The sequence below is a fragment of the Chiloscyllium punctatum genome, chromosome 19 (assembly GCF_047496795.1).
Source record: "Chiloscyllium punctatum isolate Juve2018m chromosome 19, sChiPun1.3, whole genome shotgun sequence".
NCBI classification, from domain to species: Eukaryota; Metazoa; Chordata; class Chondrichthyes; order Orectolobiformes; family Hemiscylliidae; genus Chiloscyllium; species Chiloscyllium punctatum.
In genome coordinates, this window is record NC_092757.1 from 18,929,142 (window position 1) to 19,001,230 (window position 72,089).

Consider the following 72,089-nt stretch of genomic DNA (forward strand, 5'->3'; position numbering starts at 1 on the left):
CATATTTCTATCTGTAAGTTAAATCAGTAACGTTATCAGGCCCCAAACGGGACCATGTGAGCTCTCCTTGAATATTGTCCGAACTATATAACTCCATCACATTCTAGACTCCAGGTCAGTGCATCATTGCTGTTGTCATACACCGAATCAATGCATTAACAATAAATGGCCCTACTTGTTTTGAAGATGTGTTAATATGTGCCTGCATAATGTAAACATAAGCGTTTGATGACTTCACAATATCTGTGTTAAGATGAATGTTTTATTCTTAAACAAATACAGAAATTGCTGGAAAAGCTCAGCCTGTCTGGCATCAGATATGAAGAGGAATCAGAGTTCACTTGTTCGGTCCAATGACTTTTCCTTTGAACCTGACTTGTTCTTAAATTATTTCCCCAATTTTATTGTCCCACATAAGAAGAAATATCCATCCGGTATTCACCAACTACACTCTTCTCAAGATGTTATACGGTCAATAAAACATCTCTCATTCTCAGGTCGAAGTGTTCCTTCTTCGTAACGTAATCCCTTCATCCCAAGAATGAGTAAAGAGAAAAATGTTTGAAACGTTTCGAAAGCAATTTTGTTTTTATCAGTTAAGGCAATTATAACGACACATAAGACATCAGATGTGATCTCAGCAATGCCCTGTACTGATGCAAAAAAACATCTCTAAGATCAAACACAACACTCCTTACACGGAACAGAATAATTCCATTTACCTTCCAAATCACCAGCTGCATCTTCAGAGTAATTTGATGCGATTCATGTACTAAGACAAACAGGTCCCTCTGTACCACTCAGTTCTGCATTCTTCTTGCATTTAAATAATTTTCTGCTGTTTTGTCTTTTCCCCAAAACAGAAAATTCCTATCACACCAATGTACTTTTTTTCTGCTGAAGGTATGCTCAAAACTGTCCTCTGTCTGTATGCTATTGCTTGATTCTCTGCCTCTCCCCCGTCTGCATCCCATTGCAGATGATCCGCCCTCCCCCTGTCTGTATCCCATTGCAGACGCTCTGTCCTTTCCCGTCTGTGTCCCATTCCTGACGCTCTGCCCTCACCCTGTCTGTATCCCATTGCAGATGATCCGCCCTCCCCCTTTCAGTGTCCTTTTGCAGACGCTTTGCCCTTCCCCGTCTCTATCCCATTGCAGACGCTATGCCCTACCCCCATCTGTATCCCCTTGCAGACGCTCTGCCCTCCCTCTGTCGTATCATATTGTAGACGGTCTGCCCTTCCCCTGTCTGTATTCCACTGTAGACGCTATGCCTTCCCCGTCTGTATCCCATTGCAGACATGCTGCCCTCCCCTGTCTGTATCTCATTGGAGACGCTCTGTCTCCATTTGACATCTTATTGATTGACTATCCTGATGTATGAGCAAAGTGAGCTCCATCCTCTTCATCCAATTCATTGGTGTGGATTGTAATTTGTTGATGACCTCACACAGATCCCTGAAGAATTCCACTAGTTACAAATTGCCAAAAATAAAATGAGTAATGATCTGTTGTCTGTATTTCCTGAGGCTGCCAAAGGCACCCCTGCTCCTGCGTAACAGCCTGGGATGGTTATATGGCGTCTTCCTGTGCTGTGTAATTTACTGAAATGATTTGAATACTTCATTCTATTCCTGTCTAACCCCATGGAGCTTCATTATGGCCACCCCCTGCTGTATTGTCACAATGCTGACTGGCTCAATGGGATCTTTCTCTCCCTCTGTAACAGCCTCGAATGGTGAATTGACAGAACAACGAGTGAGGTAGGAGCAGCAGTTGGCCATTCGTCCAACTTGCTGCTCAGTTTAGAAACATCATGGCTAGTCTGATTGTAGCTGAATACCCCTTTCCTGTCTGTTACCAATAAACATTGACTCCTCTGTCCATCAAATGCCAGTCAAGGTCAGCCTTGAATATCCTCAGTGACCCAGACTTCACTGTTCCCGGAGGATGAGAACGCCACAGATCGCACAATCCAAAGAAGAAAGGAGTAACGTTATCTCAAATGGTAATGGGAGACCCCTTTTACATTAAAGCGTGTTAACCTCACAGCAAGTCACGTACTCTTTACAGAAACAAGGGCACATCAAACAGGAACAAACATATACCATTCAGCCCCTCAAACGTATCCCACAGTCCCATTGACTGTTCAGTCAAGTATTTATCAAACTCAGCTTCTACTGCACCCTTAGAAAATAATCCTGACACGTTAAGGCCACAGAGCATAGGGAATTGGAATTAGGCCTTTTTGTTTCATCAGGTCTACTTTGCAGTTTGATCCTGTCTGGTGTGAATCTCAACACAATTTTCCCGCCTTCTCACTTAAATCTTGATCGTGGTTTTAATCTAACCTTTGTCTTAAAGACATGGTTGCATCAGTGTCTCTGTATGTGTGTGCGATCGTGTGTGTGTTTTTGTGTATATCGGTTTAATGGCAGGAGACAGGGTGATGGTGAATGGTTGTTTTTTGAACTGGAAGCCTGTGGGCAGCGATGATACAGAGGCAAAATTGTTGGGTCCACTTTTGTTTGTCATTTATATAAATGATCTAGATGAGAATTATAGAAGGTATATTTCGCAAATTTGAGGATGACTTCAAGTTTGGGTGTACAGTGGACATTGTTTGTAGAATGGTGAACAACGGAAGATTACAAAGAGACCTTCATTAATTAAATCAGTGATTCATAGAGATGTACAACAGGGAAACAGACCCTTCAACTCGTTCATGCCATCCAAATATTCTAAATTAATCCACTCCCATTTGCCAGCATTTGGCCCATATTCCAGTAATCATAAAGCCACCCAGTTGCTGTTTAAATGCTGTAATTGTTCCAGCCTCCACCAGTTTCTCTGGCAGCTTATTCCATAGAAGCACCATCCTCTGCAGGAAAAAACATGTTGCTCTTCATTGTCTATCAAATATTTCTCTTCCCACCTTCAACCTATGCCTTCTAGTTTTAGACTCTCCTATCTTGGGGGGAAGGAACCTTGACCACTCACTCTATCCATGCCCTTCATAATTTTATAAACCTCTAGAAAGTTTAAATGTGACTCCAATCAAGACGGTTGGCTGCGCTTTCAGTCATCCTGGATCTGTAGTCTCAAATTCAATAGTCGTAACTCTTCCTTCTCCACCAAGGCACTATTCCAAAAAAGTTTAATCAACTTGTTCAGACATGTGAATCAGCTCTGTGGGAGTTGAAACGGGAATTTTCGGCGTTAGCCGCTAAAGCTGCAACATGATGCTCCTGTATGTTGTTCATCAGCCTGTTGTAACTCGCTGTGGCACACTTCCATAGGACATGAATGCACTCCACCTCCTCCAGAGATAGGGGCACTATCAAACATTCATGGACTGGAATCGAATCCAGAGCTCCGGCTCAGAAACGTGGGCACCATCCATTAAACAAGGCCTAAACCATGCCCAGATTTTGGGTCATATTTGAAGTGTATGGATTTATTAAATTCTGGTTCACATTACCAAATTATACAGGGGACAATTCTCATTGTAAAAAAGTACAAATTATTAGCCTCAATTAGAGGATGTTGAGTGCATTCGCTGTACCATTCAGATAAACTATGAACACCTTTAATTGCTTGGCTATGATTTCCGGTTTAAATGTCTTTTACCAGTAGTCTGCTATATTAGGGAAAGAAATCCTGCAACACACTCTACACTATGAAGGATCTCGAGTAGATATCAATACTGAACACCAGAGACGAGGAAAGAACACAATTCTGGGCCCAGCGGTCACTTTTTCAAATCTCTGACATGTGGCTTCCCTCTTCCTAAAATCATTAATTGATACAAGACAGCTATTTTCTATCCAGCTTTTGCTTACCGACTCCTCCCTCTGTCTGCACAAGGCAAACCAAGCTCTGGGTCTTTGGGAAACTCAAGGCTGGTGACTGTAGGCCTTCTGGAGAGGCGATTGTCGTTTTAATCCGAAGGGGGAGTGTGAGGGGGCAGTAATATTATTCACTGGGCTGAGGTGTGGCAGATGGGGTTTAACCTGGATACATGTGAAGTATTGCATTTTGGTAAAACAAACAAGGGGAGGGCTTACACAATGAATACTAGGCTTTGGTAGTTACATAGAAATGAGGGATCCAGGGGCGCAGATATAATTCTTTGAAGTCTGTGGTGCAGGGTGTTTCAGATTACTTCAGTGCTCAGACCTTTGAGTTTAGAAGCTGAGCAGGCATGCTGAGATTGTTCAGGACATTGATAAAGCCTCTTCTGCAGTTCTGTGTGCAGTTCTGTTATAGAAAGGAGATTGTTAAGCTGAAGTGGGTTCAGAAGAGATGTACCAGCATGTCACCAGTAACACATCATCGTCTGCCTCGGGAGCCAACAAATACGCGGCATGGACTTTGGATCCACTGATTTACAAATTTCCCCTGGCCAACCCAGAACCCAGGTCCAACCCCCAAACTCACATCTGCCCTTCAGAGGAGACCTAATGTCCATCTTCATTCCCACCGCTCCATCCCACACTCCCCATCGATCTATCACTATCATCTCCTACCTTCGCTCACATATTACTTACCTTTCCCCAAGCCTCATCCCATCACCCATTTTCCTTTAACCCTCTTTCCCCTCGCCTGTCCAGAAGAAGGATTCTGCCTGAAACGTCGACTCTCTTGCTTCTCGGATGTTGCCTGGCTTGCTGTGCATTTTCCACTGCCATGCTTTACATACTCTGAATTATCAAACAGCTGCAGTCTCCATTATCTCTGCGGTACAATTCCCTGTCAACATAACCATGTCGTTGTCTGTTACAACCGCACGGAGTCTGAGGGACATTTTCTTCTCAGATCATGGATGATAAATGTTCTTTTAACGTTTTACTGATATTGTAATTCCTGATCAGTAGTTAAAGAACATACGTTTGAATTTATAAACACAGAAGCATGCTCATGTTCTAATAAACCTCTGGCATTGCTCCCATATCCAAGGCAGATTGAATGCTTACACATGATTGATCTACCAGCTCTAACATTTGTTCCCTCTGTCACCCCCACATATCCCACCCAGAATGCGTAAATTTTAATCATGTGTTTTTAAAATGTTAATAAAAAGTATTGAATTGAAATAGGTTAACTGGAGATATTTGTTCAGGGACTGAGATTGATCTCAGTCTCCGTGGATCCTAAATATGTCACTGGAGGACTTTCCTCTTCTATTAATGAGGGAATCGTTTCAATGTGTTATCCCATAGTATCAGCGGGAGTATCACCGACAGCATTAGCAGGCATCAGCAGATCTAGAGAGAGGGGAAGGAGAGATCAGAATCTGAGAACATTCGACTGGAATGTTCCAACAATGGATCAGAATCTGAGAACATCAGACTGGAGTGTGACAGCAGTGGATCAGAATCCGAGAACATTATACTGGAATGTTACAGCAATGGACAGGAGTTTATCCGATGGTCTTGACTTGCTTTCTCAACCTTGGATCTAATTAGCATTGCGGTTCTATGGTGCACTGATGGTTATTCAAAATGGTTAATATCCCATCCTCATTAAAGTCGGTGTTCCTGGTAAGTCATTCTATCTGTTCATTTAGCCAGGTTGGACTGAATTGCTGCTCATATTATTTAAAATTTAGAAAGGTGGTCATCAATATTTCAATTCCAATGAAATATTCCATTCCTCACAAATTATAACGTGCAAATTACTCATGACAAATTGCTCACCAATATGTGAGGAGGAACCAGACTCTTCTGAAATTCCATAATACTTCTAGCCCTGCACAGATCTACATTTCTATATCTTCCCCACTCACTAATTCTGTCCAATATCACCATCATGATATCCCCGTCTCATAGAACATAGAACATAGAAAAATACAGCGCAGTACAGGCCCTTCGGCCCTCGATGTTGCGCCGACCGAATCCTACCTAACCTACACTAGCCCAATAACCTCCATATGCTTGTCCAATGCCCGCTTAAATGACCATAAAGAGGGAGAGTACACCACTGATACTGGCAGGGCATTCCATGAACTCACAGCCCGCTGAGTAAAGAATCTACCCCTAACATCTGTCCTATACCAACCTCCCCTTAATTTAAAGCTGTGTCCCCTCGTAACAGCTGACTCCATACGTGGAAAAAGGTTCTCACTGTCAACCTTATCTAAACCCCTAATCATCTTGTACACCTGTATCAAATCTCCCGTAAACCTTCTTTTCTCCAATGAGAAAAGCCCCAAGTGCCTCAGCCTTTCCTCATACGATCTTCTTACCATGCCAGGCAACATCCTGGTAAACCTCCTCTGCACCCGTTCCAGTGCCTCCACATCCTTCCTATAGTATGGCGACCAAAACTGTACACAATACTCCTGATAAGGCCGCACCAGAGTCTTATACAACTGCAACATGACCTCAGGACTCCGGAACTCAATTCCTCTACCAATAAAGCCCAGTACGCCATATGCCTTCTTCACAGCACTATTTATCTGGGTGGCAACCTTCAGAGATCTGTGTACATGGATACCAATATCCCTCTGCTCATCCACACTACCAAGTATCCTACCATTAGCCCAGTAATCCATCTTCTTATTACTCCTACCAAAGTGAATGATTTCACACTTAGCTACATTGAACTCCATTTGCCACCTTTCTGCCCAGCTCTGCAACTTATCTATATCCCGCTGTAACCTGCCACATCCTTCTTCGCTGTCCACCACTCCACCGACTTTCGCATCATCCGCAAACGTGCTCACCCAGCCTTCAAGCCCCTCCTCCAGGTCATTTATGAAAATGACAAACAGTAATGGTCCCAAAACAGATCCTTGTGGAACACCGCTAGTAACTGCACTCCAAGATAAACCTTTACCATCAACTGCTACCCTCTGTCTCCTTCCAGCCAGCCAATTCCTAATCCAAACCTCTAATGCACCCTCAATACCATACCTCCGCAATTTTTGCAGTAGCCTACCATGGGTACCTTATCGAACGCCTTGCTAAAGTCCATATAAACCACATCTACTGCTTTACCCTCATCCACTTCCTTGGTCACCTTCTCAAAGAACTCAATAAGGTTTGTGAGGCACGAAATGCCCTTCGCAAAACCATGCTGACTATCCTTGATCACATTATTCTTATCCAGATGTTCATAAATCCTATCCCTTATAATTCTCTCTAAGACTTTGCCCACAACAGAAGTGAGACTCACTGGCCTATAGTTATTAGGACTGTTGCTACTCCCCTTCTTTAACAAGGGGACCCTTCAGTCTTCTGGCACTATTCCTGTAGACAGCGATGACATAAAAATCAAAGCCAATGGCTCTGCTATCTCCTCCCTAGATTCCCAGAGGATCCTAGGATAAATGCCACCAGGCCCAGGGGACTTATCTATTTTCACCCTTTCCAGTATTCCCTGGACCTCTTCCCTACATACCTCAAAGCCATCCATTCTAATCACTTGTGACTCAATATTCACATCAGCAACAATGTCCTGTTCCTGAGTGAATACTGACGAAAAGTGTTGATTTAGTGTCTCTCCAATCTCCTCTGCCTCCACGCACAACTTCCCACTACTATCCTTGACTGGACCGATACCTACCCTAGTCATCCTTTTATTCCTGACAAACCTATAGAAAGCCTTAGGGTTTTCCCTAATCCTACCAACTACTCCTCAGCCTCGGTGCATCTTCTGAATAAACCATCAATTGTGCCTTTGTTAAATCTGGATACAACTTATCAAGTCCTTTCCACCCACATGTCATTTGCAGAATAATTTCTCTTGAGTATGTTGAACTTGTTCACTGCACAGATTCTGTCAGACAGGCAGACACTGCATGCTGCTTAAATCATTGACACATAATCTTGAGGCACAGAATAATAATCTGTTGATAACTCATGAAGGAAATTGATGTAATTTAAGTGAAACCATCATAATTTGTGATAAAAAAGGCCCATCTGCTTACTTCCTGTCCTTCAGAGAAGTCAATGGTTATTCTTCCCCAGTCATGTCTGTGCAAACCCACATCAATGTGTTTTACTCTTTACTGTGCTGTGGAGCAGCTGAACAAGGCACTCAGTTCAGTATCCGTATAACATGCTGGCCTTGTCAGGGCTGCACACATCCCGTGAGAGAAGAACTAATGTAAAGTTAGCTCCCTTCCTCTGCCTGTTTCAATCATTCCTACACTCCATTTCCATTCAGGTAGGTGACTATTCCCTATTTCAAGTGCAATCTTTCTGATTGAGTCTCTCCCAAGAGTAATGTTCATCTCCACAGGCACCTTTGGTGCTGGATTTACTGATGCTGACATACAGATGCAAGGAACTTTTAAATCCCACATCGATGGCAGTACATAGTGACGGGATGGGTTTTTATGTCATAATAAAGATACAGAGACCGTAAGTGTGGGAAAGGAATTATTGTGATCATCACTGAGAGAGTGGTTGAGACAGTATTTGGGGTATTATGGCCAGATATTTTATCCTTAGAACGAATGATCTCATTTCTCTAGAGACTGTGTCAAGGAATTTCACCAGAATAATCCCTGAGCTGATGGTAAAAGAGGAGTGAGTGAAGGTTAATCTGTAGCACTGTCAGAGAATAAGAGGTCATTGCATTGAACCTTGATGGTGATGGGCAATCACCCATTATGTTCTACACAGACACTGAGAAGGTGATAAATTCCATGGCTTGTATTTTTATTTTACTCGGGAAGCATAATTCTGGATATTTAAGTGCCTCTGAGAATAAAACCTTCAGTCAAATCCTGCCTTGATATCGGGGTGAATGCCTTTTAAATGTGCAGGCCAGTTAACCCCTTTTGTTAATTTTAATACGTGATGGTGTCTATGTGGAGAGCGTTTTCTTCTCATAGAGGGTAGTGAATGTCAGGAATTCTCAGGTATAGAAAGTTAGGGGAGCTAGATCACTGCAAGCATTTAAAGAGGAGGTAGATGAATTTTTAACCTGTCAGAGTGCTGAGGGGATGGAGGAATTGGGCATTAAAGATGAGTTAATGCCAACAGTAGGTCAGACATGATCGCATACATTGGCGTGAGCATCGGAATTATCTACTCCTGTTTCTTATGCTCTCATATTCTGTCATTGGAAAGTGAATGGTTGTAATTTACCCAGAAGTGCTGTTATTGAATGTTGAGGAAAGTGAGAGAAAAGTATCTGGTGAGCCATCTCTGGGCGAGATATGGACCCGATATTCACAGTGAATCTGGGTATACAACATGACCAACAAACGAAGCACCAGCTGCAGCGAGGAGACACTCTGTGAAGAGGTGAGAGGCCTCTTTTGTATCCAGCCTGGATTTCCCATCACATTTTCCAACCCACACCAAATCACCCAGTGTTGAGGGACTGAATGATATCCTGTAATACTGTGGACCAGATATTTGGAGCAATTGGTCTCTATCTACTCCTGTTCTGGTGGTGTTAAGGACTGAATGGAACATAGGAACATAGGACTGAGGAGCAGGAGTAGGTAATTAGACACTTTGTCATTGCTCGAACAGACAGTGAGATCGTGGCTGATCTGATTGTGGTTTGCGCAGCAATTTTCTGTCTGTCCACAATTTTCCTCCATTCACCTGTCTGTCAAGTGTTGCAAAACACAACTTTGAATAAATGCAAGCATCCAGGCACAATACTAGGAAATACAATAAAGCCAAAGTACACAGGCAGCACATTTCTGGAAGGCACCAGGCAGTGGTCTCACAGTCTTGTTCCCATCCAATTAATTCTGCTGCAGTTCATCATTTTCTATTTATTCATGGAATGTGGGTGTTGTTGATAGGCCAACATTTATGGGCCATATTTAATTACGCTGGATGTAATGGTGTTGAGCTGCCATCTTGGGAATAAACTTCGAGGGAAGAGAATTCCCATTTGAACCGCTCCGTGAGAATTTCTCATTCCTGCTCTGACCAATGTTGGAGGGTCACTGCTTCCTTTTCCAGCACCACTTTTCCACTGGTTACAACAAATTTGAAGTGTAACCTAGGTTATTTCTCGAAACATGTGAGACACGGAGTCACACACATACAGACACATGCACAATCGCACATGTCTGAAGATGATAAAGAATAAGGAATGGTTCCCAGAGTTTCATAGTATTTGAACTCATATCAAATGGAAAAGAGATAATGTGTCCCAACTGCTATTCTGTCTCCGACGTTATTCTACTCAAACAAGCTGTTGGTATGAGACTTCTTCCTGGAACAGTTGGATTTGGCAGAATTTCATTTCCTTCAAGCAGTGGAGCGATTCCCATGAATCCTCAATAGGAATCCTCCACGCTTGTTAAACATGACTCAGGGATTTTTTAATCTCACACTTTGCTGTCAGGAGGGACAAAGTAAGAGAACGGGAGCATCAGACTGCAGCTTACGACCATAAGATCATCGAATATAGGATCAGAAATGAGGCCATTGAGCCCATCAAGTCTGATCCGCCATTCAATTATGCTGACAAGTTTCTCAACCCCGTTCTCCTGCTTTCTCCCTGTACCCCTTGATCCCTTTGATACTCCAGAACCAAACTATCTCTATCTTAAATATATTCAATGATCTGACCTCCACTGCCGTCTGTGAAAATGAATTCCACAGGTTCTCCACTCTCTGGCTGAAGACATTTCCCCTTACCTCCATTCTAAAAGGATTTCCCTTTACTCTAAGGTTGTATCCTTGGGTCCTAGAATCTCCTACCAATGAAAGTCTTCTCAATATCCACACTGTGCAGGCCATTCAGTATTCTGTATGTTTCAATTAGATCCCCTCACATCCCTCTGAAATCCATCAAGAACAGACCCAGAGTCTTCAACATTCCCGAGACCATTCTCGTGTACCTGCTGTGAACCCATTCCAAGGTCAGCACATCCTTCCTGAGACATGGGGCTCAAAACAGAGCATAATATTCCACATGTGGTCTGACCAGAGCCTTATGGAGCCTTAGAAGTACATCCCTCCTTTTACATTCAAATCCTTTCAAAATAAATTCCATCACTGCATTTGCCTTCCTAACCACTGACGCAATCTGCAAGTTTACATTGAGAGAAGCCTGGAATTGAACTCCCAAGTCCCTTTGCAATTCAGGCATCTGAATTTTCTCGGTAGTCCATGTTTTTATTCTTCCTACCAAAGTGCATGTTCCCACAATTTCCGAGTTTGTAATCCATCTGCCACTTCTTTGTCCATTATCCTAACCTACCCACATTCTTCTTAAGCCTCCATGCCTCTTCGACGTTACCTGTCACTATGCCTATCATATCACCTTCAAACTTAACCAGAATGCCTTCAGCTCCTTCATCTGGAATGTTAATGTATAAAATGAAACGTTGTGGTCCCGACACTGAGCCTTATGGAACACTACTTGTCACTGGCTGTCATCCTGAGAAGGACACTATTATCGACGCTCTCTGCTTCCTGCCAGACAGCCAAATTTCTATCCATGCTAGCACTTTGCCTCTAATACCATGGGCCCTTGCCTTACTCCGTAGCCATTGTCAAAGACCTTCTGGAAGTCCAGGTGAATGACATCCATTGGTTCTCCTTGTTCTAAGCTGCTCGTTACGTCCTCAAGGTTTTCTAGAAGGTTTCCCAGGCATGACCTCCCCTTGATGAAACCATGGTAACTTTGTCCTACTTTACCATCCACATCCAGGTTTTCAGAAATCTCATCCTTCACAATGCATTCCAGGGTCTTACCCAGAGCCAAGTTTTGATTAGTCAGTCTGTGATTTTCCGTTTTTTGCTTTACTCACTTTTTAAACAGGGGTATCAGGTTAGCGATTTTCCAGTCCATTGGGAATCTCCCTGATTCGAGAGATTCCTGAAAGATCACCACCAACGCCTCCCCCGTCTCATCAGCGATCTGCCTGAGAAATCTGGAGTGGAGTCCATCTGGTCCACGTGATTTACTTACCTTCAGGCCATTCAGTTTTTTCCAGCACCTTCTCCTAGGTGATGGCCACCTTACTCAGGTCTGTCCACTACGTCTTTCAATTTTTGGGATATTACTCGTGTTTTCAACCGTGAAGACTGACACAAAGTTATTTTTCAGCTCCTCAGTCATTTCCTTGTTCCACATTATTATCTCTCCTGTGTCAATTTCCAGCGATCTGATGCCCATTTTGCCTCTCATTTGCCCTTTCCATATCGAAAGAAGCTCTTACAGTTTTTTTTATATTTTATCTTCTCACTCCCTACTTCTGTTTTTTTTTGCTCTCTGTTCGTCTTTACAAATGTTATGACATGGTGGTGAATGCCTCTATTAATTAAACCAAACACCCAGGAAAGTTCAACTCCCCTCGGAATCTGTTAGAATATGAATCACAGAGAACTCCCAAATTCCACTATTTAAAGAAAATAATGCCAATTTATTTTTAACTGTAAAAGTGAACATTACACCACAACTATTTATTCTTTATCCAGCCCCCCCCCACCACACAACTGCCCCCAACTCTAAAACAATATGCTGTTCCAATAGACACTTATGAAGATTACATCAACTTAATTTCACAACCACACAGCCACTGCCATCCTCTGTGATGTTATTCTGCTGGCTGCTGAATTCCCTGGATCTTCGTATTTCTGTTTACTATGAATATGTTTCATGTGAAAAAATATATGTGATAGTGAGTATTTCCTAATTTCTTGCGGAGCAAGATGGTTGATGCCCAGGCTTCTTCCGACTCGATGGCATCTGTTCTCTCCCCAATTTTCAAAATGTTCGCATTTTTATGCACCCAGCATCAAATTGTCTCACTGGTTCAATGTTGACAAAACAATAAATTCAATCTCGATTTGCTTTCATTGACAGAGAGTGTGAAGGAATGAGGGTGTTGCATGCAAAGGTGAGAGTGGTGTAGCAAGAGCCTTGTTCGGGGGCAGGTGCTGTAACAGATATACACAGAGTGTGAGGGAGTAGAGAGAATAGGGAGACATTTGTCCTGGCAGAGCGGGGAAGGTTATTGATGCTTGTCCTGTATTGATGGGCATTTCTTCAGATCATCTCACCGTTGGGGGTGAGCCTCCCCAATGTCTTGTCGACGTCTGTCACTAATAACACCACAGAGCACATCCCACAGTTTCTTCAGAATATGTTTGCGTGGATCTTGCAAGCAACAAGGACGAACAAACATTCGTGCTTTTTATATCTAAACCAAAACTGTTGTGCATCCGATACTCTGGAAATTAGATATGCAAATCTCGTGGGTGCTGCAGTAATACTGGGTGATCGAAAATTGCATCTAAACTGCGTTAACTAAATGATTGCTAATGCTGTGAAAAATAAATTTCATAAATGAATATGAGGTAGGCTGAAGAGTGTGTTGTGAACCAAAGTAGAGAGCAGGTTATTTCGGGCGTGGTGTTGTGTGGTCAGAAGGACTAATTACTTACCGTGCTCTGAGGCAGATTTGGGCAATCGTGACATTAATATGTTGCATTTTACACAGCGCCTGCAAGCAATATCGAATGTTTGAACATTACACTCAAATATCATTGAAACCTGAAGGCTAGAGGGTGAAGTGAATTGGAAAAATACAATGACATTTAGTGTGAGACAAACAATGGTTGTCAGTGATAGAAATACTGTAATGTCTGAAAAATACGTACATATCACTAAGTTACAAACACCAAAGAAAGGGAAAGGGTCTCATTGATGGTTTACATAAGAAATTAATGATTGCATTAAATCTGAGGAAGCACCTTCAGAAGAATTCCAGACATTGTGCAAACCTGAACATACAGTAAGATTTACTTTTCTGAAAATAAGGACGAAGAATGTGTGAAGGAAATCAAAATGAACATTAAACAAACGAACAGAAAACACGCAGACTGCTCAAATCTACGATCCATAGACCAAAGAAAACAAAAGTAAGGCCAAATGTGGAAATTTGTAAGGTATAGCAGAATTTATTGTGGGGAACAAGGAAATGGCAGAGAAACTAACCAGCTAATTTGCATCTGTCTTCATGGAGAAACGCCAGGAAATCTCTGTGTAAAGCAAGTAATCACCTGGGACTTGTGGAACTAAAGACATAAAGTCAATTCATATCAGCACCAAGGTAGCACTTGAAAATTGAGCTAGATTGATCATTGCTCAGTCTGATGGGTCAGGTATACTTCATATCAAAATGACAGAAATAAAACAGCATATTAATTGAACTGTGGGTGACTGTGTTTTATTTTACTGTAGATCCTGCAATGGCCATAGACATTGTAGATAACTGAAAGGTAGTAAACTTGATCCATCCATGTACACAGAGAAGAAGAGATAATGTGCAGAACTGCAGAACAATTAATTTGACCTATGTAGGGAAACAGTTAGAATCCATTATATAAGAAGTGATATTGGGTACTTAGAAATGAACAGCAAAATTGTTGAGAATCACATTGCATTTCTGACAGAGAAATCATGCATGACAAACTGATTTGAAGTTATTTCTTGCAGCATAGACCACGGACAACCAGTGGAAGTAATGTACTTGGATTTTCAGAAGTGTGGGCGGGAAAAACTTCTGGCTGTAACAGCTGCTCCTTTTTTGAGGTATTTTACGTGTTGAAGGTGATTTCCCCGAATTCCAGGAGCAGCAATTTCTGTTTTGTATGCTGTTGCATTGTTTTGGAACTTTGGGGGAAAAAGGTCAAAGCAACAGCAGTTTTAAGAGGGAAAAGAACAGACAAAGGAAGCATATGGTGAGGGGAGGCAACTGACAGGACAGCGTACCTGCACAGTTACTGACTTTGCTGTTTGAATTAATGTATCCCTGGATATCGGAGAGTGCCTAGACAAATTAACAAACAGTGAAATTTACAACTGGTTTGGAGGAACTCTTTGGGCAAAGTCCCCAGCCAGATAAGTGAATTGTTTTAACTGTGTCCTACAGAAAGTCTGCAGAAGTGAGTAGAGTGGGTTCTTCTTAAATTATATGTTTTTTGAGATATGTCCGTTGATTAATCATAAAATAGAAGTCATAAATACAAATTTAACCTGGGGCAGTGTTTTGTAGAAGAATAAGACAGTTTTGTTTTTCTGGGTCTGTAGATTGTGAAGGAGCACAAATGGCCTTAGTAGAATCATATGTACTTCTTATCAGATGTGGGAGTTTAAAGAGGACTTAAGGGTTACTGCGGATTATATCTACAATACATGTTTCTAGTTGTGAAGCCTTTCAGATTGAATGGATCGGTTGGAGAGACAGTTAGAAACAACGAAAAATCTAACTGCAACAGTATGTGATGGATGACAGTTATAGGAAGGGGGGGAAAGTCTCAGATGCAGTCACATAGATGGGTTAACTCGAAGAAACGTAAGAGAGGTAAGCAGCTAGTGCAGGAGTCTTCTGGGGATGTCCCCATTTCAAACAAATATGCTGTTTTGGAAAATGTAGGGGGTGATGGATTCACAGGTGAACATAGCACGAACAGACAAGTTTCTGGTATTGAGACTGGCTCTAAAGTAACAAGGGGTACGTCGGATTCCATGAGGTCAATTGTGTTAGGGGTCTACCTAGTCTGAGGTACAGACCGACGTTCCTGTGGCCAGCAGAGAAAAAACATAATGGTGTGTTGCTTCCCTGGCGCCAATATCAAGATGTCTCAGAAAGGGTGTAGAATATTCTTACGGGGGAGATGGGCCGGCAAGAGGTAATTGTCCAAATTGGAACCAACGATATAGGAAGGGAAAAGTTTGAGATTCTGGATGGAGATTGCAGGGTGTTAGGCAGAAATTTAAAAAGGATGTTCTCGAGAGTTGTAATATCTGGATTACTCCCGGCGCTGCGAGCCAGCGAGGGCAGGAATAGAGGGATAGAGCAGATGAATGCATGGCTGTGGAGCTGGTGTTTGAGTGAAGGATTTACATTTTTGGATCATTGGAATCTCTTTTGGGGTAGAAGGGACTTATACCAGAAGGACAGATTGCACCTAAATTGGAAGGGGACGAATATACTGGCAGGGAGCTTTGCTTGAGCTGCTCGGGAGGGTTTCATCTAGTCAGGTGGGGGGAGGGGGAGGGGGCCAGGGAGATAGTGAGGAAATAGATCAATCTGAGATTGGTACAACTGAGAACAGAAACGAGTCGAACAGTCAGGGCAGGCAGGGACGAGGTAGGACTAATAAAGTAAACTGAATTATTTAAATGCAAGGGCCTAACAGGGAAGGCAGATGAACTCAGGGCATGGTTAGGAACATGGGACTGGGATATCATAGCAATTACGGAAACATGGCTCAGGGGTGGGCAGGACTGGCAGCCAAATGTTCCAGGATACAAATGCGACAGGAAAGATAGAAAGGCAGATAGGAGAGGAGGGAAAGTGGCATTTTTGATTAGGGTTAGCATTACAGCTGTACTGAGGGAGGACATTCCTGGAAATACATCCAGTGAAGTTATTTGAGTAGAACTGAGAAATAAGAATGGGATGATCACCTTATTCGGATTGTATTGTAGACCTCCTAATAGTCAGAGGTAAATTGAGAAACAAACTTGTAAAGTGATCTCAGCTATCTGTAAGAAAGTAGGGTAATTATGGTAGGAGATTTTACCTTTCCAAACATAGACTGGATCTGCCATAGCGTTAAGGGTCTAGATGGAGAGCAATTTGTACAAGAAAATGTTCTGATTCAGTATGTGGACGAACGTACTAGAGAAGGTGCAAAAGTTGACCCACCCGAGGGAAATAAGGCAGGGCAGGTGACTGAGGTGTCAGTCGACGTGCACTTCGGGGCCACCTGCCATAATTCTGTTAGATTTAAAGTAATTATGGAAAAGGGTAGACCAGGTCTAAAAGTTGAAGTACAAAATTGGAGAAAGGCCAATTTTGACGGTTTTAGGCAAGAACTTTCATAACCTGACTGGGGGCAGATATTCACAGGTAAACGGACGGCTGGAAAATGGGAAGCCTTCAGAAATGAGATAACAAGAATCCAGAGAAAGTATGTTCCTGTTAGGATGAGTGGAAAGGCTGGTCGGTATAAGGAATGCTGGATGACTAAAGGGTTTGGTTAATAAAAAGAAGGAAGCATGTGTCAGTTATCGACAGGTTTGATCGAGCAAATCCTAAGAAGAATATAAAGGCAGTAGGAGATAGCTGTAGCAAGTAGAATTAATGAGAATCCCAAAGGGTTTTTACAAACACAATACTGACAAAATCATAACTAGGGAGAGAATAGGGCCCCTCAAAGATCAGCAAGGCGCAGAAAATGGGGGAGATACTAAACGAGTATTTCGCATCAGTATTTACTGTGGAAACGGATATGGACGATGTAGAATATCAGAAGATGGATGGTTACACGTTGAAAAATGTCCATATTACAGAGGAGGAAGTGCTGGATGTCTTGAAACGGGTAAAGGTGGATAATTCCCCAGGACCTGAACAGGTGTACCATAGAACTCTGTGGTAAACTAGAGAAGCGATTTCTGGGCTTCTTGCTGAGACATTTGGATCGTTGATAATCACAGGAGAGGTGGTAGAAGACTGGAGTTTGGCAAAAGTGGTGCCACTGTTTAAGAAGGGTGGTACGGACAAGCCAAGTAACTATAGGCCAGTGAGCCTGACGTCGGTGGTGGGCAAGTTGTTGGAGGGAACCCTGAAGGACAGGATGTACGTGCATTTGGAAATACAAAGACTGATTAGGGATATTCAACATGGCTTTGTGCGTGGGAAATCATACCTCACAATCTTGATTGAGTTTTTTGAAGAAGTAACGAAGAGGATTGATAAGGGCAGAGCAGTAGATGTGATCTATATGGAATTCAGTAACGCGTTCGACAAGATTCTCCATGGGAGACTGATTAGTAAGTTTAGATCTCATGGAATACAGGGACAACTAGCCAATTAGATACACAACTGGCTCAAAGTTTGAAGACAGACGGTGGAGGTGGAGGGTTGTTTTTCAGATTGGAGGCCTGTGACCAGTGGAGTACCACAAGGATCAGTGCTGGGTTCTCTTTTTTTGTCATTTACATAAATGATTTGGCTGCGAGCGTAGGAGGTATTGTTCGTAAGTTTGCAGATGACACCAAAATTTGAGGTGTGGTGGACAGCGAAGCAGGTTACCTCAGATTACAACAGGATCTTGATCAGATGGGCCAATGTGCCGAGAAGTGGCAGATGGAATTTAATTCAGATAAATGCGAGATGCTGCATTTTGGGAAAGCAAAATTTAGCAGGACTTATGCACTTGATGGTAAGTTTCTGTGGAGTGTTGCTGAACAAAGAGACCTTGGAGTGCAGGTTCATAGCTACTTGAAAGTGGAGTCGCACGTAGATAGGATAGTTAAGGCGGCGTTTGTTATGCTTTCCTTTATTGGTGAGAGTATTGGACTTGGGAGTTCATGTTGCGGCTGTACGGTACACTGGTTAGACCACTGTTGGAATATTGCGTGCAATTCTGGTCTCCTTCCTCTCGGAAATATGTTGTGAAACTTGAAAGGGTTCAGGAAAGATTTACAAGAATGTTGCCAGGGTGGGAGGATTTGAGCTATAGGAAGAGGCTGTACAGGCCAGGACTGGTTTCCCTTGAGCGTCGGAGGCTGAGGCGTGACCTTCTCGAGATGTAGAAAATTATGTGGGGCATGGACAGGGTAATTAGACAAAGTTTTTTCCCTGGGTTCGGGGACTCCAGAACTAAAGGGCATAGGTTCAGGGTGAGAGGAGAAAGATGTTGGGTGGCATGGTGGCACAGTGGTTCGCACTGCTGCTTCACAATTCCCGCCACAGGCGACGCTCTGTGTGGAGTTTGCACGTTTTCTCCGTGTCTTTGTGGGTTTCCTCCCACAATCCAAAAATGTGCAGGTTAGGTGAATTGGCTAAGCTAATCTGCCCATAGAGTTAGGTGAAGGGGAATGAGTCTGGGTGGGTTGCGCTTCAGCCGGCCGGTGTGGATTTGGTTCCACACTGTAAGTAATCTGATCTAAATGTAAAGGAGACCTAAGGGGCAACATTTTCATACAGACAGTGGTACGTGTATGGAATGAGCTGCCAGAGGATGTGGTGGAGGCTGGTACAATTGCAGCATTTAAAAGGCATTTGGATGGTTATATGAATAGGAAGGGTTTGGAGGGAGACAGGCCGGGTGTGGGCAGGTGGGACTAGATTGGGTTGGGATATCTGCTAGACATTGACGGATTGGACTAAAGGGTCTCTTTCCATACTGTACATCTCTATGAATCTATAACTCACACAGTGAGTTCGTAAATGCAATGAGTTTGAATGGTAATTGGAGGAATACGTGTAATTGGAAAATTAAAGTTAGGTTGGATTTTGTTTAAGGGAATCGGAATATAGAGGGAAAGACATCATGAAGCAGTTGCATAGAGTGTTGATGAGAATGTACCTGAGTTATTGAGTTCAGTCTTGGTGACCTAATCTAGAAAGATCACACTGATCACAGAGGACGTGCAATGGACATTCTATAGATTAATTCCTGAGATGACAAGATTTTCTGATGGAGAGAGTTGTCTTGCGACTTCTCCAGTTTCAAAGCATGAGAGGTGATCGCAGTGAAATTTCAAAAATCTATGATACACGTGATGAGGTGGAAATAAACATGATGTTTCTCTAGCTGTCTACTCTATATTTAAGGCAAATAATGACAGGATAAGGGATATGCCATTTAAGACGGTAATAAGGAGGAAAGTCTTCCCTCGGAGGGGACTGACTAACACAGGGGCATTGAAGTCTGTTGGCAGGGCAAGATTAAGGAATATCCCCAGATATTCTTCACGTACACCAAGTGGAAAAGAACAACCAGTGAACATGTAGGGCCTATTTGTGACTTGGCAAGTTGCATCCCAACTCAACTTCATGGTAGAAGGGTGTTTGTGTGGCTGGAGCCCAATTTCCCCTGGTGTACCGCAGAGATCAGTGCTGTGTCCCTTATTATTTGGGTGTTCATAAGTGATGTGAATGTGAAGTTGGTAGGGGGCGTGTGAGAAGTAAGTTTGTGTTTGACACAAAGATTGGCCGGGTGGTTGGCAGTGAGGAGGAAGGTCTTATGTTACAGGAAGATACAGATCGAATTGTCAGATGGTCAGATCAATGGCAGATGGAATGTAACCCTGATAAATATGAGGTGATACACTTTGGAAGAAGGAACCAGACAGGGGAGTACTCAAAAAATGGCACCACACTAGGAAGCTCAGAGGCTGCCTCTCCACACATTTCTGAATGTGACTGGAAGTGATAATTGATTAGTTCAGCATGATTGTATATAAAGCCTTTATTCATTGACCCAAAGGTTATACGAATTTTATATGGCACTTTGGTTAGGCAAAATAAAATATTGTGTGCAGTTCTGTGAGCCACATTACAGGAAGGATGTGATTGCTCTGGATGAGGTGCAGAGGAGATTCACCAGGATGTTCCCTGGGATGGAGCATATGAGCTGCGGAGAGATGATGGGTAAGCTCGAGTTATTTATTTTGGAGCAGAAGAAGTTGAGTGGGTAAGTAATTCAGGTTTAATATTACAAGGGGCATGGAGAGGGTGAATAGGCAACAGCAGTTCTTTTTAGTCAAAGTTTCAGTTTCCTTACAGTCTGAAAACAGGAAATGGAGAATGGAGAACAGAGAAACATGACACAACTACTTCACTTCTGTCGTCACAGAAAAATACCTCAACAAAGCCTTCCCAGCATTAGGATAAAATCTGAGTCTGAGGAGGAAATGATATTGAACAAAATTAGTAAATAAACTAATTTGGTGAAATTATTGGAACCGAAAATAATGGGCAGAGAAAAAAATCAACATACATTGATGAAATGGGAAACATATTTGAGAAACTGGCTGGTAGATTAATTACAGAAAAAATAATAGAGGCATTGAACTTGGATTTTCAGCAAGAATTGTAATAGAGCCCCAAGCCTAGTGTGCAAAGTAAAAGCAATTGGGATAGGGGGTAATATATGAACATGGTGTTAAAATGGGAGTGTTGACAGGAAACAATGTGTAGGAATAAATGGATGGTTTTCAGTTTGGAAGGCTCATGAGGCATTGCAATAATTGGTGATGGGGCGCCAGATATTCACAATACATCACAAACATCTCGTTGAGGGAATCAAATGCAAGGTTTCCAAGTCTGCTGACGGAACTAGGCTTTTGAAAATTGAGGACGATGTGAAAAAAATTTCGAGTTGATTGAAACTAATGGAGTGAATGAGTAAACATGTGGCAGATGAAGAGCAGTGTGGACAGATGTGATGTTTTCTACTTTGTTGGGGAACACTAAAATGCCAGCCAACCATTTAAAAAGGGAGTGGTTGAGAAATGTCGATCTATGAAGACACTTTTCTTCTGTTATTATTTGGACAGACCTCTGAGTTCCGTGCAGGGCAGTGAATTCTGAAGACAGAAGCCAATACTGGAAATACATTGGCACAGAGTCCAGTTTACGCAGACCCATTATGTGGGGAGCTGTAACATTTAAAAAGGATCTGGGATCTCCCTGTACACCAGTCACTGAAAGCAATATTGCAGGAGCAGAAAGCAGTCAGGAAGATAAATGGGGTGTCGACCCTCATTTCAGGTGGACTTAAGTCCAGGAGTAAGGGTGTCTCAGTGCAGCTGTACAGGCCCTTGGTTCGACCTCAACTCGAACATTGTGCATTATTGTGTGCAGTTCTGGTCTCCGTACCAAATAAAGTACAAACCTGAAATTGAGGGAGTGCAGCAAAGGATGACCAGACTGATCTCTGGGATGACAGACTTTTATGGAGCAGAGTTTGGGGTGACTGAGCCTGTATTCCATGTGGTTGAGGAAAATGAGTGGAGATCGCAGAGGAATATTTAAAGCACTGACAGGGTTCGATAGATTTGAAGCAGTGATGATAAATCCCCTGGCTGGGACGTCTAATATTAGGAGCCACAGTATTAGGTACAAACAGGTCACATTGCATTTAGATAAGAATAATTATCTGCACTCAGAGACTGGTGAACCTGGGAATTCTCTCTCACACAAGGCTGTGGAAGACAAGGCATTAAAGACTATTAAGGATGTCTAGACACCGAAGGGGTGGTGGAGAGAGCAGGAGTATGGTGTAGAAATAAATGTTCAGTCATCATTATATTGAACTGGACAGCAAATTCGACAGATCAAAGGGATTATCGCAGTTCCTATTTTATAGCTTCACAAGGTTAATCACATTAAGGGATGTGTACAGTGTGTGGGGAAAGTGCATTGAAGAGATGTTCAGACATTAACTAGAATGGTGCAGGCTCAATGTGCTGTATGGCCCATTCCATTCCCAATGTTTCTGAGCGGTCTGTGGGAAAACTCTGGAAATGTTGTCACAAGTTCGCAGATGTTAAGAAGGGTGTCTCTGCCGGCTCAACAGGACTGTGTTTCCCGTTCCCTTTTCCACACTGAGGCTGGGGCTGGGTGTTCTGTCAGGTTTTATCCTTTAAGACGTCGGAGCAGTTTGATACAATAGAGTATCTTGCTTGGCCTTTTCAGAGACCATTGAAGAATGATCACATGTCTGTGTGTCTGGAGTCATGTTTAGGCCAGACCAGGAAAGCACAGGAGAATCACTTCCTGAAAGTACATTCGAAAAGCAAATTGTTGTTTACAATCGACATTGACTTCAAGGTCACTGTTACTGACACCACATTTAAGATCTCGATATTTTATTAATTGCTTTTAACTTCCACCAGCTGCCAGAGCATTAGCCTGGTCTGGATTATTAATCCAGTGACTTTTCCAAAACAGCATCATCTCCACATGGGGACCTATTTGAAACCACACTGTGCAAGTTATGTCTGTGCTGCTTGACAGCTCTGTCAAAAAGAACTCCCAATTTGACTATCGTGATGAGACTGAGGGGGTTGTAATTGGTCAGATTGTAATTATTCCCCACTTAGGAACTGGACATAGCTGAGTCATTTTCCACATTGCCAGGGAGATGTCAGAGTTAGAGCTGGAAGGAAACAGCTTCCCCAAGGACAGGGATAGTGAGAGTTGGAGCTGCCTTTTTTTTAGAGACATGAAGTGGCCGAAATTTAAAAGTCTACTTCAGCTGTCTGGTTTTGAAAAGCCACAAAATAGCCAGACATTAAAATAGATTGCTTCAGCATTCATGAAAAAAGTGACTTTGAGAAGGAAATAATTTCAAGGCCAAAGAATGGATAATCTGATTCGCAAGATTCTGAAACATGCCAACATAGTGATAAAGAAGGTTCTTGTTTTGAAAAATTGATGATTTGCAACAGGACACAGATGAAATAATGAAATTGTAGCACAAAAACTCTGAAGAATCACTACAAAAGGTAACTTATTCTGGTCTCAGTAAGGATTCTTTTCATCCTCAAAGACAGCAACTCAAGTTATCTTTCAGAAACCAGCTGGGCCTTTGAAACTGTTTACAATAGAAAAAGTTCTAGTTAAATATTTGGTGAATAATCATCGACACAGATTTCAACGTAATTATAAAACTTTAAGAGATGCCTGGCAGGTCTTGTCTAATTCGCTCAGAAAAAGGTTAACAGTAGAAATAATAATAATATTACGAATTTTGTATCAGAATCAACTTTTTAATGTAAAATGTGAGAAGTAGTAGCCTGCCCAATGGAGAATAGAATTTATGCAATCCTTCAAAATAAACAATGAGGGGTATGACTAAAAAGAGCACAGCCACAAACTTTGGAATACATTATAGCAAGATCCCAAGGCCTAGAGGTAACAAAAATCGTCAAACTTCCAAAACAAATAAGAAGCTCGGGCTGTCCATGCGAGTGTCCATCATTTATCAGTTGTTTTACAAGACTGGTTCCGCAGAAGGGGAGTGGAGGGTACACTGACAAAGTTGTGTTCAATCATTGCAACACAAAACATATAAAAAATTCTGGCTTTTTACTTCAAAATCGAAGTGTGTCATTGATTTGCCTTCTGATCTGAGTTAAAGATGAAGGAAACGATTGTCTTCTCATGTCAAAGCCAAATTCGAGGAAGATCCTTTGGTATACTCTCAGCATTAACGAGGTTTTGCTTGAATTAAAGTCCATTCCGTGCCTGTGTCCTCTCTGCCTCCAGAGTCTTTGTCCCGAGCTGGGGAATCTCGCTCCTACAATAATCAAGGAACATATAGATCATAGGGCAAAGGAAAAACTTAGACTGAGACATAAAGGCTACACCAGAAAGGGCATGCAATAGGCAACATCAATGTTAGCAAGATCAGCGTTATTTGAAGTTAGAGAATCCATTCCTCAGTTTACTAATGGTTGGGAAGATGCTGTTCATGAGCCGCTGGTTTGTGTGTTCAAGCTTCTGTATTGTCTACATGTTGGAAGAGACAAAAGGAGATCCAGGGTACGATGTGTCTTTGGTAATGTTGTCAGCCGTTCGGCGGCAGTGAGCTGTGTCAATGGAGACAATGGATAGGACGTTGGTTTCCGTGATGGCATGGGCTGTGCACACAACCTGTTGTCATTTCACTTAATGTCCTGGGCAGGGCTGTGTCCACACCAGGTCATTATGCACCCAGATACTTTGCCGTCAGTGGTGCATTTGTAGAAATTGGTGAGGGGCCTTGTGGACATGTCAAATGTCCTGAGCTGCCAGAGAAAGAAGAGGCTTTTCTTGTGCCATCTCGGCTGTCACATCTACATGGGAGGTCGGTTATCGTCACTCCGAGCAACTTAATGCTTTCCACCCTTTCAACTGCAGTTCCATTGATGCAGATTGGGACATGTTCTCCTCATTTCTTTCTGAAGTCATTGATCAGTTGGTTGGTTCTGCCGACGTTGAATTAGAGTATGGTCTCAGTGCAGCACATCACAAAGTCCTCTATTTCCGTTCTGTATTTTAACTTGCCATCATTACATACCTGTCCTACTGTGATGGTGTCATCAGTGAACACGTAGATGGCATTTGTTCAAAATTTGGCAATACAGTCGTGGGTGTACAGGGGTATAGTAGGGGGCTGAGGACACATCCTTTGGGATTTCCGTGTTGAATGTTATCATGGAAGAGACACACTTACCTATTTTCACTGATTGTGTACTGTGGGTCAGAACGCTGAGGATCCAAATTCAGAGGGCCTAGCCAAGACTAAGGTCAGGGAGTTTGATGATCAGTCTGGAGGGAATAATGGTGTTAAAGGTGAACCTATTGTCAATGAGCAGGAATCTGACGTGGGTGCCCTTGTTGTCCAGATGTTCCAGGGATATGGCACCCGCTATGGACCCATTCCACTGGTAGGAAAATTGTAGGGGATGGAGGCAGGCTGGGATACTGGAACTGATGTGGGCCATGACTAGCTTCTCGAAGCACTTCATGCCTCCCTCAGTCTCCTGCGCTCTAAAGGGAAATGTCCCAGCTTATCCAACCTCCCCCTATGACTCAGACCCTTGAGGCCTGGCAACATCCTTGTAAAGTTTCAGTTTAATACCATCCTTCCTATAGCAAGGTGACCAAAACTGAACACAATGCTGAACTGGGAAATATTTGGAACGATAAGTTCCACTCTGCTGCCAATTATTATGCTGCTGTGATATTGTTTTATTTTTTGATTTATTCTGAAACCTTATTATTCATTGAATCCTCTGACGGCAATCCCCTCGGGTGAACGTCCTGCTGACTGCTTGAATGTGAATCAATCTATTTTGTTTGGACTGATATTTTGAGGCTGCTGTATATCAGAGAACAGGAAGAGATGATGGATGATTGTGCAGTGTGTGTCCTTTACTGGACCCGCTTGTCTCTCCAGGCACCTGAAGCTTTTATTGTAGACCAGAGTGCCTCAGAATCGTTACATCACAGAAGGAAGCTATTTAGCCCATAGTAGGTCCATGCACACAGAACATTACAGTTCAGTACCGACAACATCCTTCAGCACTGCCGACAGATCCATCGACCTTACTGTCAACCGTAAATTTACTAACTCATCCTTCTATACACTCATTAAGGTCATTTTCAAAAGGACAAACAACCATCACTCCAATGCAGATCCTTGCAGTATACCCCTAGCAACTAAACTCCAGGATGAACATTCCCCATCAACTACCACCTTCTGTCTGCTTTCAGCTAGCCGATTTGTGATCCAAACGCTAAATCACTCACAATTCCACGTCTCCATATTTTCTGGGAGAAAGTAAAGACTGCAGATGTTTGAGATCAGAGTCGAGAGTGTGGCGCTGGAAACGCACAGCAGGTCAGGCAACATCCGAGGAGCAAGGAGACAATGAAGACTGCAGATGCTGCAGACCAGAAAACTGATTCCTGATGAAGGGCTTACAAGAGAAACATCAACGTGCATGCATCTTAGACGCTGCTTCATCTGTTCTGCTTTTCCAACGCCACACTCTCCATATTTTCTTCAATAGCCTACCATGGGGGTACCTTATCAAACGCTTAAATGAAATCCACATAACTCACTTTACCCTCATCCACGTGTTTGGTCACTTTCTCAATGAACTCGGTAAGATTTGTGAGGCATGACATACACTTCACAAAACCTTGTTGACTATTCCTAATCAAATGATTCCTTTCTAGATGATAGTAAATCCTATCTCTTATAATCCTTTCCAACACCTTACCCACAACCAAACTAAGACAGGTATCTAATTACCAGGGTTGTCTCTTCTCCATTTCTTGAGCAAGGGGACAACGTTTGCTGTCCTCCATTCTTCTGGCACTATCCCTGTAGATAATGGCGATGTAAAAATCCAAACAGATGGTTGTGTAAACTCTTCCCTAGCTTCTCAGAGAATGCTAGGATAAATCCCATCTGGCCCAGGGGACTAATCTGTTTTCACACTCTCCAGAACTGCTAACATCTCCACGTTACGAACTTTAAACCTGTCTAGTCTAATAGCCCGTATCTTAGTATTGGCCTCGACAGCATTTTCTTTTTCCATTGTGAATACTGATTCAAATATTAATTTATAGCCTGTCCTATCTCCTCAGACTCCACACGCAACTTAACACTACTGTCATTGATTGCCATTAATCTTCATTTGGTCATTCTGTTATTCACGACGTACTGATAGAAAGCTTGAGGGATTTCCGCGATCCTACTTGCCAAAGACTTCTCATGCTCTCTCCTGGCTATTCTTAGCTCTTTTTTAAAGTCCTTCCAGGCTGCCTTGTAACTCTCAATCATCCGAACTGAGCCTTCACGTTTCATCTTAAAATAAGCCGCCTTCTTCCTCTTGACAAGAGATTCAACTGCTTCAGTAAACCAATGCAGCCTCACTCGACAACTTCCTCCTTTCCTGACAAGTATAAACTTATCAAGGACACACAGTAGCTGTTATTTGAAAAAGCTCCACTCTTAAATTGTACCCATCCTCTGCAGTTTCCTTCCCCATCCTATGCATCCAAAAACCTTTCCTAATCGCATCATAATTGCCTTTCCCCCAGCTATAACTCTTGCCCTGCGGTATACACCTGTCCCTTTCCATCGCTAAGGTAAACATAACGGAATTGTGGTCACTATCAGCAAAGTGATCACCTACCTCCAAATCTAACACCTGGTCTGGTTCATTACTCAGTACCAAACCAAATTTGGCCTCGGCCCTTGTTGGCCTATCTACATACTGTGTCAGGAAACCATTCTGCACACATTGGACAAAAACTGACCTATATAAAGTAATTGAACTGCAGCATTTCGAGTCAATATTTGGAAAGTTAAACTCTTCCATAACAACTACTCTGTTATTTTCGCTCCTATCCAGTATTCTTTTTGTAATCCTTTCCTCTACATCTCTGGAACTTTTCAGAAGGCAATAGAGAACTTTCAGCAGAGTGACCTCTCCGTGTTTGTTTCTAATCTCTTCCCATACGACCTCGCTAGACGAGTCCTTATCAAGCATCCTTTCCACCAACGTAAAGCTGTCTTTGATTTTCAATGCCACCCCACCCTCCCCCACCCCCGCCCCACTTTTAGTACCTTTCTTGTTCTTATTGAAGCATCTAAACCACGGACCCTACAACGATCAGTCCTTTCCCTGCTCTATCCATTTCTCCAAAATGGCCAAAACATCAAGTTGTACAACTGCACAATTTGGAAACAGGGGGTGATTGGAGGGATGCGAAAAGAGGGTGAGTTGGATAGATCAGCAAACAGCATGGGGGGAGATAGACAGGAACAGACAGAAAATGGAAGTTTTATTTAGAAATTCTCACAGACTGCAAGGCCTTTATCTCGTACCATACCCTGTGAGCACTTTGCGGATACTGGCTGTGGTCCCAGAGCATTTATCGCCAATAATATCACAGAGCTGTGTTGCTGACAGTTAAACAGAGTTCAAAAGGCAAAGTGACTTTTTTTTTCTACAGTGAGAAGGTGATTTAATTTAAATAGACTAGATGAACAGCAGCAAAAACTAGGAATCGGGCTCGATACTGAGATACTGCGCCAGAGAATCTCAATGAGGTGGATCACTGACAGAGGGGAAATCAGCATCTCAGCTATGGACCAAAAAATGATTGACAAAGATTACACATCACTTCCGTGGTTTTGTGATACACATTTCAATTTATGAAGCTCAATATCATGAGTGTATCTTAATTCTTTGTACTTCCCATAGTTTAGTACGGATAGAAAATCATTTTGTCCCCGTGTTTTGTGTTCAATAAACAAAATTTACTCCTCATTCCTCACTTTAGATGTATCCTTGAATCTGTTCTTCATATGAGTTATAAAGAGTAACATTCCAATACTGATGACTGGGGAGTAATATTGTCCCTCCCTCCAGTCTGAACTGTCACATCCCACAATTCTTTCTGTTTCCTGTCTCCTCCACGATGCCATAATCACACTGTAATTGAAGTCCAGTAAATAACATTTCATCAACTTCACTAACATCGATAACATCAAGAGCACAGGCCTCATCTGCCTCTCTCTAAACCTGGAATAACAATCTGAATTGTATTCGCCACGTTCAATTCTCTGTTAACATATCCATGCATTTGTCTGTTACAACCCCACGTTTCTCAGACACGCATTCGCCTCAGATCATGAATTATAAAAATTGTCTCAATGTTTAATTCAAATTATGATGCTTGATCAATAGTTCCAGGATGTATGTTTCCATTTATAATCAGAGACACGTGTTTACGTTCTGATAAACTTATGGCATTACTCCTGCATCCAAGACAGATTGAATGGTTACACTCAATTGATCTACCGGCCTCAAGATTTGTTCCATCAGTCACCCTCACATATCCAATCCAGAAAATGACAGTTTGAAACATTGATTTGAATTTGAATAAAACAATATTGAATTGAAAGGCGTTGGCTGGAGCTATTTGTTCAGTTACTGTGATTAATGTCATTCTCCGTGGATCCGAGATGTGTCACTGGAGGGCTTGCCCCTTCTATTAATTAAGGACTCGGTTCAATGTGTTATCCCAGTATGGGCGGGAGCATCAATGACTGGACGAACAGGGATCAGTAGCTAGAGAGACAGGGGGAGGAGAGATAAGAATCTGAGAACATTAGATTGGAGTGTTCCATTAATGGATCAGAATCTGAGAACCTTAGACTGGAATAATTACAATAACAGACAGGAGTTTATCCGAGGGTCTTTTCTACCTTTCTCAGCCTTGGATATCATTAGCCTCACGGATCGAAGATATCCTTTGGATTACTCAAGGTGGTTACTATCCTATCCTCGCTATAGTTGGTGTTCCTGGTAAGTCATTCCATCTGACAATTAAGCTGAGTTGTACTGAATTGCTGTTCATATTCAAATTTTAAAATTTGCAAGTCATCATTTTCAGATCCAGTCAAAAATTTTATTCCTTACTGATTATAACTAGCAAATTACTATTCACAGCTTACTCAACAATACGCGAGGAGAAACCAGACTGTTCCTAATTTCGATTATCTTTTTTCTTCATTCATGTTTACATTTCTACATATTCTCCCCACTCACCAATCCTGCCCAAGACCACTATCAGGATATTTCTGTCACTTTCTCAGCCTCAATGCAGCTGCTGAATAATCCAACGTTTGTGTCTTTGGTAAATTCAGATATAACCGTTTCAAGTCCCTTCTAACTATGCTTACGTCACATGAGCTGGTTAATTTGTCCTCTCCACAGAATCTGTCAGATGGACAGACAGTGCATGGTGGTCAAGTCATTTACTCATAATCAAGCGGCACAGAATAATAATCTTTTGGTGTCTCATGAAGGAAGTTGATGGAATGCAAATGAAATCATCATCACTAGTTTTAAACAGGAGCATATCTGTTTGCCTCATGTCCTTTAGAGCAGGCAATGGGTTATCCTTTCATGTTCAGGTCTCTGTGTGACTGAAAACCCACAGTAATGTGGTTTACTCTTTATTATCCTGTGCAACAGCTGAATCAGCCACTCAGTTCAAGATCAGCATAATATGCTGGCCTGACCAGGGCTGCACACATCCCGTGAGGGAAGAACAAAAGGAAAGATAGCTCCCTTTCTCTGCCTGATTTGCATTTTCCTGCAAGTCATTTCCATTCAGGTAGGTGACCATTCCCTGTTTCAAGTGAATTCTTTCTGATTGAGTCTCCCTCTGAACGTGATATACATCCACATTGACACCTCTGGTGATGACTGACGCACAGATGTAAGAAACTTCAAAATTCCACATCATTCGCAGTGCAGAGAGAAGGAATGGCTTTTTATACCACAGGAAAGAAGCTGAGACAGCTAAGTGAGGGAACAGAATTGTTATGATCAACCTTAGAGTGTTGTTGAGATAGTATTTGGAGTATTGTGCACAGATTTTCTCTTCTTTATAAGGAATAATCCTCTTGGCAGAAACAGCATAAAGGAGTTTTACCAGACTAATTATTGGGATGATTGTGCCATCGGGAGTGCATGCGGATCTGTAGCGCTTTGAAGAATAAGAGGTGATTGCATTGAAACTTAAGGTGATGGACAGTCACTCATTATATTCCAAACAGAACTAATACGGTGAAAAATTTCATGTTTTTTTTAACTTGGTTTACATAATTCTCAATGGCTGAAAAGACTCTGAGAATGTTCCTCTCAGTCCACGCCACTGCCCATTTCGATAAACTCTTCCAACATTAATCCAGTGCATTTGGTGTGTGATCATACATAGAACTTCACGTTATCCTCCATCGCGACAGGAGCCACAACACCTTCATTCTGAAACAGTTAACTATCCCCAGCAGCTTCTGACCCCCAAGGAGAACATGGGTCTGTCTTCTTGGAGATGGAAGATGCCTCCTTGAGGCTTGGCACAAAACATTTGATTCCTTCCTCACTGCCAACAAAACACGTTAAAGAATCATTTGTTCCACAGGCAATGGAGCCACGAGGAGCATTGTGAGCAGTCTATGAGTGCAGTCTCTGTTCCGTTCGTTTTCCAGGTTGGAGCATCAATGACACCCTCCTATTCCTGTATAAGTGTTTCGAGGGGGAATGGTCTCCTCCTGGTTCCATAGGACAGGTTTCGGGGTCTTACTGAACTCTTGCCTGTTCCTGTTTAACAGTTCAATGTACTGACCAGACGCCTCCTCTTCCTGTGGAACAGGCAGGAGGATTGAATGGGCTGTCCTTCTTCTTGTTCAGTCATTTCTATGGACTGAATGGTTTCCACATATCCGGGGGTAACCAGCTTGAGGTGCTGAATGAGCTCCTCTTTTAACTGTGGAAATTTGCAGTGCCTGGCCGTTCTGTTACATCAATGTTACCGACACTTTAACAGCACAAACGTAAATGTTGTTTGGGTCTTGCTGAATATAGACACAGACCGGTTCAGAAGCTGAGTGGGGACAAAATGTTCTGAGTATTGTGTGATCTTCAGTGATCACTCCACTTCTGATCTAGGGATAGATGGGGGGCGCCGGGAATGGGGGCACATAGACGTTGATGAAGGAGCTGAAGATGTTTGTGCTGAGGAAGTTAATCTGAGGATCTCCTGAAGAGATGTCCCGGGACTGAGAGGATTGTTGGCCACCGACCACAAACATCTTCCTTTGTGCTCTGAAAGACCCCAACCAGTGAGGAGGTGAGACCTGATTCTCATTAAGCTCAGATACGTAGGTGGTCTTGATGACATCCTCAGTCAACTACTGCCTTGATATCAAGGTCATTCACTCTTTCCTGAGCCCCTGTGTTCACCTCTTGGTTCACATCAATAGTTGACGGTGTATGTGTAGAGAGTGTTTTCCTCTCACAGAGGGTAATCAATGTCAGGAATTATCTGGACTAGAGAGTTAGGGGAGCTACATCACTGAAAGTATTTAATGGGGTGGTACATGAATCTTTGACCTGTCAGAGAGCTGAGGAGTGTGAATAACTGGGCATTAAGGAGGAGTTAATGCGAACAGTAGATTATCCATGATCGTATACAATGGCTTGACCGTCCGAATTACCTATTCCTGTTCCTTATGTTTTCATTTTCTGTAATTTCAAAGTAAATGGCTGTAATTTTCCTGGATGTACTGTTATTGCATGTTGTAATCAAAGAGAGCAAAGCACTTTTGAGTCATTTCTGAGTGAGGGTCTACCATGCACTATGACCTGATTAAGGTCTCAGCACTTTTCTGTCAGTGTACCTTTTTCCTACATTCATTTGTCTTTCAAATGCCTTCCATAGACAATTTTGAACAAAGGGAAATATCCAGGCATCACAATCTTCTGTGGAAGGGATTTCACACCTTGACAACCCTATGAGAATCTCTTATTCGTGTTCTGAACAATGTTGGAGGGTCATTCATGTCTTTTCCCATTCCTCTATTGGTGAAAGCAAATTTTAAATGTAACCAGTTGAGTGTTGTGTCCAGGTATCGGACTGGGTAATTTTTCTTCAGAAATCTGAGAACTGTGAACAAATGGTAAAATGATAGAGTGTCCCAAATGTTTTTTTCTGACTTTCAACTTATTCTGCTCACACAAATGTCTGGGAATGCGGATTTTGTTTTCCCGGAACAGTTGGATTTGTCTGAATTCCCTTTTCTTCGAGCTGTACAGAGTTTCCAATGAATCCTCATCAGGAATCCTCCATGAGTGGTAAAGATGACTCAGGATTTTTCTGCCCTCACGCCTTGTTTTCAGGCAGAAGTAAGTAAGAGAGAGACCAGTTGGCTGCTGGTTCTGAAGCAAGTAATATTTTTTCTCCGTCTCTGTGTGGAAAAATACAAGAATGTCACTGAACACCAAACTGGACCATGTGCACACTCCATTTACATTCTCTGGAATGGATGATAATAGACTGTATGCTGTATGCAGCATCATTGCTGTTGTTGTGCACAGTGCCTTTCATTAGCAAAATAAAATAATGTCCTCACCGACTACCCCACCAAGCTCCATGTACAGCATATCATCCGCCGTCATTTCCGCCACCTCCAAACGGACACCACCACTAGGGATATATTTCCCTCCCCTCCCCTATCAGCGTCTCTACAAAGAAAATAATGTGCCCGTTTGATGATTTGATGAGATATCTATATACATCTGCGTAATTTTAAAAAATGGGTTGATATCTTCATAGTATTTGTGTTAATACCAATGCATCTCAATCAAAAATTATTATCTAGCTTTCGTCTTCTTAACAAGAGAAAATATCTATCCAGCTGAAAAACCTCTCAGAAAATCGTGGTTTAAGAAGATTTCTCATCTCAGATCTAAACAGATAATCCCCGATAACAAAAGGCCTTCATTTCAGGAATGAGTAAAGGGAAGCATCTTTGAACATCTTTGAAAGGAATTGTATCTGGTTGTATTTTTAGATTAGAGGATCAAAACTGCACCCGGTGTATCTGATGTGGTCTCAGCAATGCCCTGTACAGATACAGTGAAATATTCCTAATTAATCCCAATACCCGTTGCCACAAACAACATCATTCCACTTACCTTCCGAATCACTTGCTGCATCTGCAGACAGATTTCATATGATTCATGCACCAAGAATATGAAAAACATCTGCATTACAGAGTTCTGCAATCTCTCTGCATTTAAATTGTTCCCAACTGCAATAGACAACTCACATTGTATTATTACTGCTGAGGGTACGCTCACTAACCTTCCCTGTCTAATCATAATGCAGATTCGCTACCTCCATTTGAAGATCTATAGAATGATCATTTTGGTGTACAATGTAGTTCAGCTTTGATCCATTCCGTCCCTTCATCCAGATATTTTACATAGATTATTGATCATTGATGACACTACAGTGATCGCTGACTCAAAACAAGTTACAGTTTTATTTTGAAAATCATTTATCTCTACTATATCCTGTTAGTGACAGCATCCCTGTTTCTGTGCAGCAGTTCAGGTGGGTTGAATGGCCTCGTCCTGGGCTGTGTAATGTACTCAACGAGCTGAATTACTTCATCTATTATTCCTGTGCAATTGGAGGGGCAGAATGGTCTCCTCCCGTCTCATTGTAATGATACAGTCTGGGTGAGTGGGATGGTCCTCTACCCTGTAATAGCATTGAGAGGTGGGTTGAGGGAATAACACCTGGGGTAGGGACAGCAGTATATTTCTGTAACGGCCGGGAGGTGGATTGAGGGAGCAACACATGGGATAGGGGCAGCAGTATATCTCTGTAATGGCCGGCAGCGTGGATCGAGGGAACAACACATTGGAAAGGGGCAGCAGTTGGCCGTTTAGCGGCACCATTCAGAATGCTCATGGCTGATCGGAGTGTGTCTGACCATCCGTCTCCTGTCTGTTTCCAATAAATATTGACTCTCCTGTCCGGCAAAGATCAGTCAAGCTCAAACTAAAATATCTAAATTAACCGAGTCTTCACTGCTCCCTGAGGATGAGGACACCACAGATAGCAGAACAGCCAAGGGAAAGGGAAATCCTTCTTTCATTGTGGAACACATATTTTAAAAACTGTGTTAATCTCATATCAAATTACTGCCCCTTTTCGGATGTAGTGGTACAATAACTAGGAATAGACATTAACCATTCTGCCCTCCAATCTTTTCCAACATTACCACTGACTGTTTCCAATCAAATATGTTGCTGCTGCTGTCTCAGGAAGAGAATACCTGATAGCATAACAACACACGAGCATTAAAAAAGGAGCAGAATTAGACCATTTGGCCTATCGAGTCTGATATACCATTCACTCATTTCTAATATGTTCCTCAACATCATTCTCCTACCTTCTCCCTCGAATCCTTGATCTCTTTATAAATCAAAAACTTATTTACTTGTCTTAACTGCACTCGTGTCTGTGTCTTAATGTGTATTTATGTGTGTATGTCCATGTGCTTGTTACTTTTGCATTTACGTGACTATGTCTGTCTGTCTTTGCATCAGCCTGTGTGTTTCTATCTGTGTTTGTGTCCATTTGTGTGTGACTGTTTATGTCTTTGTGTGCTTCTCCGTGTGTGCATGCTTATCTCCTTGTATGCATTGTGTATGCGAGTATATTGGGGTATTTACCAATACGTCTGTGTATGTCAATGCCTGCATCTCTGTGCAATGGCATATCTGTTCTGCGAGTGAGAGAGATGAAGTTTTAACTGACTGTTGGTTTGAATTGAGAATTGCTCTTTACTGAACACTACTCGTTATTCGGTTGGTGGGACGTGGATGTTTCAGAATCTCCACACAAGGCCTCCTGGTCCTCTCTGGCTCTCTCCAGGATCCTCCCCACATATCATGGTAGGGGAATGAGGGAACGGTACTCCGGCACTCCACCACCTGGCATGGCCCTTTCTGTCCTATCCAGGCTGTTTCTCATGAAATGGGAAAAAAGGGAGAGAATGAGTGAGGGTGGGAGTTGTTGGCACTGTTGTTAGTGCTGTGGTAGGTGAGGTGTGACATGGTGAGGTGGCCGGAGGGAGTGTGTCCATAGTGTTGTATCCATGTAGTGCTATTAGTGTGTGGGGCTATTGCATCAAGGAGAGAAAATGTGGGGGAGGGAAGGTGCTGAATGCAACAGCGGGAGTGGTCGTGCTTGAGCCTTATTGGAGGTAGAGTGTGAGCCTTGTTTGAGGGTAGGTGCTGTAACAGATATACAGTGAGTCTAGGGAACAGTGAGAATATGCAGTGACACTTATCCTGATATAGCGGAATGTATATTGATGTTTGTCCTGTATTGCTGGGCATGTCTGCAGATCATCTCAGCATCGAGGTTTGCCTCCCAGAATGCCTTATCCAAGTCTATCACTTATAACGACACAGACTCTGTCCCTCAGATTCCACAGAATCAGTGTGGGTGGGTCTTACAAATAGCAAGGAGTAACAAAATTGTGTTATATGTCTGAATCAAAACTGTCGCGCAAATATTTTGCATCATATGCTCTGGAAATTAGATATGCAACTATACTCAAAGGGAAGCTGTGACGTAGGGCAGCCCGGTGGCACAGTGGCACAGTGGTTAGCACTGCTGCCTTACAGCGCCAGAGACCCGGATTCAATTCCCGCTTCAGTCCCGACTGACTGTGTGGAGTTTGCACGTTCTCCCCGTGTCTGCGTGGGTTTCCTCCGGGTGCTCCAGTTTCCTCCCACAGTCCAAAGATGTGCAGGTCAGGTGAATTGGCCATGCTAAATTGCCCATAGTGTTAGGTAAGGGGTAAATGTAGGGGTATGGGTGGATTGCGCTTCGGCTTGTTGGGCCGAAGGGCCTATTTCCACACTGTAAGTAATCTAATACTGATATTATCGCTGGGCTCTTAACCCAGAGACCCAGGTAATGTTCTGGGGACATGGTTTCAAATCCTGACATGGCAGATTGTGGAATTTGAATTCAATAAGTACCTGGGTTTATGATGATCAGGAATCTTTTGTTGATTGTTGGAAAAACTCATCTGGTTCACTAATGTCCTTTAGGGAAGGAAACGGCTGTTCTTATCTGGTCTGGCCTGCATGTCACTCCAGATCCAAGGCAACGCTTTTGACGCTTAACTGCGCTCTGGCATGGCCAGTAAATGCTGGTTATCCAGCTAAGCCCTCATCCTGTGAATGAGTAACACATACTCCTGGGTTCTGCAGTACTAATGAATGGTGTCAAGTTGCATCGAGACTGAGTTAACTAAGTGACTGCTAATGTTGTAACAAAATAAATACCATAAGTGTATATCAGGTAGGTTGGAGAGTATGTTGTGAACCAAACTAGAGAGCGGATTATTTCGGATTTAGTGTTGTGTGATACTGATTAAGGATGATCAGCCATGATGATGTTGAATGGTGGTGCAGGCTGGAAAGGTAGAATGGCCTACTCCTGCACCTATTGTCTATTGTCTATTGTTTGGTCGGAAGCACTAATTACTAACCTTGCTCTGAAGCATCTTTGGAGGAATTGTGACATTAATATGTTATATTTTACACGGCGTCTGTATTCAATGTGGAATGTTTGAACATTCTGGTCAAACATCATGGAAGCCCAGAGGTTAGAGGGTCAAGTTCACTCCAGTGAATTGGGGAAGTACAATATAACATTCAGTAGGAGAACAATGGTTGTTAGACCCATATAGTCTTACAGCACGGAGACAGGCCATTCGACCCAAACTGGTCCATTCCGAACCAAATGTCCATTCACACTAACCCCATTTCCCTGCCATTTCCCTGTATCCTTCTCATCCTTTCCTACCTGTGTATTTGTCCAAATGTATTTTAAATTTTGTGAATGTACCCGCCTCAACCACTTCTGCTGGCAGCTCATCCCATATGCATACCAACCTGTGTGTAAAAGAATTTGCCCCTCAGGTTCCCTTTTACTCTTTCCCCTCTGACCTGAAATTGATGCCCTCTAGTCCGTGATTGCCCACTCCTGGGGAAAAAAGACTGAGTCCATTCACTCTATCCATGCCTCCCATGTTCTTATACACTACTATCAGATCCCCCTCAGCCTCATACATTCTAAAGTAAAAACTCATAGCTTGTTAAACCTCTCACGATAACTCAGACCATTGAGTCTTGGCAACATCCTTGTAAATTTCTTTTGCGCTCTTTCCAGTTTAATAACATCCTTCCTCGAGCAAAGTGAACAAAACTGAACATGACGCTACAAGTATGGACTCGCCAACATCTTGTAAAACTGCAACATAACTCCCTAATTTCGATACTCAGTGCTCTGACTCATGAAGGCCAGTGAGCCAAATGCCTTTTTCAGTGCAGTGTCTACCTTGGACTCCACTTACAGAGAACCGTGCACCTGAATTCCAAGGTCACTCTGTTCCACTGCACTCCTTAAGGCCCTGCCATTCAACATGAAACTCCTGCCTTGATTTGACTTTCCAAAATGCAAGAACTTACAGTTATCTGAATTAAACTCCATTTGCCATTTCTCGGCCCACTCCCCACCTGATCAAAGCAATGCTGTAATTTCTGAGATTTCTGATAACCTTCCTCACTGTCCACGTCCCAGTACCGAACCCTAAGGTATTCCATTCATCACAGGCCTCCAGTCCAACAAGCATCCTCCTACGATTACCCTCTTTTTCCTATCATCAAGCCAATTTTGGACCTAATTTGCCAGCTCCCCCTTAATTCCATGTGATCTAACCTTCCAGAGCAGAGTACCATGTGGAACCTTATTGAAGGTCTTACTGAAATCCATATAGATTTCAGTACAACCATGCCCTTGTCAAAGTTACTGGTCACTTTATCAAAGCAATCGAACAAATTTGTGAGCCATAATCCCCCATTCACAAGGCCCTGTCTTTCCAAATGCATGTTTATCTTCTCCCTCAGAATCTTCTCAAGTAATTTACCTGCTACAGATTTTAGGTTTACTGGTCCATAGTTCCCCGGTTTTTCTTTGTAGCCCTTCTTGAATAACGGCACAACATTCACCACCCTCCAGTCCTCCAGGACCTCACCCATTGGCTACCGATGATGCAAAAGTACCAACCAGGGCCCCCGCTATTTCTTTCCTGTCCTCCTGCAGTGTTCCTGAATATATATGGTCAGGACCATATATACATTGTGGAATCCTGAGAATTCACAGAAATTTACTATCCAGAAAAGGAGGGCCATGAAACGGGTAAGGAAATCAAAAAGCGACCATGCATGCAAACAAACAGGAACTCAAAGACTGCATAAATCTATGTTCTATATTTCAAAGGAAAGAGAGAAGCACAGTTAAATGTGGAAATCTGCAATTAGGAGAGACGAGCTTATTATGGATAACAGGGAAATGGCCAAGCAAATAACCAGTTACTTTGCATCTGTCTTCATGGAGGAAGATCCAGAAAATCACCCAGAAATACGAAGTGATCATACAGGACTTGTGGATCGAAAGACATAAAGTCAATTTATATTAGTAACAAGGCTCTACTTGAACATACAGCTGGATTGGGCATTATTAACCTTGACAAACCAGATGTACTTCATACCAAATTTTTCAGAAATAAACCACTAATAGAAATATTAGTTGCACTGTCGATGACTGTGCTCCATTTCCCAGTCCATTCTGCATAGTCTGGAAGCCGTTGTAGATAAATGAACATTAGTAAACGTGATCCAAGCACTACAGATGAACGGTAGTGATCCAAGCATCTACAAAGGGAAGAAGAGATAGTTTGGAGAACTGCAGACCAATTAATTTGACCTTTGTGGGAAAACTGTTGGAGTCTATCATATAGGATGTGATATTCGTTATTTAGAAATTAACAGCAACCTTGGAGAGAATCAGTATGTATTTCTGAAAGGGCAATCATACTTGAAAAGCTTTGGAATTGTTTGAAGTTGATTCCTACAGCATAGATAATGGGGAACCAGTACAATTGGCACATTTTAGATTATCAGAAGACTTTCTTTAAGAAGTCACACAATGAGTTCGTAAATGCAATGAATGTGAAGGGTATTTGGAGGAATATATGCAAGTGGTAAGTTAATGTTTGGATTGCCTTGCTTTAAGGGAGTCAGAATATAGATGTAAAGAGATGTTGAAGCAGTTTAACAGCGTGTTGGTGAGTACTGTATCTGGAATATTGAGTTCAGTTTTGGTCAACAAATCTGAGAAAGAATATACTGACCACAGAGGAGATTCAATGGACATTCTCCAGATTAATCCCTCAATTGGCGAGATTGCGTGATGAGGAAACTCCGCCTGTGCTCTCTCGAGTTTCAAAGAATGAGAGATGGGTCACTGTGAAATTTATAAAAGTCACAAAACATGTGACAAGTTGGAAATTAACAGGATGTTTCTCTGGCTTCACCTGATGAAGAAGTAGCACGTCGAAAGCTAGTGCCTCCGAACAAACCTGTTGGACTCTAGCCTCATGTCGTGTGATTTTCAACCTTAATATTTGTGGTAATCATAAATAATGTCGCTGTGAATATGAACGAGGTGTGGGGAGTGTGATAAGTAAGTTTGTGTTTGATACGCAGATTAACTGGTTGGTTGGCAGTGAGGAGGAAGGCCTTAACTTACGTGAAGATACAGATGGACTGGTCAGCTGGGAAGTTCAATGGCAGATGGAATGTAACCCTAATAAATATGAGGTGCTACACTTTGGAAGAAGGAACCAGACAGGGGAGGATTCAATGAATGACAGCACACTAGGAAGGTCAGAGGGTGCTTCTACACACATCCCTGAATGTGATGGACAGGTTAATACTCAATTTGGGAAAGCATAGGTGTAAACATAACCTTGATTCATTGAGGCACAGATTATAAAGAGCAATGTGGAACTTTGGTGTGGCCAACATGGAACACTGTGTGTAGTTCTGGAAACCATATTACAGGAAGGATGTGAGTGCACAGGAGGGTGTGCAGAGGAGATTCACCAGGATGGAGCATATCAGCTATGGAGAGAAGCAGGATAACCTTTGGTTGTTTAGACTGGAGGAGAGGTGGCTGAGGGGAACGTGATTCAGAAGCATAGGATTACGAGGAGCATGGACAGAGTGGATGGACAACAGCTGTTCCTTTTAGTCAAAGGCCACAATTATAAAGTGAAGGGTTTGCGGTTTAGTGAGGATTTGAAGATTGCTTTTCATCCAGAGTGTGTTGGGGTCTGAAATGCAATTCTTGAGAGGGGAGTTGTCATGGTAAACTCAAAACCATTACAAAATACACTGTTGTGCTCTTGAAATGCCTTAAGATTCACGGCTACGGGTATCGTATCGGGAAATGGGCCTCATTTAGACCATGCTGTATTTCTGATGGTACAGTATCTTTGCTTCTGTGATTGTATGGCTGTAGAAGGCCAATCACTGAGTACCTTAAAATATGAATTGATAGGTTTCTGAAGAATATCTTAACAAATTTTATAAGACATAACTTGTAATATTTTCTGAAAATATGCCAATGGCAAAATTAAGAGAAATAAATGTGCAGCTTACTTACAGTTTGATACCAGATAATTGAGGAACGGGAAATAGCAGAACGATGGAGCAAATACTTCAGTTATGTCACCACAGAGGAAAACAAAACAAAAAAAACAAAACTTCCTCGCAATAATAGGGATCTTTAGTCTGGTGAGAAAAAGGGAATAGGATGAAATTAGCAACTAAACAGTTTAAAGAAAGTATCGGACTGACATTAATGGGCATAGTCAAAATCAACAGAGATTTATGAAATGTGAATCATATTTGAGATAGTGGCTATTAGCAAAATTATGGAGAAGCTATCAATGCAATACGAGTGGAATCTCAGAAAGATTTTTGATAAAGCCCAAGCCTATTGTGCGAATTCGAATCCTGTGGGACCGAGGCTCATATATGGTCATGGTTTTAGAATGGGAGAGCTGGCAGGAAACACTGAGTAGGAATAAAACAATGTTCTTATTAAAAAAAATGGAAGTCTAGGAGGATATAGCAAGGATCGTGGCTTGGGCCCCAGCTATTCCCAATACACATTATATATTTGGTTGAGGAGCTCAAATGCAACATTCCAAATTCTGCTGACAGTACTGAATGATGTCAGCATGTGAGTGGGTGAGGGGATGTAAAAAAGCTCCAAAGTGACTGAGACAAGTGAAATTACTGGGAAAATACGTGGCAGATGGAGACCAATGGGGGAGATGAGATCTTGTGCACTTCGATGGGAGCAATAAAAAGGCAGCCTCTCATTTGAAAAGGAAGTGGTTGAAAAATGTTGTTCTATTAAGGAACTTAAGCTGCATTTTTGTTTATTTCTGCGCAGCCCTCTAGGTACATGTAGGGCAGTGAGTTCTGAAGCAAGAAGTCAATACGGTGAATGGCATTGGCACACTGTATATAGACATTGTACACATGGCATACATTGTATATAGACCCTGCAAGTGGGGAATTGGAGCATTGAAATGAATTTGTATCTCCCTGTACATTAGTCACTAAAAGCAATATTGCAGGAGCAGAAAGCAGGTACGCAGATAAATGGTGTACTCACCTTCATTTCAGGGGAATTGAGTGCAGGAGTAAGAGTATCTTACTGCAGCTGTACAGGGCCTTAATGAGACCCCATCTCGAACATTGTGCAGAATTTTGTGCAGCTTTGGTCTCCTTACCCAACAAAGGACAAACCTGACATTAAGGGAGAGCAGTGAAGGATGACCAGACTGATCTCTGGGATGACAGACTTGATGTGGGAGCAGAGTTTGGGGCGACTGGGCTTGTATTCCATGCCGTTTAGGAAAATGAGTGGTGATCACAGTGAAATATATAAATCTCTGACAGGACGAGACAGATTGGAAGCAGGGACGGTAATTCCCTGGCTTGTACGTCTAAAACAAGGGGTCACAGTATTAGGTACAGACAGGCCACTTTGCATTGAGATGAGAATAAATGTCTGCACTCAGAGAGTGGCGAACCAGGGATACTCTTTCCCAGATCAGGCTGTGGAAACCAAGGCGCTGAATATAAGTAAGGATTTCTGGAAATTATGGGGATATGGAGAGAACAGGAGTATCGTGTGGAGATAGATCAGCGATCAGTCCAGGTTGTTCTCCAATAACGCAGTAGCTGTGTTCCTGTGCAACACCGTGTTGTAGAATATCGTGCAATATTAATAATGGTGTATATGGGAAAAAGAGGGTAAGGGACAAACCCCCCAAATATCAGTAAAACCAAAAGTTAATTTTAGTCTAATACACACACTAGCACAGTCTAAAATACATCTTTAAATCACATATTGTAATGAAACTGTCCTCTAAATGTAACACTTTCAAACTACCGTCACTGACTACAACAGTGTACCTTTCAGCACACTCTTCAACAGAAAGTGCGTGGGGCTGACTGAACATGTGATGCTGATGGGAAAATTCCAGTTCTCCTCAAGATTCTCCCACAGTTTGAAATAAAGTTCTTTCTAAGTGGATACTACAACTCCCCGTTTCAGGCTCATTTTCAAGGCTTCCAGACCGGATTACATTCCTGTTTTAACTGAACACATTGATTGTACATTTTGCAGACAGAGGATCTTGAGGCTGCGTTTTGCTGTTCAGTTGGTTCCCGACAAGGAATTGCGTCACAATGAACGGGAGTTCACTTTATGGAAAAAGGTTCACGAAACGCATTGCAGCCAAATTGTATTTAATCAACATGCGTTATCTGAGAACTGCCTGTATTTTAATGGAGGAGCAAAATTGATGGGCTGAAGGGACTACAGAATTTCTCATTTTATATTTCACAATGTTTAAACATATTATGGCATACGAATATTGTATGGGTAAAACTGCATGAAGGAGATGTTCTGCCATTAACTAGCACAGGGAAAGCGCAATGCATTGTGTGACGTACTCATTTCCCGATGTTTCTATGCAGTCTGTGGGAAAGCTCTGTAAATGTTGTCACAAACCGTCAGGAGGTCTCTGCAAGGTCAACAGGACACTATTTCCTTCTCCATTTTCTGACTCCAAGGTTGGGGCCTGGTGTTCTCTCCGGGTATATCCTTTAAGACCTCGGACAATTTGATACAATTGAGTGTCTTGCTTGGCTGTTTCAGAGACCACTGAAGAGTTTATCACATCTCTGTGTGTCTGGAGTCACTTTTAGGCCAGACCAGGAAAGCACGGGAGATTCACTTCCTGAAAGTACATTGGGTAAGGGGATCGATGTTTACAGTCAACATTGGACACAAGATCACTGTTACTGACACCAGATTTTAGATCTCGATATGCTAATAATTGTTTTTTTTTATTCCACCAGGTGCCACCAGCTGCCCAAGCATTAGCCTGATCTATATTAGTAATCAAATGACAATTCCACAACAGCACTATCTCCACATGGGGACCTAACAGAAACCACATTGAGCTGGTTATTTCTGTGCTGCTTGACAACTCTGTTAAAAAAAAAGAACTCCCACCAATTTACTGTCGTGATGGGACTGATGGGGTGGTCAGATTGTATTTATTCCCCTCTTAGGGAACTGGACATAGCTGAGTAATTTTCCACATTGCCAGAGAGATGTGAGAGTTGGAACTGTAATGAAACAGCTTCGCCAGGGACACGGCTTGATGTGCAGCACAAGTCTTCAGCCCTGCTGCTGGAATGGTGTCAGGGTCCATTGCCTTTGTCGTATGTACTGTGTTCACCTGTTTCTTCATGTCACCTGCAGCGAATCGAATTGGTTGAAGACTTTCATCTGTGATTCTGTGGGCATCATGATAGGGTGAGGTGGATTATCGACTCAACATGTCTGACTGAGGATAGTGCAGACACCACATACTTGACTTTTACACTGACGTACAGGACTGTTCCATTATTTAGGATGGGGATATTTGTGGTGTCCTCTCCTCCAGTATGTTGTTTAATGGTTCATCGACATTTATGCTTGGATTTGGCAGGATGACAGAGCTGAGATCAGATTTGTTAGTCGTGGGATAATTTCTGCCTCTGAACCAGATGTTAGTTCTGCTGTTTCGAATGTAAATTGCGGTAGCTTTAATGCGTTGTCATCAGGTAAAGGTACACATGGTACTGACCCTGGCATCTTCACCCACACTCGTCACTGAACCATAGATCTGCTTGATGGTAATAGTGGACTGAGAGCTTATCCTGAGGGAAAGGATACAGATTGTCATTGAATACAATTCTGCTTTTGCTGCTGCTATGACCTATAGCATCAGATGATAACCCAGTTTAAGATACAATATCTACGATTCAATTCTACTGACTGTCCCCCAGTTCACACCGAGACCCATTCACCCAACTGCCCTGTATTCACTGATCTATTCTGGTTTCTGGTGCGGCAACCCTTCCATTTTCATATTCTCATTCTGCTGAAATTTTTTCCTTGGTGTCACGCCTCCAATTTGTTACTTTAACTCAATCAATTTTAGGTACTAATCTGAATCTTTTCCTTTCAGTAATGCCATCTTCTGTATTTGAAGTGAATGTGTTTCCTTCTGTTTTTCTCCCTGACCATGATTCAGAGCACTGCAGTGTCAGTGATACCAGACTAATGCAGTTTCAGAGTCACGGAACTTGTCATCATGCGTTATCGTTCAGTTCCCAGTGTACGGCGCTCCATGTTGGACAGGATGTTTGAGCATATTTGTCAAATGTCGGTGGAAATTGCTCAAAAACAGAAATTGCTGAAGAAATTACTAAAGATGTTGCAGAATTTTCTGGAGTGAATGCAGAGTTAAACTTTCAGGTCCATGAACCTTCTACAAAGCTCCCTGTTTCTCCAGCAATTTTTGGTATTTTTATTTCCAGTATTGATCGTTATTTGTTGAATTGAACAATTGTTCTGTTCCCAAATTCACTTCTGGATAAACTCTGCAGGTCTGTCAGCATCTGCAGAGACACAGGAACAGAATTAGTGTTTCAAGTCTAGTGTGACACTTTTCAGATCTGAAAATGCTTGGAAAATGTGCTTTTAATTCTTATCCAGAGATAGGGAATGGGGGACAGGGAAAAGAGAGTGTGACAAAACATAAAAGAAGAGTATGTAAAACTGGTTTAAATTAAGATGTGACAGGGCGAAAGGGGTTCTCTCTATTGAGTGCAGATAAGGAAGACACAAGCACACAAGGCCATATTGTAATAAGGAGAAAGACAAATAACAGTATGAAGGTTGGGCTGAGTATTGTTTTACTGCCATGTTTAATATAGTTTCAAATTTGTAGCACTTATCATTAAACGTTTGTTCTTGAAGTTAGTATCAGATGGAGAGTAGAAGGTTGTGGACTGACATTATAGAAGTTTATGAAATCATGAGAGGTATGGATCGGGTGAATATCCAAGGGTTTTTCCACAGGAGGGGAGAGTTCAACCATAGGAGGCATAGGTTTAAGGTGAAAGGGGGAAGATTTAAAATGGACGAGGAGGCAATGTTTTAACACAGAGGGCGGTGTGGGTATGGAATGAGCTGCCAGAGAAAGAGTGATAGATCCATGTAGAGCTGCAACATTTAAGACTCATTTGGACAAACATATGAATGGGAAACATTTAGAGCCATATGGGCCAAATGAAAATAGATGGGCCTAGTTTAGTTTGGAAAACCTGACCAGCATGGACATTGAGGACAGCTTTACGCAGAGTCAGTGTTGTTTTCTGAAAGGGAAATTGTATTTTGCACTGTAAAATCATGCAAAGTTTTTCTGGAGATGCCTGAGAATGTAACAAGCGGACTTGCTAAAGCAGATCTGGTAGATAAGAGGCTTTCCAGTGATTTTCCACAAGGTATAGCAGAATAAAAGATCTTACTCAAGACAGAAGATCGTAGGATGACGGATAATGTATTAACATATGATGATGATTGGTTAACACATAGACATCGGACAGTCAGGATTAATGGATCCTTATGATAAAGGTGTATCTGCTGGAGTGCCATACATATCAGTTCGATGGCATCAGTTATTTACAATCTATGCTGATAGCCTGAAGGAGGGAACTGAGTGCAAACTTCCGAGTTTGTGGAAGACACTGAGAACCAAAAGACAGGCTGCTATTTAATGGAGAGGACTTCCAGAAAAAGGAGCAGTACAAAGTGATTGGAGTGTTCCTGTGTATTAAACATACAGTCAACATGCTGATGCAGCAAGTAACCAGGTTGGATCATTAGCCGGCTTCCAGAGATGAAATGGTGGAGTTATTCAGAATCCCTATAATGGTGAGGTGATTATTCATTGGGGTTTAAATGAATGAAGAGGGATACTGTTGAAATATACAAGATACAGAGCGGGCCTGAGAAGGTAGATGTTGAGAAGTTGCTCCCACTCCTGGGCAGAGTGCCGAACTCGAGGATATAGATACCGAATAAGGAACATCGATTTCAATCTGAGGTGCAAAGTGATGTATTCTCTCAGAATGTAGTGAATATCTGGAATTCCCTAACCCAGAGAGATGTGGAGGGATACAGGAGTCGGCAAAAGGTGGAGTTGAGCCCTTGAGTAGGTCCGCGATGTTCTTAATAAATGAAGGGGATCACCTGAGGAGCCGAATGACCTACGTCTGTTACTATTTATTAATTTTACATGTTATGCTTTGGAAATTAATTGGTTATTTTCCTGGAGTCGTGTTGCACAATGTTGCATTGAGGGACAGCAGGTGATTTGTTTGAGTTAACCGTGGGTGGGGTATAGGGGCTGTATTCCCAGCATATCTAGGTCTGTAACATGACCCACATCTAGAGAAGAGGTAATAGAGAGGGGAAGCCTGGAAAGAGAGATTGGGGGTGGGGGTCGATTCCTGACCCAGGCTGGATTTTCCAAGTACATTTCCAAAGCTACACCTAACCATCGGAGTGGCCTCGATCTTCCCTAGTGTAGCAGGTGTGAGTGGGCTGAATGGAACATCAGAACACAGGGCTGAGGGACACGGGGTGGCCATTAGGCCCTTTGACACTACCCCACTAGTAAATAAGGTCACGGCTCATTCCATTGTGTACCTAGCTGCATTTTGTTCTCCATGCACCATTATCCCTGATTCACCTGTCTATGGAAATTCAGATGAAGCCAGCCTCGATATAATATAAAGATTCAGTCCTCCCAAACTTCTGGGAAAGAGAATTCCTACTGGAATGAATGCCCACTTGGTGAATTTTCCTAATTATTGCTCTGACTGAGGTTGCAGGGTGCCACCGTTTCCTTTTCTAGTCACACTCCTCCACTGCTCGCAACAAATTTTAATGTAACCAGGTTGGTGATATGGCCGATCATAAAGGTCTCAGACCGAGTCAGGTTCAGTGACAGGAACAAGTCAGGCAGATTCCTTTAGTCAGCCATAAATAGCTACTAGAACTAATGGATGTGCATGGTGGATCTGTGGTTAGCACTGCTACTTCGCATCCCCAAGGAGCTGGCCTCAATACCAACCTCGGGCGACGCTCTGTATGGAGTTTGAGCATTCTCTAAGCAGGTATCTCTGTGGGTTTCCTCACAATGCTCCAAATTCCTCCCACAGTCCAAAGATCCGCAGCTTAGAGTGGATTGGCCATGCTAAATTGTCCATAGTGCCCAGGGATGTGTAGATTAGGTAGGTTAGTCATGGAAAATGCAGCATTACATGGATAGGGTAGGGGTGCCGGTCCGGGGGGATGCTGTTCGGAAGGTCAGTGTGGACTTGATGGAATGAATGTGCGGCTTTCACACTGTAGAGATTCTATGAAAATGACAATAAATTTGGACTATACCCAATCTGATCCACTCTCGTCTAAGCCGTGTATGTTTCAATAAGATCAACTCTCTTTCCAAGAGTGACATGTTAAAGCCTTCATAATGTAAGGTACTCATTCCTGGAATACATGAAGTGAAACATCTTCGAACTGCTTCCAATGTAATTATATGCTTTCTCAGATAAGGAGACAAAGAAAAATTAATCTCACACTCAGATCTTGAGTTTTATTTTTGATTTCTCAGTATTGTGGGCCTTTGTAACTCTCTTCCCCACAGAACATTGGAGGCAGAGATATTGAATATTTTTGCGGCACTGACAGAAGGTTCATAAATAACAACGGAGTTCAGGATTATCGGCGATTAGCAGGAATGTGCGTTGTGGGGGAAGTGTAGACAGTGGTACCAAATGACATGGCTCCAGAATATCCAGGAATATAAGTTAAAACGAAATGATAATATCGATAAAATGTTAAGGGGGAATCCAAGATGGCGACGATCCAGGAGGTCTGCTTTACTGAGCTCTGCATCACAGCACAGGCCAAGTGGATCTCTAACCCACCCCATCCCAGCCATTTACTTAAAATTCAACACTAGAAAGAGCGATAAAATCTTTACTAATCCCGTTTTGACAAAGGGAAATGGCAAAACACGGGAAAGGATCGAGTAAGTCCCAACAAGTGGTGCACCTGTCAGAAGCATCGAACATGCCTGAGGCCGTAGCTGCAACCCAATCTGCTCGTTGGATAGACCCAGTTACTCACCAGGCCTTGGTCACTGAGTTCACCAAGTATGTGAAATGATTGAAGCCATGATTGAAGAAGGATTCAGCCGTGGCTAGAGCCGCTCTCAGCTGTGCTCCAAACACAGCAACTTGACAGCCTTGGAAACAGAACAGACAATGTCAAGCGCCGAACTGCATTGACACAGACCACGGTCGATTCCTCTCAGGAGAGGATCCTCGCCCTTGAAATACAAGTCCATACCTTAGCTGAACTGGGACAGGATGAAGAATGTTCACATCGTGGTTCTGCTGGACCAGACAGCAGGTGGTCACCAATGAGATTTTTCTAGATCTGACTGCTGTGAATCCTTCAGTTCGAAGCTGAAGAGGGACGAGTGAAGACTAAGACAGTTCATCGGGTTATGGCGCGCATGTCAGACTCAGACCAACGCCTTCACCCTGTCCTTTTGCAGTTACATAGTTATGGGGATAAACAAAATCTAATGGAAGCTCAGTGTGGTTTCCAATGGCTTTAATTCACGAGAGCTCCAGGATTAAATTCTTTCAGGACTGTTAAGTAGCAGTGATTCAGAAAGGAAAATCTTTTGATGATATCAAGAGAAGAGTAAGGGATTCAGTATTCCTTATGGAACCCAGCGATGCTCCATATTGCTTTCAATGGATCCATATGGAGGGTATTGGGGGACATTTGGACATTCTGTCCACCGTGAGACCATAAGACAGTCGAAATCTCCTTCTACAATAAGGTGCCACGATTAAAGATAACTTATTTTGGAAAATGCATCTAACAAGTTTTTAAGAGGGTGCGCTGGGTGGCAATATACATTCAAAATACTGTATTATTTACCATAGTCCATATGGATCCATACACTATTCTGACTCTCCCGAAAAAGCAAAAACTTTGTAGACATTTTAAAGTAAGCTGGATATTTAGATAGTCATGTTCTTCTCTTAAAGAAATTTTGTTGAATTTTTCTGGTATTAACCAGTGTTAAATTAGAGTCAGGGGTGGGTAGAGTTCTTTTAACTTCATCATTCGTATGACGACTCGTTTTCTCTTTCTTTGCTTGTGTCTGGGGTGTGGCTTAAGCTGGAGGGAGTTACAAATGTGGTTGTGATGACTAAGTGCCGACTTCAGGGCAGTTGAAGCCCGATTTTTGTTATTAATTGCCCTGAATGCCATATTGGTAGAGGGCAGAAGATACAGTTTTGGGATATGTAAGCGTCCCCAGTGGGCGGGGAATGTGGTAAATTCCCCTATCAAGTGTCATTGGCACTTTGGATTTTGTTTCGTTCTTTGTTTTTTATATGTTTAGCTTTGTAAAGTTTTTAGAGTTTGTTAGTTGTAGTAGTTTTAGTTTGTACAGTTTTTAGGCTCAATGAGTCTTTTGTCATTAATGTTCTGCGATGTGTAATTTGATGTGAAACTGTCGAGAGTTCAAATGTTGCTACAGTGTCTTATGGATAATGATGTGCTTAAATAGTGTGCCTGAAACATTAAGGGGAGCCATCTGCCAGTCAAGAGGAAAAATGTACTTTCTCATCTTAAAGAAGAGAGGGTGGATGTTGCCCTATTGCAGGAGATGCACCTTGATGACAAGGAACATTTCATATTACAGCAGGGTGGATTTGATCGAGTTTATTTCTCGTCTTTTAATACTAGGAGTAGGAGAAAAGTTATAATGCACAAGAAGAATCTTCCATTTAAATTACTAGATTGTATTAAACACCCACGGAAGGATCATAATCCTCAAAGCCTTGAACTATGGGAAATAATACAGTATTTTGAATGTTTATTGCCACCCGGCGCACCCTCTTAATATCTTGTGAGATGCATTTTCCAAAGTAAGTTATCTTAAATCGTGGCACCTTATTGTAGAAGGAGATTTCGACTGTCTTATGGTGTCACGGTGGACAGAATGTCCAAATGTCCCCCAATACCCTCGTTATAATGTAAGCAATTAGTGAATTTGTGTGCAGAACTAGAGCTGGTGGAAGTCTGGAGGAAAATCTGCCTCCCAAGTAGGAATTTTATTTTCTGCTTTAACCTGCAGAAATGGAACATGAGGGTTGATCTTTTCCCCATCCCTGCCACAATCTTAGATACGGTGGCATCCTGCACAATTGGAAATATTACCCCAACATACCTGCCCCAGAGGTGGGATAGAATTCACATAAGATTATGTTGTATGCAGATGGTCTGATGTTTTTGTCAAATCCCACAATTTTGGCAGCTCACGTGATGCAATGCAATAATTCGCTTGCCGCCTTTTCGGGCTTTAAGATTCACTTTACAAAGTTGGAGGCCATGCCTATGGGAGGTATTGGGGAAATACCTGATGTTGAATGCAAATCCTTTTAAATGGTCCCGGGTCGGGGGGGGCGCTGTGGTGGGGGAGGGGTTTCCTATTTCTGTAAATTCATTACATCCGTCTTTGATAATTTACTTAACATGAACTATGTCCATTTGTTGACCAAATTAAACAAGACCATCAAAGATGGGAGGTACTTTCAATATCCTGGCTGGGTCTTATAGTTGGTATCAAAATGAATGTGCTTCCTCATTTACTATTCCCCGTGTGAATGCTTCCTTTGACGTTTCCTAGACAGACATTTAGGAGACTTTATGGTTGGTTTAGCTCTTTTATTTGGCACCATAAACGACTCTTTATCAAGCTAACCAAATTGCAACCACCCCACAGATTGTGGGGAGTAGATCTCCCAGATAAAATCTATCAATTAAGCTCTTTATTATCCTATGTTAGTGTCTGGGCTGCTGAGGAGTCGGCGTCAATAGGGCTAGATATTGAACCCTCTCAGACAAAGTGAACCCTTATTAGTTTGTTGGTCTCAGACAGATTGACGACATTTATGGGGTATTGCCATAACCCAATAATTATCAATACTGTTAAAGCATGAATGACAATGCGTCAGATTGAGGGCATTACAGCCAAAACCATGTTTCTTACTCTTATAATTGGTATACTGGGTTGTCCTCGTGGGTAAATGGATTCCAGGTTTAAACTGTGGGCAGCCAGGGGTGTGACTTGCTTGAATGTTTTAGAATTAGTTGAATCCCTACAGTTTTGATACAAGCCCTTGGGCCCTGCAAGTCCACTTCGACCTTCTGAAGAGTAACCCACCCAGACCAATTCCCCTACCATCCTATATTTACCCTGACTAATGCCCAAACCTACACATCCCTGAACACTATCGGTGATTTATCAATGGTCAATTCATCTAACCTGCACACCTTTGGACTGTGGGAGGAAACCCACACAGACACAGCGAGAATACGTTCACTCCACACAGCCAGTCACCCAAGGCCTGAACCAAAGCTGCGACCCTGGTACTGTGAGGCAGCAGTGCTAACCACTAAGCCACCACTTGTTATTTGAGGGGAAAACAATGATATCATTTGATCAAATAATTCGTACGTATGGACTACCTAGTAGAGACCTCTTCTGTTATTTTCCAGATCAGAGATTAGATTTTTAAAAAACGCTTTTAACAGACTCTTACAGTTCCAATAGAGAGAAGAGCATGCCTATTGCTTAGAATTCACTCTCTGTCAGTATCCCTTATCATTTGTTGGAGAGTGTCCCCTCAGACAAGACTGTGCAGCTTTGTGATGTCTAGTAGAGAGAGGTGGGGATTCAGAACACTTTGGAGACATGGGAGGAATTTGTGAAAATGCTAGAAGGGGTTTGATCTGTAATAGGACCCATTCCATACAGTTGAAAATTCTTCATAGGGTTTATCTGACCCCAGATTGTCTCTCAAAATTCAAAGTGGGAATATCTTCAGCATGTCCTAAATGCAGAATGACTACAGGCACTCTTACTCATTGCTTGTGGTCCTGCTGCAGGCTTCAGATATATTGGAGCACTGTGTTAGGTGTGATAGAGTGGGTTTTGGGGACTGAATTGGAGATGGACCTGGTTTCTCTTTTCTTTGGCCTGTCCAGGGTACTTTACACAGATGCACATGGGGAAAAAAAATTCTTATTTTTTGTTCTAGGAAAAATATTCTGTTTTGTCATATGTCTGAAACCCCCGGGTCTGTTGGATCGTCGTAAGCTCTTCATGCGCCAGGATGGTACACCAAAAAACAGAGATTTACATAAGACATGGCAGCCCTTTTTAGATTACCGCGATACAGGCTTATCTGCCACTCTCAGAAGGGCTTTTATATAGCCATGACGATATTGTCTAATGAATCAACATTCAGAGAGGAAGAACTAGGAACATAAAAATGTGTATCAGTTAATGCTTGTTGATGAAGGAACGCTACCGTTTTGATATGCTGAGCTGCATTATTTATTCATTATTTATTGTTTATTTTTGTTTTTCTTTTGTCTCTGTAGTGTTTTTAACTTGTTTTGTATGTATATGCAATTGGATGTATTTTTGTTCAGTTATTTGAGTAATCTTGTGATTGGTTTATTATAATATTAAAAATCTATTTTTCATTAAAATTATATATTTTTAAATGAAAATGCTAACATTGATGGACTAGAGTCCCAAAAACTGTTATTAGGGAGACCACTCATGGTGGATTATATTGAGGATCACCACACCTGGTGTGATGGGGTGAGGTTGAGAGAGCTTCCCCTTCATGGTAACCTCTGTCAGAGTGAGGAACTGAACCTGCTCTATTGGCCTCCCTCTGCATCACAAACCTGCCGTCCAGCCAACTGACTGGGAGGCAGTGTAACTGTTACAGACAGAAACAGTCACAGACAAAGGGTAAGAGAAACATTCATAACAAGGAAAGTGGTACAATGCAGATAACAGTCAAGAGAACACCTGAGGGTAAAAGGTTCTCTGTTTGCAATTGTATTTTATAACAAGATGTGTTTAGAAGCTGTCTTTGGTTTAATATCATTAAGGTGAGTCAAGTGAAATAACCAGAATTACCATGTGTAATTGGATTTTTATAACCATAAAATAAGTGTAGATTTTTGTTTGGTCTGTGTAATACATGCTGACCGTTGCATGAAAGTATAAAGATGATGGAATATATTGTTAGGCTTGTCCGTCCCCATGGGAAATGCCCTCAAACAGGCGCTTGAAAAAATCCGGGGTAAACGTGCCTGAGTGCAACCTGGTCAGTGACAGGAACCCAGGGTGTTGAATAAGTAAAAGTTCCTGTAACATGCAGTTGAGAAAACCATCAGATCAACGGGGACCTTATTAAGTTCCAGAGCACGTTTGAAGAGCTGAAATGCTTCAGCATGGATTGAAATGTGTATTAATTGAAAAACGTACATCTTTACTCCTTCCTCTTATGTGTTACACACTGGGACACTGCCATTTTCCAGAAACTGGGAATTATTTGGAACATTATCTGGAACATTCCATAATTGGCATTCTCCAGAATATTCTATAACTGCTCTGGGGGTTTTGCAAAGGCGAAAGATTGAGATGGAGAGAGAGGGAAGGTGTTGCATGCAGTAGTGAGAGTGGGGGATCATGAGCCTTGTTCAGGGATCGCTGCCATAACAGATATACAATGAGTGTGAGGGCGCAGAGAGAACACGGTGACCCTTATCCTGACAGAGCGGGGAATGTTATTGATGCTTGTCCTGTATTGCTGGACATTTCTTCAGACAGCAGATACTGCACTGAGTTGGGTGGTGAGCTCAGACCATGTTCGGTGGGTGATGTGGCTCCCTCTGGGAAGAGAATGATCCCCCTCTGTACTAGTCCATCCATTATATCCACCATGGTGTAATTGCCCCTTATCGGCCAATCTGCCATTTCCCTGGCCTTGCTCTCATCCTTTCCTATCGGTGTCTTTGTCCAAATGCCTTTACAATGTTGTTATTGTAGCCAACTCAAACACTTCCACTAGCAGCTCAGTCCAAATGCGTACCACGCTCTGTGTAAAAAAGTTGACCCTCAGGTTCATTTTTATTTTTTTTTTCCTTTCCAAACATTAACGGATGTTCGCTAGTACTCGATTCCCGAACCTTGCAAAAAGATTTTGAAGTATTCACCCCATGCACGCCTCTCATGATTCGATAAGATGTACACGTCCATAAGAACCCTCTCAGTTTCTTACGCTGTAAAGAAATAAGTTCTAACCTGTCCAACGTCTCCCTATAACTCAGACCCTTTAGCCCAGGAAACATCTTTGTAAATTTCTTCTACATTCTTCCTCGTTCAATAACATCCTTTCCAGAGCAAGCTGAACAAAACTGAACACAATACTCCACCTACAGCCTTACCAACATCCTGTACAACTGCAACATAACGTCCCAACTTCTAGAGTCAATGCCCTGATGAAGGCCAGCATGTCAACAGCCTTCTTCACTGTCCTGTGTATCTGTGACTCAAATTTCAGACAACTGTGCACCTGATCTCCAACGTCCTTTTGTTCCACTACACTCCTTAAGGCCCTCTCATTCATCATTAAACTCCTACCTGGATTTGACATTCCAAAACGCAAGATGTCACACTTATCTATATTAAACTCCATTTGCTATTTCTCAGCCCACTTCCCCAGCTGATCAACGTACTTGTGCAATATCTGATAACGTTTTAACATTCCTCACTGTAAATGATGGCTCCTATTTTAGTGTCATCTGCAAACTTACTAACCTTGCGTTGTGCACTCTCATCCAAATCATTGATATAGATAACAAACAGCAATGGGCCCAGCACCGACCCCTGAAGCACTCCACTAGTCACAGGCCTCCAGTCCGACACGCATACCTCCACCCTAGTCATTTGTTTCCTAATGTCAAGCCAGTTGTGTCGCCAATTTGCCAGTTCACCTTGAATTCCATTCGATCTAACCTTCTCGAGCGGCCTCCTATGTGGAACCTTATGAAAGGCCTTACTAAAATCCATATAGACTATGTCCACCACCCTGCCCTCGTCAACTTTCCGGGTCACTTTCTCAAAACTCTCTAACAGACTTTGTAAGGCATGATCCGCCACGCAGAAAGCCATGCTGACTGCTCCAAGTCAAACTCTGTCTTTCCAAATGCATGCACATCTTATCTCTCAGAACCTTCTCAAGTGGTTTACCGAAAACAGGTGTGAAGTTTACGGGTCTATATTTCCCAGGATTTTCAATGCAGCCATTCTTGAATAAGGGCACATCATTTGCAACAGCCCAGTCTTCTGGAACCTTGGCCCCTAAACCTTTGCTCTCGCCTCTTGCAGTGCTCTTATATATATCTGGTCAGGACCAAGAGATTTGTCTGACTTTGTGCATTCTAATGTGTCCAACAGCACCTCTACTGTGATATGGGCACTAGCAAGATATGACAACTAACCTCCCAAAGGTCACAGGTCTTCATGTCTTTTTTTCATGTTAAACACAGAGGGGAAATTGAGGACTACATCAATCTCTTGAATTTTTACACATGCACGCCTCTTTTGGATTTTAAGACATCCTATTCTCTCTCTAGTTGTTCTTTTTCTTTACTATACAAAAATTGGATTCACCCTAATCTTCTCTGCCAAGGTTATCTCATACCCCTTTCCACCTTGCTGATTACCTTCTTCAGTAACCTCCGCTATCCTCTGTGCACCTCCAGGGATTCCCTTGATCTGAGCTGCATGAAACTGAGGCACGCCTCCTTTTTCTTCTGAGATAAAAACAATAACTGCAGTTGCTGGAAACCAAATTCTGGATTAGTGGTGGTGGAAGAGCACAGCAGTTCAGGCAGCATCCAATGAGCAGCGAAATCGACTTTTCGGGCAAAAGCCCTTCATCAGGATTAAAGGCAGTGAGCCTGAAGCGTGGAGCGATAAGCTAGAGGAGGGTGGGGGTGGGGAGAGAGTAGCATTGAGTACAATGGGTGAGTGGGGGAGGAGATGAAGTTGTTAGGTCAGGGAGGGGAGGGTGGAGTGGATGGGTGGAAAAGGAGCCAAGCAGGTCGGACAAGTCCGGACAAGTCAAGGGGACAGTGTTGAGCTGGAAGTTTGAAACTAGGATGAGGTGGGGGAAGGGGAAATGAGGAAGCTGTTGAAGTCCACATTGACGCCCTGGGGTTGAAGTGTTCCGAGGAGGAAGATGAGATGTTCTTCCTCCAGGCGTCTGGTGGTGAGGGAGCGGCGGTGGAGGAGGTCCAGGACCTCCATGTCCTCGGCAGAGTGGGAGGGGGAGTTGAAATGTTGGGCCACGGAGCGGTTTGGTTGATTGGTGCGGGCGTCTCGGAGATGTTCCCTAAAGCGCTCTGCTAGGAGGCGCCCAGTCTCCCCAATGTAGAGGAGACGACACACCCTCCCATTCTGGCACTTTCCCCTGCCACTGCAGGAAGTGTAAAACCTGTGCCCACACCTCCTCCCTCACCTCTATCCAAGGCCATAAAGGAGCCTTCCACATCCATCAAAGTTTTACCTGCACATCCACTAATATCATTTATTGTATCCGTTGCTCCCGACGTGGTCATCTATACATTGGGGAGACTGGGCGCCTCCGAGCAGAGCACTTTAGGGAACATCTCCGAGACACCCGCACCGATCAACCAAACCACCCCGTGGCCCAACATTTCAACTCCCTCTCCCACTCTGCCAAGGACATGGAGGTCCTGGTCCTCCTTCACCGCCACTCCCTCACCACCAGTCGCCTGTAGGAAGACTTCAATCCCAGGGCATCAATGTGGACTTCAACAGCTTCCTCATTTCCCCTTCCTCCACCTCACCCTAGTTTCAAACTTCCAGCTCAGCACTGTCCCCTTGACTAGTCTGGACTTGTCCGACATGCCTAGCTCCTTTTCCAGCTATCCATTCCACCTTCCCTCCCGACCTATCACCTTCATTCACTCCCCCACTCACCCATTGTACTCTATGCTACTTTCTCCCCACCCCCACCCTCCTCTAGCTTATCTCTCCACACTTCAGGCTCACTGCCTTTATTCCTGATGAAGGGCTTTTGCCCGAAACGTCTATTTCGTTGATCCTTTTTTACTGGTCAGAGCCTCAATATCTCTTGTCATCCAGGGTTCTCTCTTCCAGCCTCACTTTACCTTCACCCTCAACGGAAAATAGAAACCTTGAACTCAAGCTATCTCACTTTTTAAGCCCTCCCTCTTGCCCGAGATCCTTTTACTTCGAACCAAACTCCTTCGATCATCCCCTGCAATCCCCTGTCCAATTAGAGCAAAATTTGTCTTGCCCCAATTTAGAACTTAAATTTGTGGAACAATTTTGTCCCTCCCATAACTATTTTAAAATTATAACAACTCTAGACACCTTTCTCAAAATGCTTCCACACTTTACCTCCTCCACCTATCCTGCCCTGTTTCCCACCAGTTGGTCGAGTCTGCCATTTCCCGAGTAGGACCCGCTATATAGCTTGTGGAAACGTTCCTGGACACACTTAACAAATTATATTCGGTATAAATTCATAAACATCTGGAAGCCCCAGTGTATGTTCGGAAAATTAATGTCACCTATTATAACAACCCTATTGTTCCTGCAAGTCTCCCCAGTCTCCCTGCATATTTGTTCCTCTAATTCCCATTGTTGATTTGGAGGCTTATAGTGCAACCACTATAATATTGCCATCCCCTCTAACTTCTTTGCACCATTAACAGAACCTCACTGGATATTATCTCAATTATTTTATCTTTAAATACTGGGGTGATACTCGCCTTAATTAGAACTATTGGTATTTAAACTGCTTCCACTTACATCTCTCCCTCGCAGTGATTTTCACATCCACGGCACTTCTTGTCAAGGCATAGTGGAGATATAGAGCTGTAAATGGATTGTAGCTGCACATCCTGTCACTTCCAGCATTGACTGCAGGTTTCCCCACGCTGGGCAGGGAGCTAACACAGTGTTACCAAACAATGCAACAGCCTGGGTGTATATAAGAACGAATCAGTGCGGTCTGCACAGCTCCTCACACTGTACATTTAGGCCAGGATTATAGATCAAGTATTGGTGTGGGCTGCACAGAGTTCAATTCTGGATATTGCTGGGATGCATTCAGCAATACGATAGCTGGATCTGCACAGTGCTCCATCCTGAACGTATAATGGATAGGCTGGTTATGTGAGTTGGATGCAAAGTGAGAGAACTAAACATCTGGCAATACGTTTATTTTGTGTTTTCATCTCTGTGATTCGATCCGTCAAATCCTGAATCATCTGGTTCGACCCATCCCTCTGGATGAGTCATGGTGACTGTTGTTACAGCATCTGGGTGTGCAACATGATCAACAATGGAGCACAGGCTGCAGAGAGCGGAATCTCTGTAAAATAAAATGAGGGAATCACCATCAGATCAGCCGTGGTCTTAGTGAATGGTGGGACATGATTGAATGGACCACTAAGGCAACTTATTCATTATATTTCTGTTTGTTCCAAGCAAACTCCCCTTCTCCTCCAGTGTCCCATACTGGTGGGGAGTGAGTCAGCTCCTCCTGTTCCTGCGTAATAGGATCCTCGGGCCTCACTAGCTTCCATATTTCCCTGTGCCCCAGTTTCGGGCAATTGAGTGACTGGCTACTCTCCCTTTTTCACAGTCTCGAGCAATTGAACGACTCCCTCCAGTTCCTGTGTCCCAGTCTTCAGCAGCTGAGTGACTACCTCCTAATCCAAAGTTTTGTGAAAATACATGTCCTCCTCGTGCTCCAGAGTAACAGGCTCCAATAGCTCTGAGCTCCCCTGCTACTCCTGTGGAATGGAGTTGAGGGATTGAATGGCCTCTTCACATTCTTTACGGCTCTTCTTGACGAAAAACCTTTCTCCTGTTTCTGTAAAACACCATCAAAATCTGAATGATGCATTTTTGTTTTTGACTCTCAGTAATTGAGCAAACAAGCCGCCTGGCAGAATTCAGAAGCTGAATAGCCTCCTCCTGATCCCATGTTAAACACTCAAAATTCAATAGACTCTCAGAGATGTACGTCACGGAAAAGATCCTTCGGTCTGGTCATCCACACCGACCACATATCCTAAATTAATCTCGTCCCCCTTGCCAGCAGTTGGCCCATCTCCCACTAAACACGTCCCATGCATGTATCCATCCAAATGCCTTTTTGAATGGTGTAACTGTACCTGCCTCCACCACCTCTTTTGGTTGTTCAATCCATACACACAGCAGTCTCTGTGTGAAAATGTTGCCCCTCATGTCCCTTTTTAAATCTTTCTCCTCTCACCTGAAACCTTTGTCTTCTAATTTTGGATTCGCCTATCCTGGGGAAAAAGACATTGACTGTTTACCTTATCTATGCCCCTCACGATTTTATGAACCTCGTTAAGGTCCCCCCTCAGCCTCAACAATTGAAAATAATCCCAGCCTATTCAAACGTTAACCCTCCAACACCTGCAATATTCTTTTAAATCTCTTCTGTACCCTTTCAAGTTTGACAACATCTTTCCGACAGCAGGTTGACCACAATTAAAGGGAATATTACAAAAGTGGGCAAACCGATGTCCTGTACAGATGCAACATGTCATGCTAATATTAAGACTCAAAGCACGCACCAATAAAGGGAAGATCACAAAGTGCCTTCTTCACTGCGCTGTTTATCTGTGACGGCATTTTCATGGAACTGAGAACCCGCACCACAAGGTCCCTCACAGGGCAGCGATCTGGATTTAATTCCACCCTTGAATGACTGACTGTGTGGAGTTTGTACATTCTCCCCGTGTCTGCGTGAGTTTCCTCTGTGTGCTATGTCTTCCTCCGCCAGTATAATGATATACAGGTAAGGCCATCCTAAATTGCGCACTGTACCAAGGGATGTGTAGTCGAGGTGGATTGTCCATTGGAAATGCAGGCACAGAGGGATAGAATAGGGGGTGGTCCAGTAGGATACTGTATAGAGGGTCGGTGTGGCCTCGATAGGTCGAATAGCTTGTTTCCTCACTGTACGGATTCTATGAGTCCGACGGAGTTTTCCTTGATTGGCAACTTTCGACAGGACCCTACCTATATGTCTTGTCCTGATTTTTCTTGCCAAAATGCAACACCTCACATTTATCTAAAATAAACTCCATCTGCCACTCCTCAGCTCAGCTAATCAATGTCCCATGATATTCTGAGAGATCATTCTTCACTGTCGACTTCACCACCAAATTTGTTATTATCTACAAACTTACTGACCATTCTTCACAAACCCAAGTGCAAATGATTTCTATAAGTAACAAAAGGCAGTGGACCCACTCTTGATCTTTGGGGCACGTCACTGGTCACAGGTCTCCAAGTTTAATGAACAAATTTCCACTGTCACGCCTTGTCTCCAATATTCATGAAAATGTTAGATTTAAATGAAGATCTCTCCCTGGATTCCAGGCAGTCTAACCTTGCTAAACAGTCTACCATGTAGAACATTATGGTTTTCTTGCTGTATTCCAGAAAGAAAACATGCAATGTCCTGCCTTCATCAATCATCTTAATCACTTCCTCAAAAATTCCACCTTATCAGTGAGCTGTGATCTTCAACGTGCAAAGCCCTCTTCAGTCCTTGTCTTTCCAAATGCTTATACATCCGTTCCCTCAATATGACCTCCAACAATTTAGTCACCATTGACGTCAGGCTCACCAGTCTATAGTTACCTGGTTTTTCCTTACTTTCTTAAATAATGACACTATGCTGGCAGCCATCCAGTCTATTTGCACCTCACCTGTGGAAATCAATGATACAGATATATCAGCAAAAGGCTGAGCAGTCTCTTTCGGACCTTCCCACAAACTTCTGGGATATAACTGATCAGGTCCCAAGGGTTTTTTTCACCTTTATATGTTGTAAAATGTCTAACATCTCCTTGTAATACAGATACTTTTCAAGATATCACTCTTTATTTCTTCATTCGGTCGTTCATGTAAACTCGTCCACACTAAATACTGAGGAGAAATACTTGTTTCGTATCCCTCCCATTTCCTGTGGTTCCACACATAGGTAGCCTTACTGATCTTTAAGGTGCCCTATTCTCTACCTAGTTAATCCTTTGCCACTAAAGGATTTGTAGGATTTCTTCAATGCCGCATTAACCCTATTTCTAAAGCAATCTCATGTCCACATTTTTCTGGCCGAAGTTCCTCATTGACTATACACTTACTGTCCTTATACTCCTCTCGGGATTCACTTGATCTCAGCTCTGTTTACCTGACATAGGCCTTCTTCCGTACATTGATCAGAGCATCAATATATCTAGCCATCCAGCACTCCCTGCACCCACCAACCTTGCCCATCTCACTAATAGGAACACGTTGGCTCTGGACTCTATGAAACCAAATTTTGATGGCCTTGCATTTTCCAACCATCCATTTACCTGTGAATCGGGTATTCCAATCAGCCTTTCACAGGGCTCACCTAGCACTTTCAAAATTGGTCTTTTACAAAATTATAACTTTAATGTTTACATCAGGTCTTTCCTAAGCCACAACTAGTTTAAATCTAATATTTATGCGTAACAGACTTGAAATGTTAAATAAACACTTCCTGTCCCTTTGTAACAGGCTCGAGAGGCTGAAAAGGCAGTACAGTAGAATGTACTGTATCCATTATTCGGTGAAGGTTTCCAATAGCTAAATTATTCTAAATACCTCTTCATTATGTATGGATTTTCATTAGAATGTTTAAATTTATTGAATTTTAATTAATGGTGAGTGGTTTGACGAGTAGCATCACATCTGGAACTCCCACTTCACATCTAACTTTAAAATAAGGAAATGTTGGCATCCAAGTTACCTTCTTAAAATAGTTTGAGGCATTTAGTTTATCTATAGCAATTAGGGACTCTTGGCTGGTTCTAACTCGATAATACCAAATTGGGTTTAGAATTACAATCCCGACAGTGTGCAAACTAGCCATTCGACCCAACAAGTCCACACCAACCTCCGAGGAGTAACCTACCCAGACCAATTCTTCTACCCTATATTTACACATTTACCCCGACAAAGGCTTCTAACCCACACATCTCTGAAAACTACAAACAATTTAGCATGGCCAATTCACCTGACATGCACATCTTTAGATTGTGGGAGGAAACAGGAGCATCCAGAAAAAGCTCATGCAGACACTGGAGATTTTTCACCGGGAGACTATTGGGTTCAAAGGTCGCGTATGCTACTTGTTAGTGTCTTTTGTTCCGGATATTGAATTCGGTTGGTTTAAACAGTGTTTTGGGAATAAAGATTCTTTCAGTCACTGAGAGTTCTCTGGGTGTGAAAGAAGTGAAGTTGGGGGTTTTACAAAAGGTAATGAAGGCAAAGCTGTAGGAATTGGCAGACAAGCTAGAGTTGGGGTTGGGTTTGTGAGAAAATGAGAGATAATTACAGCTATCGCTCGGCAATTAAATTTGGTGGAAACGCCCCCAGAATCTATGGAAATGGCTAGAATTCAATTTCAAATGAGTTACTTTGAACATGAGAAGGAATTGAAATAGTTTGAATTATGATGAAAAGTAGAAATAAAAGAAAAGGAAATAAAGAAAAAAGAGAGAAGAAAAGTAGAGAGGTTCAACTTCAAAAGTTAGCAGTTAGAGACGAAAGTTGACATAGAAGGCGGAGATGAAGGTAGACGGAAGGCTGGATGAGGACAATAGTGAGGTTGAGCAACCCTATAGTCGCCAATGGCCTGATGCGGGTCTGTTTAAATTCACCCAGGCATTATCTAAATTTGATGAGAAGGATGGAGAGGCATTTTCAACTTCATTTGAGAAAGTGGCTAAACAAATGCAATGGCCAGTGACCACGTGGATTTAGTTGATCCAAACGAAGCTGGTGGGTATTTGCATCCCTATTGGAGGAGGTATCTGGCCAGTGTGAGGTGGTGAAGAAAGCCATCTGAAGTGTACATGAGCTTGTGCCAGAAGCCGACAGACAGCGTTTCAGGAATCTAAAAAAGGGGCCCTGGTTAAATGCACATTGAGTTTGAAAGGATCAAACAAAGTCATTTTGAAAGGTGGGTAAGGATAGTAAAAACAGAGCAAACCTATGAGACACTCTTCGAGAGATTCTTATTTTGGAGAAGTTCAACAATTCACTTCCTGCAGTCGTGAGAATCCGTATGGAAGATTAGAGAATTAAAACAGCAGGATTAGAAGCTGAAATGGCTGATGATGATGATTGGGTTCAGAAATCAAAGTTTGGTTTCTGTGAGAGATTGAGAAGAATGTGCGAGATTTTCTTAAAACACATACCTGTAAAAGTAAGGTTTACTGGCAAAGGCTTGGAGTAGCTGGTAAAGAAGTTTCAGCATTAAGAGGTACAGGAGCATGTAATTCTTTTATGCTGAGACATGAGGAGCTATGTCATTCAGAGGGAGTATTGGAGAGATGAGAAGTGCTTCATTATGTAACATGTGATTGGAGTGTCCAGTGGAAACATCAACAGATTTATTCCACAATGGGGAAGGAGGCCTTGAACTTGGTGTTGGTGTTGCAACATGTCAGCATTTAAATTGCGAATAACATACATGAGCCAAATCCTTTTCACTGATCCTGACCCCTTAAAGTTTTTGGAGAAGTTTAGGGAGAAAAATACCAGTCTGTTTCGATTGAGCTTATTATTGCTGCCATTCAGTTTGAAATTATACAGGTGACAAGGCGAGAAAACCTAAGGTTTGACACGTTGTGGAGACTTGGATGAGGAAAGACAAAGGCATTCTGTGGCAGGAGTAAAATGACTGAAATCGAAACTAGTTGTGAACATTTGTATGCTCACAGTCAATGTAAAGTATATGCATTTCAGTCTGCTTATAGAGGAAGACTAGGAGGTCTAAAATGAATCCATCTTTGTATATTGATATATTATTCTATTAAAGATGGAGTTGTGAGGATACTATCACTGTAAAAAGATTATTTTCTCTTGAGTTTTTTTTTAAGAGAGGTTTTAAAGGCAGAGGTGCAACTACTGTCTGAAAACAGCCCAAGTAAATAACTGAGAAAGTCTTTAGGTTTTATTAAAATGGTGGGTATAATGGAAGGGCAGTGGGCAGCTCTCCCAGTTCAGGATTCCGCGTTTTGCTTTTAGCTGCAGCATTCAAAAGCTGCTGGGGGTCCCAGAAGGGTTGGAAGCTTCAATAGATGATCCCCAAATGAACAAGAAATGGAGCAGAGGCTTCAGAGAGGGGAAGCTCTGAAACCACGGAGTGAGTGTGTCTGGGGAAAAGGATTTGCTATATCCACCCCGGGTTTTCCAGGAACAGCTTCCCAAGCTTCATTTAACCCATGAGCAGAGTGTGAGGGACCCTGACTGAATAAGGAGCTGGTCACAGAGCGGTGTCAACTCCTTTAACACGACCTGCAGCTTCACATCAGGGGGCGGATGGTGCTGCCAGTGGCTGTTAGGATCACAGCTTCATTCAGCTTCTATGATCCAGAACTTTCCAGGCAGGACTAGGTGACATATCCATCATCTCCCAGTGTCTCAACATCAATGTCACCATTCGGTGATGGAGGATATATATGATGGATGAGGTAAATACATTGTTTCTCCCATAGCAGGGAGATGTCGTGTGTATCCAGTATAGTGGGATTCCCGATGGTGTACATGGCATCTGCAGAGTCCCCATGACAATGGGGAGTGATAGAGGATCTGAAAGAGCTCTCTCTCTATTAATATTGCAGCGTCCCCATGCATAATACATCATGTTGGTGAATACCCACTGTCCTGGTAACAGTCAGGGCCTCTTCTTTCGGAAGCGGTCAGCCATTCCCATCGTCAGCGGGTCTCCACATAGAAAGAAATTAATATATATTGGACAAAGGCAGCCCCCTAGATACATATTTCAAAACACCATCCCCACCACCAATCAACCACACCAAAGTATTCCATGTGCAGGGAGAGCAATGGGGGCACTTGGAGCGCCAAGGAGCAGATGATCAGGGATGGAGCAAAACCTCCCATGTCAGAACGAGTCTGAGTGAACCCCCTAATACGCAGTATCATTAAGTCCTGTAATCCCTCTCCATTTCAGTAACATACTGCCTTCCATTATTCCTGTAAATGGAATGACAGGTTATATCATGTTAAATTCCACCTGCCAAAATATTAACTATTATCTTTACCTATCTGAATCTATTTGCAGACTCTCCAAACTCTCTTGATAAAGTAATCTCCTGCTTACCACAGCGGCGTCACCAAACTCAGCACCTGTATATCTGTTCCATCCTCCTGATCATTAATATAGACTGTAAATAGTTGAGAACCCAGCGCTGGTCACTGTGTGACCCTACCGTTACGTTCTCTCAAACTGATTTATCCTGACTGCCTGCTTCGTGTATGATACCCAGGCTTCCACAATTCCTGTGCAACATTGTCGAAGGGTTGAATAAGAACAAGGAGCATCTGTGAGGAATCCAATTCCTCGATGAGGCTGATGTCAACGGGGCCTCTGTTCCACTTTCCTGCTATCTGTCCATCCCAAAACTCTAGTCTCTTGTTGTAGATTGGGCCACGTGAAAAAAAAATCCACTCTACATAGACACTTTCAATTACTTTAACATTTTACAGACCTCAATGAGATCTCCTTTCATTTTTGTAAACTCGAAAGTATAGGCCTAAACTGCTCAATTTCTCTTCATAAGACAAGCACTTCAAATATGGAATCAATCTAATGAAGCTCTTCTGAATTGCCTCCAATGGAAATACCTCATTCTGCAGGACACCCAAACTGTGCTCCAGTTGCAGCCTCACTCATGTCTTGCATAGCTACACCAACACTCCCTACCTTTCTACTCTATCCTTTTATAAATAATCACTGAAATTATACTTGCATTTCTCATTACTTGCAGGACCCGCAGGCAGGTTTTCTGTGATGTGCAAGCAGACACCCAGATCCCTCTGAACCAGAGCACTTTGAAGTTTCTCTCCATTTAGAGAATAATTTATCTTTCTATTACACTGGCCAACTTGAATAGCCCCATATTTATTCTCTTTAATTTTCCTTGCCAAATGTTGGCCCATTCACCCAACCTATCCATATGGTCTTAAAACCTCGTGCGTCATCATTCCAAAGCAATTTCTCACCGATGTTAGTGTCATCTGAAAATGTGGTATCGCATTTTCTATCCTGTCAACCGAGTACAGTAATACCATGGATTGAAAATGACTGAGGCTTGAGTACTGAAATCAATGGCACCCCAGAAATTGCATTTTCCAAATGAAAATGCGGCATTTATTCCATCTGACTGCATTTTGTTGGTTAACCAATCCTTCATCCAAGCTAATAAATTACTCCTAAACCCATGTTGTCTGATCTTACCACTTACTCTTTGGAGAAGTGACACATCCGATGCCTTCACGAAGACCAGATATATTCCGTGTTCATGATTCTCTCTGTCCACCTTGTTTGTCACATCTTTAAGTAACTCAAGCAAACACTTCAAACCTGATTTCTCCTTTGTAAAACCATATTGACACCGATGGATTGTGGCTTATCTTTTCAAATGTCCTCAACAATGGATTCTAATAATTGTCTTAAGTCACAATAGTTTTATCGTTACGTTTTACTCCCTAATGCATACATTCGTTATAAATACTTCCCTTTCGAAAACCTTCACGCTTTCTTTGAAATCCTGTTTAATGGGCAAAAGGTTTTAAGAGATCCTCTCCAATTGCTGTATAAGAGGCATGTGTGACTGACTGGACTCATCATCCTGCTGGTGTACAAACTTGATGGGCTGATGTCTTTCTGGTTTTCCCATGTTGTCACCTCCAAGGACAGAATGACCTCCTCCTGTTGATGTTTTAGAGTATTGGGAGATTATGGAATTTCCTGTTGCTGTGTAACATTTTGAGGGACTGATGGGTCTTCTCATACTTCTCCATAACAGGTGGAAACACTGAACGGTCTCCTCATGTATACCGGAGATGGGAGCGAGGGAGTAATTGGTCTTCTCTTGTTCTCATACAACAGACACATGTCTAAATTACCTCTTCCTTTCTCATGAAAGAAGTCTCAGATAGTTTTGTATCCTTATCCAATTCCCTTGCAATAGGCTCGGTGGGTCTGAATGGCCTCCTGTTATCCCAGTGTAACAATCTTCAGTCACTGTGTGACCTCTTCCAGTTCCTATGTTCCAGACTTGAGGAGGCTGAATGTACTGATCCTGTTGCTGTTTAACAGGATACTCGTGCAGCATGGCCTACTGTTATAGGCTCGAGTGGCTGATTGGCCTCCTTCTGTAAATGTATATCAGGCTCCAGGGGCTGAATAGCCTCGTCCTGTTTTGGAGTAACAGGGTCGAAGGTCTGAATATCCTCCTGTTGTTCCTGTGTAACAGACTGGAGAATGGAATGGATTCCTCCATTATCTTTGAAATTCGCTTCACTTGTTGACTCCTTCTGTCATCTACGTTGAAATACGACACTCTTTAATTTTTGTAAACTCCAGTGGCTACTGGGTCAACCTGATAATCCTTTCATTATAAGCTAGCACCTTCATTGCAGGAACCATCTCTGAGCTGCTTCCAATATAACAACATCATTTCTTCATTGAAGAGACTAAATCTGTACACACTACTTCAGATGTGATCTCACTTTGACCCTGTACAGCAGCAGCAACACCTTACCAGCCTGCTGTGAAGTTCCCACCCAGGATAGAGCTGTCTCAGCTCTCTGGGGGAATACAAAGCATTGTTGGAAGATCATTGTCCTTCTCCATTCCACAGTATCATGGGAGTTCTGGAGAAATTAAAGTTTGAGAAGATCATAAATGATGTGGCAAGATGATCTCTACCATTAACCTCCCCAGAGCCCACGTCGCTCAGATTCCACAGAATCTAGTAAGGTGGAGCACAAAAACAGCAAGGTGGAGTAAACATTGATGGGAGTTATATATCAAAGTGAAAGCTGCAATACAAATGCTGGACATGTTATAAAACAGGAAATGAGATATACACATTTGTGGGTACTGCAGTAATAATGTACTGTTTACATTATATCTAAACTGTGTTAAGCCAAGTGAATGCTAATGCTGGGAAAATGGATCTCATGACCACGTGTGAAATGGTTTACATTAACATTATGCCGAGTACTGAGCTCGAGATCAGGTTATTTAGGAATTGGTGTTGAGTGATCAGAAGAGCTAATTGAAACTTTTGCTGTAGAGGACCTTTTGGGAACAGTGACCACAATGTATTGGTTTTCTTTTCTGCTGTTTGATTACATGATAGTTTCTGTTTTATTTGAAGTAACCGTTATAAATCGGAGTCAGGCCAGCCCTGAAGGTGTGAGGAGAAAGTGGGGACTGCAGATGCTGGAGATCAGAGTCGAAGAGTGTGGTGCTGGAAAAGCACTGTCAGGCAGCATACTGAGAGCAGATAAATCGATGTTTCAGGCATAAGCCCTTCATCAGGGCCAAGGGGTCTGAGCGATAAATGAGAAGGGGGTGAGGCAGGGGGGAGGTAGCTGGGATTGCGGGAGGTAGATGAAGGTGGGGTTGAAAGAGCTTTGTGATGAAGGGAGACAGAACGCCTCATCTGCTGCATCCTTTAAACCCAATGTAGACTTCTTTACATTGGCGAGGCAGGAGGTCAACTTGTGGATCATTTCAGAGAACATCTCTGGGACAGCCACATTGCACAACTCCATCGCCTTGTGGCTGACCACTTTAACTCCCCTTCCCACTCTGCCAAGGACATGAAGGTCCTTGGTCTGATCCATCGCCAAACCAGAACCACCAGAAGCCTGGAGGAAGAAAGCCGCCTCATCTGCCTTGGCACCCTCCAACCACAGGGGATCATAGTGGATTTCCCCATTTTCTCCTAATCCCACCTTATCCCACTGCAACCTTCCAAGTCAGCACCACCCTTTTGAATGTTCCTATGTGTCCACCTTCCTTTCTACCAATCTGGGCCACCCTCCTCTCCGACTATCACTTTCAACCCCATCTTCATCTTCCTATCAGATGAAAGGAGGCAGCTTAGAAAAATGCCAAGTGTTGCAGTGAGCCAGTGGATTCAGAGAAATGTAGGACCCAGCAAAGGATAACCAAGAAACTGAGAAGAAAATCAGAAAGAGAAAAAGCGTGCAAACGAAAGAAAAACATAAAGACTGCTAAAAAGCGTCTACCAATGTATGAAAAAAAGAAAAGCAAGTTCAAATGTGGAACAGTTGGTGTGCGTTCAGGATAATTTCTTTGCAGAGATCAGAGAGATCGCCGGGAAAAGAAACAGTTTCTTTGTGTCTATCTTCATGGAAGAATGTCCAGAAATTCTTCCAAAGATACCAAGTGACCATGGGACTTGTGTAAGTAAAGTCTAAGACCATTCTTATCAGTGTTAGGGTCATCTTTGAAAAGAAAGCTGTATTGAGTATTTATAAATCTGACAGACTAGATGTACTTCATCCAAGAATTTCAGAGGAAGTAGCAACAGACATGTTGATTGCATCGCGGATTTTCACTTTATTTTCCGACACATTCCCGAAAGGCATTTAGTCAATCTGGATAAGGGAAAGGTTATAAATATTATCCAACAGTCTAAGAAAGGATGGATTTGGAGAATTGCAATCTACAAACCAGTTAACCTGTCATCCGCAGTCAGGTATCTCTTGGACTCGATTACAAAGAACATGCTACTAGATATTTAGAAGGTAATTACATAAATGGGGAGTGTGAGAATGTACCGATGGAAGGAAAACCAGAAGTGGCAAAATTTTTTTTGGAATGGTTTGAAGATGATTCTTGTGGACATAGGCAATGAAGAACCAATGGAAAATGTATAGTTCGATATTCATGAGCTTTTTTAAAAAACTCATACACTGAGCTCATAAGAAAAGATAAACCGAGAGGTATTAGGAAGAACATATGCAAATGGGAAAGTAAAAATTAGGTTTACATTCATGTGAATGTAATTGGAAGATAGAGGATGTCGTGCACCAGTTGCATCGAGCAATGGTGAGACTAAGCTTAGACTATTGTGTATCATTCGGAGTTCCAATCTAAGAAAGAATATACTGACTACAGAGGAACTGCAAAACAGATTCATGAAATAAATAAATAGAAATTAACAGAGGACGTTTGCTGAGGTGTCGCAGGGTTCGATGCTTGGGGCCCAGCTGTTCACAATGCCCTTTAACCATTTGGTTGCTGGAATCAGATACAATATATCCCAGCCTGCTGACAGCACTAAGGATGTGGGATTGTGAGTGGGTGAGGAGGTTATAAAAAAGCACTGAGAAGTCTAAGACAATTGGAGTGAATGGGTAAATACGTGACAGATGGAGAACAATGTGGATAGAGGTGACGGTGTGCTCTTTGGTGGAAACGATAAATTGGCAGCCTACCATTTGAAAGGGATTGGTAGAATCATGTTGATCTACAAAGGGACGTATGCTCCTTTTTGTTGTTTCCTTCTGCATAAACCTCTGATGCCCATGCAGCGCAGTGAGTTCTGTAACCAGAAGTCAATACTGGGCATGGCATTGGCACGCTGACCAGTGTATACAGACCCTTCAAGTGGGGGAGCTGTAACACTGAAAAGGATCTGCATCTCCTTGTACACCAGTCGCTGAAAGTAATATTGCAGAAACAGAAAGCAGTGAGGAAGATAAATGGTATGTTGACATTCATTTCAGGGGGATGTGAGTCCAGGAGAAAAGGTGTCTTACTGCAGCTGTACAGGGCCTTGGTGAGGTATCACCTTGAACATTGTGCTGTATTGTGTGCAGTTTTGGTCTCCTTACCTAATAAAGGAAAAACCTGACATCGATGGAGAGCAGGGAAGGATAACCAGACTGATCTCTGGGATGACAGGCTTGTTGTGGGAGCAGAGTTTGGGGTAACTGGGCCAGTATTTCATGGGATTTAGGAAAATGAGTGGAGATCTCGGTGAAATATACAAAACACTGACAAGGTAAGACAGATTGGAAGCAGGGATGATAATTCCCCTGGCTGGGACTTCTAAAACAAGGGGCCACAGTATTAGGTACAGGCAGTCACTCTGCATTGAGATGAGAATAAATGTCTGCTCTCGCTGACTGGGGAACTTGGGGAATACGCTCGCACCTGGAAACCGAGACACTGCTT